Source organism: Watersipora subatra, chromosome 3, assembly GCF_963576615.1.
Source record: "Watersipora subatra chromosome 3, tzWatSuba1.1, whole genome shotgun sequence".
NCBI classification, from domain to species: domain Eukaryota; kingdom Metazoa; phylum Bryozoa; class Gymnolaemata; order Cheilostomatida; family Watersiporidae; genus Watersipora; species Watersipora subatra.
Window position 1 is genome coordinate 14,657,093 of NC_088710.1, and position 72,089 is coordinate 14,729,181.

The 72,089-nt window shown below is 38.0% G+C and overlaps 1 protein-coding gene across 1 annotated transcript; it reads left to right on the top strand.

Annotated features, from left to right (window-relative positions):
* Positions 1 to 17,915: 17,915 nt before the first annotated feature.
* On the top strand, positions 17,916 to 39,303 carry LOC137390369 (uncharacterized). The gene is made up of 6 exons (XM_068076702.1): positions 17,916 to 17,956; positions 19,481 to 19,551; positions 24,272 to 24,376; positions 25,143 to 25,385; positions 36,131 to 36,334; positions 39,185 to 39,303. The coding sequence occupies exons 1-6, from the start codon at positions 17,916 to 17,918 to the stop codon at positions 39,301 to 39,303; spliced, it is 783 nt and encodes a 260-aa protein (XP_067932803.1).
* Positions 39,304 to 72,089: the final 32,786 nt, after the last annotated feature.

A 72,089-nucleotide genomic window follows, 5' to 3' on the forward strand; every position in this document is an offset into this window, starting at 1 on the left:
ATGATCTCAAAACAATTATAATGTTAATGATCTTCTTCTCAATCTATATATTTTAGATGAACTGCCCAAATCAATCAAAAACGTTGGTGAGTAGCTTCTCTATTCAATGTACTTCTAGTATATTATATGTATTCTATGTGTGACGGAAAGTAGTCCGTCGTAAAACATCGAGTCAGACCAAGCCATACGAAACCAGCTCAGTCCAGCCCTATGTAAGGAGGCGGAGTCTCATAACTATAAAAGGGACTGGTGAGCAAAACGAAAGGCAGAGCTGTTCTGCGCCTGATTCATCGCTGTTACATGTCATGTACTGTAAAAAATATGAAATAAGCAGAAATATATGTATACTCGCTCGTTGCACAGAGTCTTGCTATTTGTGGAGTAGTGTTGGGCCGGTATCTAATTTAGTGCCGGATCGGATATCCTTGCACTTTTTTATCGGTTTTCCCGGTATCGGTGTCCTCGGTATTTACCATCTTCGGTATCCTTTGCCAACTAAGAAAGTTCGGTATTGTCGGTACTGTCGTTCGGTATGTAGTTTTCAGTGTGTGTTTAAACTTTAAATGGTTTAAAGTTTAATGGTTTAAACTTTAAACCATGACTGTCTCGAACAACCTTTATCGTTGTGCAAAAAGTAGCCTGTGCAAAAAAGCATTCTTTAGTTAGCAGTATATTGTTACGGCAAAGAGACTCCTTGTTTTAGAAAGCCAAAAAAAGAAAGATGGAAATATAAGTTTCATGATAGATGTTTTTATTGTTTATTCTATTAAAAATATAGTTATTGATACAAACGTTATGTATAATAGAGAACAGATAGATAATGGCAAGGAGCTCTCTTTGTTAAATATACTGAAACAGTTTACAGAAATCTTACTATCACATATTATAATCAGATAATGTAATCACATAATTATACGCAGTCCAATTAGAGTCCAGTCCCGTTAGTCTTTATACATCCTCCCATCTGTGGAGAACTCCCAAACCTTCGAGGCTGGTGGCATTATCAATGTAATGTAATATAATAATAGATACAGTAAGCGTGGAAATTTTCGTTGAATTTGTTCGCCAATGCGTGCTGAGATTAGCATGTTCCTCAAAGAAGCGCTTGAAAAATCTATCCGGATATCCGTATAACCATTTACCGATAGGCTTTTACGGACAAATACCGATCATATCAAACCGCCGCGGATAACTAGCTGTCACCGAAAATGATTGGTTTCTTCGGATACCGAGAATCCCTCGGTATTGGTAAGAGCAGATAACCCAATACCAGCCCACTATTGTGGAGTCAGTAAAGGTAGCGCACAAAACCTTTACACATTCTCGTTATACAGCGATATTAGTATTATTATGTAAAGAAAACAGATAAATGTGAGTTTTAAATATACACTATTCAGATTATACAGGCTATGTGAGGAAAAACCCGTTTCAAAATAATACAGTTGTTAGCTAACACATTGTAAAACTTTATTTTAATTACTCATTAGTTCATCTTAATTACTCATGAGTTCATCTTAATTACTCATGAGTTCATCTTAATTACTCATCAGTTCATCTTAATTACTCATGAGTTCATCTTAATTACTCATGAGTTCATCTTAATTACTCATGAGTTCATCTTAATTACTCATCAGTTCATCTTAATTACTCATCAGTTCATCTTAATTACTCACTAGTTAATCTTAATTACTCATCAGTTCATCTTAATTACTCATGAGTTTATCTTAATTACTCATGAGTTTATCTTAATTACTCATGAGTTCATCTTAATTACTCATGAGTTCATCTTAATTACTCATGAGTTCATCTTAATTACTCATGAGTTCATCTTAATTACTCATGAGTTCATCTTAATTACTCATGAGTTCATCTTAATTACTCATGAGTTCATCTTAATTACTCATGAGTTCATCTTAATTACTCATGAGTTCATCTTAATTACTCATCAGTTCATCTTAATTACTCATGAGTTCATCTTAATTACTCATGTGTTCATCTTAATTACTCATGAGTTCATCTTAATTACTCATGAGTTCATCTTAATTATTCATGAGTTCATCTTAATTACTCATGAGTTCATCTTAATTACTCATCAGTTCATCTTAATTACTCATCAGTTCATCTTAATTACTCATCAGTTCATCTTAATTACTCATGAGTTCATCTTAAATACTCATGAGTTTATCTTAATTACTCATGAGTTTATCTTAATTACTCATGAGTTTATCTTAATTACTCATCAGTTCATCTTAATTACTCATGAGTTCATCTTAATTACTCATGAGTTCATCTTAATTACTCATGAGTTCATCTTAATTACTCATGAGTTCATCTTAATTATTCATGAGCTCATCTTAATTACTCATGAGTTCATCTTAATTACTCATGAGTTCATCTTAATTACTCATCAGTTCATCTTAATTACTCATCAGTTCATCTTAATTACTCACTAGTTAATCTTAATTACTCATCAGTTCATCTTAATTACTCATGAGTTTATCTTAATTACTCATGAGTTTATCTTAATTACCCATGAGTTCATCTTAATTACTCATGAGTTCATCTTAATTACTCACTAGTTAATCTTAATTACTCATGAGTTCATCTTAATTACTCATGAGTTCATCTTAATTACTCATGAGTTCATCTTAATTACTCATCAGTTCATCTTAATTACTCATGAGTTCATCTTAATTACTCATAAGTTCATCTTAATTACTCATTAGTTCATCTTAATTACTCATGAGTTTATCTTAATTATTCATGAGTTCATCTTAATTACTCATGAGTTCATCTTAATTACTCATCAGTTCATCTTAATTACTCATGAGTTCATCTTAATTACTCATGAGTTCATCTTAATTACTCATCAGTTCATCTTAATTACTCATCAGTTCATCTTAATTACTCACTAGTTAATCTTAATTACTCATCAGTTCATCTTAATTACTCATGAGTTTATCTTAATTACTCATGAGTTTATCTTAATTACTCATGAGTTCATCTTAATTACTCATTAGTTCATCTTAATTACTCATGAGTTCATCTTAATTACTCATGAGTTCATCTTAATTACTCATGAGTTCATCTTAATTACTCATGAGTTCATCTTAATTACTCATGAGTTCATCTTAATTATTCATGAGTTCATCTTAATTACTCACGAGTTCATCTTAATTACTCACGAGTTCATCTTAATTACTCATCAGTTCATCTTAATTACTCATCAGTTCATCTTAATTACTCATGAGTTCATCTTAATTACTCATGAGTTCATCTTAATTACTCATCAGTTCATCTTAATTACTCATCAGTTCATCTTAATTACTCACTAGTTAATCTTAATTACTCATCAGTTCATCTTAATTACTCATGAGTTTATCTTAATTACTCGTGAGTTTATTTTAATTACTCATGGGTTCATCTTAATTACTCATCAGTTCATCTTAATTACTCATCAGTTCATCTTAATTACTCACTAGTTAATCTTAATTACTCATCAGTTCATCTTAATTACTCATGAGTTTATCTTTATTACTCATGAGTTCATCTTAATTACTCACGAGTTCATCTTAATTACTCGTGAGTTCATCTTAATTACTCATCAGTTCATCTTAATTACTCATGAGTTTATCTTAATTACTCGTGAGTTTATCTTAATTACTCATGAGTTCATCTTAATTACTCATCAGTTCATCTTAATTACTCATCAGTTCATCTTAATTACTCACTAGTTAATCTTAATTACTCATCAGTTCATCTTAATTACTCATGAGTTCATCTTAATTACTCATGAGTTCATCTTAATTACTCACCAGTTCATCTTAATTACTCACGAGTTCATCTTAATTACTCATGAGTTCATCTTAATTACTCATCAGTTCATCTTAATTACTCATGAGTTTATCTTAATTACTCACCAGTTCATCTTAATTATTCATGAGTTCATCTTAATTACTCATGAATTCATCTTAATTACTCAGGAGTTCATCTTAATTACTCATGAGTTCATCTTAATTACTCATGAGTTCATCTTAATTACTCATGAGTTCATCTTAATTACACCCGAGTTCATCTTAATTACTCCCGAGTTCATTTCCATAGAATTTCCCCTGTCATACAGCCCACGACCAAAGTGATAATGGAAAAAGAAATGGTACTGCTGGTTGAGAAGTGCAATATTAGCAGTCAAATGGCAGTGCAGCGCAATAAGAGAACTGCAATGGTAGCTGCAATGTACTGGGTGTTATTATGTATAACAAACAGCAATAATGAAAGGAAAAGATGATATGTTTATGTCTCTCCCAGGAATAGGATAACTGCAATATTAGAAGTAAAATGGCAAGCTGCTGTGTAATATACATATATGGGGGTCCTCCCATGTTTTGTGACGATTTTGACAACCCGACGACAAGGATATTTGAAAAGCGACAGACAAGACAACCATTTATAGCTGTAAGTGACGTTGACGAGGCGATGATGATCGTTTAAGTAGGCTTACTGAAGGAAGGTACGGCTATACGTAGCGAACTTTTCGTTGGTTCTGAGTTCTGACCGAAAAACACAGAATAATTCGGTCGAAATTTGCAGAATTATCTGAGCTGTGCATGCTCACCGAACTCGTCGACGAAACGCTTTTAACTAGCTAAACAAATTATTAGCGAGCGCGATTCTAGCAGCTTTAGCAATTAGTCCAAGATACGTATTACGACACACAATAAAGTTACCAATGCATTTCAACATAGTACACACGATGTAACTGCTTAGATTGCGCTATTATTGGTTAGCGAGCACGATTCTAGCAACTTTTAAAGTTTATGTAGTCCGAAGCACATAAGCGACATGCAAGAAAAATATCATGGCAGTTCATTATAGTAAATACGATGCAACTAACTTGATTGCACTAAAGACAGCAACACTTTTTACCACAAAAATTTTGCTGCTAAAAAAATTTTTTATTATCAAAATATAAAAGATTTGTAGCAATGGTGTATAAACGATAAATACCAACAATAGCGCAATCTAAGCAGTTGCATTGTATGTACTACGTTGAAGTGCATTGATACTTTTATTGTGTGTCATCATACATGTCTTGGACTATACTAATTGCAAAAGCTGCTAGAATCGTGCTCGCTAGCACGATCATAGCAGCATGAAATAATTCCGTGTGTTTTGTTCCTTTTGTGATTTCAGTCAGAACCAACAAAAAACTCGTTACATGCGGCCGTACCTTCACTAATTTATTATTTGCCCATAAATCAACACAATCAAACGAAACTTCACTAGTTCCGGTTTGAAGTATCTGGCTCAACATTTATAGGCGCCATGTAATTTAAGTAAACAGCAATGAAATGTCACGACACACTGACAGCAAATAAGTTTCCAAGTCTGTGACCGACACTGATTATTAAAGACCATCTCGGTCTATTTTCAGTTAAAGATGTGTAGCCCTAAAAAGCTAAGACGCCTGTCACTCTTCGCGGAATAATCAGCAACGCTCCCAAATATCACTAATAAATTTGTGAAGGTTGCTGGTTGAGCCATGCTTTTGATTAGCAGGAGTTCAAGCTGAGCAAGTTTCAGGTTTTTAACGCAACCCAGTGCCGCCAGAATGGATATTCGCATTAAAATAACAAATGTGAAGGTAGAGGTTGTTTTGGTTACCAACTTAAAAAATGTGACGACAGGCATTTTAAAAGTGACTATTCTGACGACAACTTTGTGTGGTAAGACCCTCATATATATATATATATATATATATATATATATATATATATATATATATATATATATATATATATTGTATAATATAAATATATATTATACAATATATATTTAAATAGACATATTTACAATATATATTTACAATATGTATATATATATATATTGTAAAGGTTTGTGCGACCTTCACTCTCCTCCACTAATACAAGACTCGTGCATGAGTACAATACATATATTTCTGCTTAGTTCATCAAGGTGTACAAGAAAGAATCAAATAACAGACAATGAACAGGCTCAGAACAGCTCTGCTCTTCTACACAAATATTCGAGCTTATATAGCTAGTAAGCTCCGCCTCCGTTCTACTTGGCTGGACCCGGCATGGCTCTGGCTTGGCTGAACTCCGACCTCATTAACACGCCTGACTGAACACAGCTTGGCTCGGCTTAACTCAGCCCTATGCTCAGCTCTCAGTGGACCACATTCCACAACACTCTCCCACCCCAACGGTGACCCTGGTCTCCAATCTAGACCTTGGGAGAGAGTCTATGGTAGCTACGTGGCAGACCTCTTCCTCTCCTGTCAGGGTTCTGTCAAGGTCCTCCACATCTGTGTCTGAGGCAGCTGTCCCGGGGCAGCTCGTGCCGGCCTCAGCGGTCGCCTTCTCCCACTTCCAATCTCCCTGGTCTGCTGCCACACCAACTGGCTTCGGTGCGCTTAGGGCTTCCTCAGCTTCTTTCAAGCTCCTGGTGACCAAAGCCAATAGTTCTGGCAAAGACGCATCACATGCGTCATCCAAGTTCTCTAACAAACTGAGGGCGTCCGGGGTGAGCGAGTGCTCCAACAAAAAAGGCCCTGGTAGTGGCAGTGAGAACTACCTGGTTGTCCTCTTGTCCCACCCCTGGGTGGTTTGCCGGTGACTCCATCGAGTAGCACACCCCGTTGTCGTACCGGTCCGGCCTTCTAATAGTTCGGGCCCGCCTTGGGTTGTGGCAAACAGGTTCCGATGAAGTCTCCGGTGTCGGAGCTATTCCAGTCTCCTCTGGGTTTGATGTCGGTTCTTCCGGAACTTTTTCTAGTGGGACCGGATTGGCTTCTACCGAACTTGGAGAGTGTCCTTGACGTCCCTGGCATTCTCCTTCCTCCGGTCCGGCCGAGTTTTCTCCCGGAGTTACCTCCTATCTTTGTTTTTCAGGAGCCTCCAGCAGCAACCTTTCCCAGTTGGGAGGCGGCATTATCCACACAGGGTCCACTCTGGCCTGTTCCTGCCTTTTTCCGGCCTGCTGTGTCGAGCTTCCTTCATGTTGGGACCCCTCCTTGGCTCCAGAGTAGCTGGGGCCTGTCCCAACCTCTCTGGGCAAGCATGATAGGGTTTTAGCCTTCCTTCGCTCTGGATGGAAGACTGGCCCTGCCGTTCCACCAGATATGTGTGGTTCCTCTAGGCCTTCAGGACTTGGCATGGTCCCACAAACTTTGCCTGCAGCTTGTGATTTTCTCCCCGTCTCCGACGTTTGTTCTTGAGCCATACCCAGTCGCCTGGGGTGTACAGTGATGGCTCTTCCCTGTCTTCTTGCCGCACGTTCATCTGGCTTTGCCGTAGTGCCTCATGCACTGTCTGCAGTCTCCGCTGCACCTCCAGAGCGTGCTCGTTGGCAGGAAAGAACTCAGTTGGTGGAGGGTGGCTTTCCAGCCTGTCTGGCAATCTCAGCTCCCGTCCCAACATTGGCATGTTGGCCGTTTCTCCAGTCACGGAGGGGGGATGCCTCTGTATGCCCTCATCAGCTGGGGAGAGCAGTAGGTTTTACTCGTCCTGTCTCCGAGCCAGAAGCAGCGCCCTCAAGGAGTCTCCGAGTCCCCGGTTAATCCGCTCCACAATTCCATTTGCCTGTGGATGATATGGAGTCATGTGGGTCTTCTCCACGTTCCAGAGTTGGCACAGTTCGGCCATCAGTTGGCTCTCGAACTGCGCCCCCTGGTCCTTTAGGGATCTGCTCAGGCAATCTCAGGTAGCAGAAGATCCGCTCATCCAGAGCGTTGGTGATCACCGGGGCCGTGGCGTCAGGTAGTGCCAAGGCGTCCGGCCACCGGGTGAAGTGGTCGGTGAGAACCAGCACCGACTTGTTTCCCCTTGGCGTGACAAGAAATGGCCCCGCCAGATCCACGGCCACATCCTACCAGGGTCGTCCTGCGTAGAGCCTCCTTTTTCCTCTGGCCGCCTTTGTCCCTCCATGCTTTGCCGCCTGGCACACCTCGCAACTCTTGATAAGCCGTTTGACTGTGGACGTCAGTCCGAGCCAGTACCACGTCAGTTGGAGGCGACCTATCGTCCTTCCCATCCCAAAGTGTGCCAGGGGGTGCGTTTGCCACACCGTGGTTTCCCGCATGGCCGGGGGCAGATGGTGCACCATCTGGCATGGCCCGGCGGGGCCACGCGTTCTTCCAGCACGCCGGCCTGTCGTAAGCGCAGAGAACCCCGCATGTGATGCAGGATGTTCAGCTCTCTGCTCCCGACCTCCAGGTGTTCTGCTAGCACCTCCTCTCCTGTGGCAATGGCACGGTACATGATGGCCACTGGCCCCTGTTTGGTAGCCTGTGTCCTTGCCAGTTCGCCTTTTGGTCCTGGTTCGGGCTACTTGGTTTGAGGGTTCCCTTTTCCTGCATAGCCACAGGAGTGATGTGTGGTCTGTCCGTAGGAGGAACTCCTTGCCATACAGATACGGCCAAAAGTGTTTGACCGCCTTCACTACTGCAAGTAGCTCCCGTCGAGTGACGCAGTAATTGCGCTCCGAGGGGGTGAGGGTCTTGCTGTAGTAGGCAATGACTCTCTTGCAGCCTTCCTGTACTTGGGACAGCACGGCCCCCACTCCACATCTGCTGGCATCTGTGTCCAGGATGTACTGCCTCCGAGGATCTGGATAGCCCAAGATCGGGGCGGTGCTGATGCTCTCCTTCACCGTAGTAAAAGCGGCATGTTCTCCCTCCGCCCATTTCCAGGGCTCTCCCTTTGAAGTCAGTCGGTGCAAGGGGTGTGCTATAGTGGCGAACTCCGGGATATATTGTCGGTAGTAGCCAACCGTCCCGAGGAATCCTTGGTGTTCCCTCACTCCACGCGGACTCGGCCACTATGCTACTGCCTCCACCTTGTCGGGGTCTGTAGAGACTTCATCCCGGCTTACTATGTGACCCAGGTAGCAGACCTGAGGTAGCAATAGCTCGCACTTGGAGAAATTCAGCTTTAGTCCGGCCTTGTGGAGTCTCTAGAAGACCTCCTCCAGCCGATGTAGATGCGTATCAAAATCCGGGGCGATGACGATAATATCATCCAGATATAGCAGCAGCGTTCTTCAGTGGAGGTCATGTAGAACCTGTTCTATGAGTCTTTGGAAGGTGGCGGGGGCGGACATCAGTCCGAAAGACAATACCTTCCACTTCCACAGCCTGGACCTTGTCGAGAAAGCCGACTTCTCCTGCGCCTCTGCATCCAGGGGTACCTGCCAATACCCGCTTACCAGGTCAAGCGTGCTGAAATAGCAACTGCCGGACAAGGCGTCTAGGCTGTCATCAATCCTGGGTAGCAAGTAGGCATCCTGCTCCGTGACGGCGTTGATACGCCGGTAGTCAATGCAGAAGCGCCACTTCCTGTCCTTCTTCCGGACCAACATCACGGGGGAGCTCCAAGCTTCTCCAGCTGGCTCGATGAGTCCTTGTTTGAGCAGATCTTGGCCTCTGCCTCCTCCGGTCCGAGTCTGTGAGGGAGTTGTCGGATTGGTCGAGTGCCCTCCTTAAGTGGGATAGAATGTTCCACCTCCGACGTCCTTCCCTTGTCGTCATCACCTGCACTAAACATGATGGCATACCGACGCAGCAAGGTTGCCAACCTTGATGTTTATCCCATGTCCTCACAGTTCGGCTAATCCGCCTGGAACAATTCCTCAACGTGAGCCAGCACTCCATTGATTGAAGTCGGACCAGCATCACACAGTAAGGGATCGTCCTCTTTGACCTGTAGGGTCTCTACTCCCGTGTACATGCCGATAGTGGCTCCGGACCAGAAAGTCAACGACCGCTCCGTAGTGTTCATGCAGCAGGTGATGACTTGTCTCTTGGGTCTCGGCTAGTTCAGGCTACTGACTACAGGAGGTCTGTTGGGAAATCCCACGATTAGTCCCATGGGACAATAGTTCCGTGTGGTGATGCGACAGTGTATCGCCATCTCAGCCCGGGCGGGAACCACTACCCCCTTATCACCTGTACTTTGCTCTGTAGCAGCCGTCCATGCTGGTTTGTGCAGACTAGCTGTCTGCCATCTACTCGAACCACCGGTTGCTCAAACTCGAGAGCGCATTGATGGGCTACAAAGAACAGCATTCCGACGATGGCATCCTCGCTCAGTCGGCTCACTACAAAAACTTCCTTCGTCTTCACATCCCTCAAGCGGATAGTCAGGCGAATTATCTTGTAGAAGGGAGCCGTGTTCCGTCAGCCAATAGTCTGTGGCTGTCACTCTTTTTGAGTCAGTCCCGCACGGCTCCTGGCAATCGATCAAATACTTGTTTATTTATCAGATTGGTGGAACCCCGGTGTCCAGCAGGAACTGGATGGGTCGCCCCTCTATTTTTCCTGGGAGGAAATAGCTGGCGGAGTGGGGTCGGCTGAGGGCTTGCGCCTTAGTGGCATCCTCCAGGACATTCTCCGTGAAGCCTGGAAGGCTTTCTTTCCATGGTGGGGCAAGGTCAGTACCTTGAGCCGTCCCACGTCCGGAACAAATCTGCTTCTCCCGTGATTGCCACCCCCAAGGCGGAGAAGGGTTTGGCCCTGCCGCTTTTAAGGCAGGCTTCCGACTGTTTGGTTCAGTGGGGATGGTTCTCAGTGTCTGGGGCGGAGGGGATTTGGGGGTCACCCTCCTGCGTTTTGGATTACGTCTCTGCCCGTTCACACGGAGGAGTGTAGGCAATATTCGGGACAGGGGGCTGTCCAGACTAATCTCACTCAAGGACTGGTAATAATTCCGTGTCACCACAGGCCTTTCTTGTGCATGAACTTCCCTTGACCTAGTCCTTGCTAGTTGAGACCAGCCATCAGCCGTCGTCGAGTCCCGCGAAATCCTATTGTATTTCCGTGTTTGTTTGGCCTTGGCACAGCTAGTAGTCGGAGCTACTGCTGTGGCCGTCCTTCGTTTCCCGAAGCCGGTTTGGTGTGGCGAGGACAGTTTTTTCGTACATGCCCCAGTTGGCCACATCCCCAGCAAAGAGTAGCTGGCTGGCTCCTTTTCTCAGCTGGGGTGCGCTCCTGGAGCCATTTCACCTTGTCCGTGAGGGTTTGGACTAGCCGGGCTAGTCATCCTATAACATCGGCCTCGCCCGAGTTTACCTGGTCAGAGGTTCCTCCCTCCAGGGCTTGCACCGAAGATCCGGTGGGTCTACGCTCGCCTCCTTGAATCTGGAGGTAGTCATTTCCAGCTCATACAGCATCCGTCAGCATGGGCGTAGGCATAGCCAACAGATGTCTCTGCAGGACAGGGTCCCTTAGCGAGCTGCAGAAGGTTTCCATAGCCATGTTATTCCGGTGGCAATTCGGCAGGTCCCCGTACGCAATGCGCACCAACCTCTCAACTTCCATAGCGTGCTCCTGCAGCATCGTCCCTTCCTCTCGCCTAAGGGCGTTGAGCTGGCTCCTGAAGCAAACAATAAAGTATTCTACATCTCCTTTCCCAGTATACTGAGGAGTCCTGAAGCATGGCACCGGTTCCTGAGCTTTCGGCATCAGCAATACGCGCTCTAGCTCTTCGATTAGTTGGTCGGGTCTCGGGTCAGCGCTCCTGGCTCTCCTATTGGCCATGTCTGGCTTCCAGTAGGTTTCTGCTCTCCTCCCAGAGCAGTGCTTCTACTGTGTTCGCGGTTCCTGGCTCCTTTCTGGGTTTCTTCCCATAGAAAGTTCTTCCAGTAGAAGCACACCGCTTCCTTAGGCAAGTCCTGCCGGATCCCCTAATAGGTTTTTGCTCCTGGAGCAGTGCATCTACTGGGTCCGATTGGTAGGCTTTCCACAGCTCTTCCTGGGTTTCTTCCGGTTAGAAGTTCTTCTAGTAGGAGCTTGCTGCCTCTTCAGATTAGTCATTTTAGTAGGTTTCTGCTCCCGAAGCAGTGCATCTACTAAATCCAATCCTGTAGGGCTTTCCACAGCTCTCTCTGAGTTTCTCCCAGTAGGAAGTTCTTCCAGTAGGAGTGGTGTTGCCATTTTTCAGGCAGCCCAGTTCATCCAGAGTCTAGTGATCCCAATGCGAGTTCTGTGGTGGAGTTCTTGGGATCGTTACCAATTCCTCCGCTGCCACCAGTGTAAAGGTTTGTGCGACCTTCACTTTCCTCCGCTAGTACAAGACTCGTGCATGAGTACAATACATATATTTCTGCTTAGTTCATCAAGGTGTACAAAAAAGAATCAAGTAACAGGCAATGAACAGGCCAAGAACAGCTCTGCTCTTCTACACAAATATTCGAGCTTATATAGCTAGTAAGCTCCTCCTCCGTTCTACTTGGCTGGATCCGGCATGGCTCTGGGTTGGCTTGGCTGAACTCCGACCTCATTAACACGCCTGACTGAACACAGCTTGGCTCGGCTTAACTCAGCCCTATGCTCAGCTCCCAGTGGACCACATACACAACAATATATATATATGTATATATATGTGTATATACATGTATATATATACATATATATATATGTATATATATGTATATATATATATACATACATATATATATGTATATATATATATATATATATATATATATATATATATATATATATATATATATATATATACAGTCATACTTCAACTTACGAGCTTAATGCGTTCCGAGACTGTGCTCGTATGTCAATTTACTCGCATGTTGGTGCAATTTATTTATATATAGAACAATTAAATATATATTGATTGGTTTCCATACTCTAAAGTAAGCAAATAAAACACTCAAAACAAGATATTGTAACAGAAATAACATGTTGGTTATTCTTCTTACGTACTACATGCTTTCAAAAAGCAACAAATAAAAAATGATGCAAGGAAATGTGATTAATTAAAATGTAAAATTAAATACATTGTATTGGATCCTGCGACCAACACGTAGAGGCGACCTGGGTCGGCTTACTCTACCGGTCTGCATTCACTCTCCACAGGGGCCGTGTAAGTGTTGCCCGTTGACCAACACGCGGAGGCGACTAGGTCGGCTTACACCACCGGTCTACTACAACCACCTTACACGGGGAATCGCTCCCTGAGTGATATTATGCTCGTTCGACAAGGTCGACCTGAGGTCGACCGGGGTCGACAGTGTTTCTATACTCTACTCCCAAAGCACAGTCCGTAGACTGAGGCTTGGAGTAAATAAGTGCTCAGTGTGATTCTGTTATTGCGCAAGGTAACAGAAGAGTGTGGGTCCAAATGCAAAGCATGTATTGAACGAACTTACTAGGCCGAAGCACGGCCTTAAATATAATCAGATATGCAAATGAGGTGGCTAGGGCCAACCTCCTCTAGGGGCGTGGCTACATAAAAGAACAACAAGAGAACACAACTCTAATGACAATAAGCAAAAAGGAGATGGTAATGCATGTTTCCATCACACACGCTGCCCCTATAGACGACTACCGGCTATATATATAAAACCACAAGAAAAGAAAAAAAAGATACAAGAAATATAGGAAAACACCAACTAGCTACAATAAAACAACAAAAAAAAATAAGAGGGTATAATAATGTGAGAGACACCAATTACTAAAACGTACCAAGAGAATTACTGATAAACCATGTCGACCGTGTCATCTATGAGGTCGACATGCGATTCGCCAGGTCCTCCAGACGACGAGCCGCCCGTCGGAGGTTGGAGGCCTCCTCTCGCAAAACGTCCACTGTGACCCGGGGTCGGACGCCCCCCAGCCGGCTCTGGATGCTGCCTATCGTAGTCAATCTTCTAGGAGCTGGGACCGGTCGTTCCAGCTTGGGCGGACTGTACCACTTCTTCTTCGGGGGAGAGGGGAGAGGTGCCTGGGGTCCTCTTCGCGTAGGTGGCTTGGTTTTAATCGGCCCGTAGGGTGTAGGCTTTTCAAAGGCCGGAGGATTATTTAATTGTACCTTTTTGCTCCAGGCCGGGTAGCTATCTCGGTCGACCTCGTATATAGTAATTCCCTTTCCACCGTGCGCCTTCCGTACTTCGGCATCCTTGATCCGAGCCTGATGTTTTGCAATAGTATCTCGAGATGTGGAGTTCCTCCCACATTTGCAGAAGAAGCGTGTAAAATGTTGGGCGATGTGGATTCTGCGCCGTCGAGGGGTAGAGAGTAGTTGTTGGCACAATGGACAGTTAGTACCTTTCTCTCGACATAGTTTCGAGATCGTTTTAGCTGTCTCCGCCGCGATCCATTTGGTCGGTAGTGGGGAGTGTGGAACGTGATTATTTAAAGAATCCGTTTCTGAGTCGTCCAGGGTTTCACCCGGCGCTGGGTGGAGCTCCAGTGGCATGATCTTTACTTCGGGCAACAGGGGTAAAGCTCCGATGATCGGTGCAGCCTTCTTTACGGTTTCCTTAGTGACTTCCATGTTGAGAAAAGATATAGGTGTGTGCGCCTCGAGTTGGTAACAAGTAATGAGCGCGTTCTGTCTGGGACCCAAAATGGCCGCCTTCCGACCTTGAACTCCGAGGGCTTCTCCCGATTGGACGGTGCTAGTGTCGTAATCGGCCAAGTACGCGGGAGGCCTCCTGATTCGTTGGGGCCGTGGTGCATCCCCAGCCCCGGTATCACTAGCCTGGGCTCCCGTATTTTCCGTGGCCCTTTCCTCCTCGGGTATCAACTCGCCGCCAGGGTCGGGGTCAATCATCGAGGTAGGATGGTGTTCCCCTGGGGGAACCAAGGGATCTCCCCTGGGAAATCGAAGTGCTTCTGACCTTCCTGGCGACTGAGGTAGTCGCAACTCCGTTAGTTGGCTAGGCAGGGGCAACTCTGGAATAACTACTTCTGGGTTATCGTTTCCTCGTGCGACTTGCCTTCTGGGTCGGCCCCTCATGTTGGGACGGCGAGCAGGCTCGACCTCAACCGGGGCTCGTCCTTGTTGCACCGGACTGGGGCGACAGAGTCGTAACCTTCCCTCTGCTTGGATAGATCGCTGTCCATACTTCTCTATCTCGTAAGTGTGGTTTTCGTGACTTCTTAACACGCGATAGGGCCCCAAGTACTTGGCCGCTAGCTTCGGGTTTTCCCCTCTTCTCCGCCGCTTGCTTAGCAACCACACGAGGTCACCCTCATTGAATAACGGAGGCTCTCTCGCGTCAGTTGACACAATTTCTTTTTGCCTATCTCGGAGGAGAGTATGGGCTTGTATCAATCGGTCGTGGACAGTCTGCACATACTCATGTATGCTTGCGAATGATTCTAGTCTATTCCCATACAGCAACTGGTCAGGAAGACGTAGTTCCCGACCCAACATCAAATAGTTGGGTGTTTCTTTAGTGGCGGAGTGTGGTAACCCTCGCAGCGTCCGCATGATTTGTGGCAGTAGTTGGTCCCAATCTTCCTGTCCTCTGCCCAGCAAGAGAGCTCGTAGGGAGTCACCCAACACACGATTGTTTCTCTCAACCACCCCATTCCCTTCGGGGTGGTACGGGGTGGTCCGAGATTTATCGACTCCCCACAAGTCGCATAGCTCCTGGAATAATGAGGACTCGAATTGGCTCCCCTGGTCGGTATGGATAATCTCGGGTAGCCCGAAGTAACTAAATATCCTCTCGTCTAGGATCTGGGCTACCGTTGGGGCTGTAGCATCGGGGATGGCTAAAGCATCTGACCACCTAGTGAAGTGATCAGTGAGCACCAACACCCAACTATTTCCTCGAGGGGTCGGAGGCAGGGGTCCCACCAAGTCTACGGCTAGGCGTTGCCACGGCCTCCCGGCGTACAGCCGTTGTCTATTCCCGGAGGTCCGCCCCTTTCCTGTTTTGGCCCTCTGGCAAACTTCGCAAGAGAGGACTGCTCTCCGGATATCTCCGGCCATACCCGGCCAATACCAGTCCAATTGGACGCGTTTCAAGGTCTTCTCCACACCGCAGTGTGTTTGCTCGTGGGCTTTCCACAGGATTTCCTGTCTCAATGTTTTCGGGCATACCACCACCACCTTTTCTCGCCCATTCTGGGTGAGATGGAGGGTCAACACGCCCGACTCGTCGAGCTGGAGCTGGTGAAACATCCGGGCCAATCGCTGCAGCTCGGGGCTGCCCACTCGTAGCACGGCCTCTTCCACTCCTCTTCGGTTCCTGACGGCCTGGTAAATGACCCCTAGGTCGGTAGCGGCTCTCTGTTGTAGTGCCCGTACTTCATCCAGCGGGGTTTGTACCACCGCCAGTTGTTCTGGAACCTTTTGGACTACACTTTCACCAGTTCCATCAAAAATGTTGATTTCGCCAGTTACCTTGACGGCTTGTAACTGAGGATCCTGAGGCCTTCTGGGAGGGTGGTCCAACACTCTGGGTGTTCCTGCCCCGCCCGGCAGCCGTACTGGGACTGGACTGGTTGGCGTGGGAGTCGGGAGGCCATGCCCTAAAACAGGTCTGTTGCCAGGTAGTCGAGGCCATTCATCCTCATCCAACTGGCGGGGGTTGGGACTGGATGTTCTGGTGCCTCTTGGCGGCTGTACCGGAACTTGGTCCACTGGCACAGCAGTTTCCCAATTCGTTCCTGGGGTTACTAGAGAGTCGCATACTTGCGACCTCGTTGGCCCTTGATCCCGCCTCTCAATAGCAGCACACTGCCGGCAGTCGACGCACTGTCGTCGACTCAATCCATCGGCGTTCCCATGTTTATCGCCTTTTCGATGGATAATTCGGTACTTGTGCTCGGCCAGACTCTCCAGCCACCGGGCCACCTGGCAAGAGGGTTCCTTCCTCCTGTGCAACCAAACCAAGGAGGCATGGTCGGTTCGGATGGTAAACTCTCTGCCATATAGGTAGGGCCGGAAATGCCGGACAGCCTGTACCACTGCCAGTAGCTCCCTTCTGGTTACGCAGTAATTGCGTTCGGCGGAGGAGAGGGTCTTGCTATAGTAGGCTATGGGTCGCTCCGTGCCCTGCTGGACCTGGGATAACACAGCCCCAGTCCCTACGTTACTAGCATCGGTATCTAGCACGTAGGGCAAGGAGGGGTCGGGATATGCCAGTACTGGAGCGTGTGTCAGCGACCATTTGAGCCTAAGAAAAGCTTCCTGTTCCTCTTCTCCCCATTTCCAGGGGACCCCTTCGCTGGTCAACAAGGTGAGAGGTTTGGCGATCGAGGCATAGTCCGGCACGTATCTATGATAGTACCCAGTGGTACCCAAGTATGACCTTAGCTGCGTCACGTCTTGGGGTGCTGCCCATCCACTTATGGCCTGAATCTTCTCAGGGTCGGTAGCCACCCCCGTGTTGCTGACTATGTGGCCCAGGTACTTGACTTGGGTCTGGAACAAGCTGCATTTGGAGGGCTTTAACTTCAGCCCGGCCTGCCTCAATCGCTCCAACACCTCGGCAAGCCTAGTGACATGACTGGAGAAGTCGGCTGACATGACGATGATGTCATCGAGGTACAGCAGCAGGGTTTTCCAGTGTAGCCCTTGGAGGACACGTTCCATCAGCCGCTGGAAGGTAGCTGGGGCGGAGGTCAGTCCAAAGGGAAGCACCTTCCACCTCCACAACCCACTGCGTGTGGCGAACGCCGACCGCTCCTGGGCCTCGGCGGAAAGGGGTACCTGCCAGTATCCGCTCATCATGTCCAAGGTACTGAAGAACCTACTGCCAGACAAGGCGTCCAAGCTCTCATCAATCCGGGGGAGGGGGTAGGCGTCCTGGCGAGTGACACTATTAAGTTTCCTATAGTCTACACATAATCGCCACGCCCCGTCCTTCTTCCTCACCAAGACCACCGGAGAGCTCCAGGCCCCGTGAGCGGGCTCAATCATGCCTTGCTTTTCCAGGGCCGAAACCTGTCGTTCGATTTCGGCTTCCTTCTCGTGTCCTACACGGTACGGGTGTTGACGGATGGGTTGTGCCTCTGGGAGGAGGTGGATCTCGTGTTGTACCAGGGTGGTACGTCCCATGTCTTCACTCCCTTGGCTGAATACATCCGCATAACGGGTCAAAAGGTCTTCCATTCTTCGGTGCTCGGTAGGGGACGAGCAATGTGGTGCCGCCTGTCGGAGCAGGTCCAGCATGTGGGGAGGTACGTTGGCGACAGGAGGTGGAGTTTCTTTGGAAACCTCGGCTTCTCCCTTCGCTGTCCAGGGGGCCCCTATTTCGTCCGGCCCGACCCCAGTGTATTGCCCCACGACCGTTCCTGCCGTCACGCTGACGGGATGGTCGGTGGGGTTCATACAACGGATGGCCACTCTCCCCTTCTCACCGGGTTGGTGTAGGCTGGCGGCCACCATATATCCGTTCTTCGTTCCCTCAATTAACCCGACTGGCTGATAGGAGGAGGACGTGAGACGTCCGGCAACCAGGACCTCGGTTCGAGGGGGAAGCGTTGTGGCTCGCATTATCTGCACGCTGCTTGTCAGAGGTCGACCCTCTCGGTCAGTGCAAGTCAACTTCTGTCCATTTAACACCAACGTGGGTTGCTGAAAGTTCATCTCGCAGTGGTGGTCGACCAGGAAAGGCATGCCCAGGATGGCATCCTCCTTCAGGGCACACACCACGAGAGACACAGTAACCTGGACACTCCTGACTCTGACCGGGAGAGTGATGAGTCCGTGGAACTGCAGCCGAGTACCATCTGCCATTTGTCCATAGTCCTCCCGGACCTCCAATTTGCTTTTGACATCTTTAGGTAACCGCTCAAAGACATGTCGTCCCAACAAATTAGAGGTACATCCGGTGTCCACGAGGAATTGGACGGGCTGACCTCCGATGCGACCTGGCAAGAAATAGCTGCTATTATGCGGCTTCCATGACTCGTCTCCGTGGGTCCGTCTGGCTTTGCTAGTCCTCTGGGGGCCCTTCTTGGAAGGCCGAGACGGCTTTGGCCAGACGTATGTTTTGTCCTTGGCTTCTGAGAGTGGGAGACCTGCACACTCAGGTAAGGGTTGATACTGGTTATGCAAGGGGACCGGTGGCGAGCAGGGGGGGAGCCTGCGTCGCCTAGTCCGTCGTGGCTGTTGCCACTGTCCTTGCAAGGGTATATTTGATCCACAGTCAGTACTTCCCCCTACTGCTGTGGATGGTAACCGTTTCCCGGCCTCGTGACTTGAGGCTGTTGTCCTTGGGAGGCTTGGGGGCACCGGCGTTGGGTGTGCCCTGCCTGGCCGCAACCCCAACAACTTGGTCCCCTTTTGTCCACTCCCCGTTGTCCCAACAGCTTTCCTTCCCTCAGTCCATCTGCTAACCCCTTTATAGCCATCAGGACGTCGTTCAAGGTGGCTGATGGGGGGTCCGAATGGACGGGGGCGACCGTAGCGGGGGTAACTTCTTCCTCCTCCACCGTCATTATTAGGGGTCGGGCACCAGGTCGAGGAAGAGTGGGCTGGATTTGCAGGAACTCGTTCCCCGCCTGCACTGCTTCCTCCAAGCTCTGTGCCTTCATCGCTAACAAGTGGCGTTGGAGGGGCGTATTTCCCAGTGTCAGAGAAAACGCATCCATGGCCATACTGGACTGGTAGGATTCTGGGAGGTCAGCGTATGCTATTTTCACCAGACGTTCCATCTCTGTGGCATGTTCTTGGAGGCTCGTCTTGGGTTCCCTTTTTAGGTGGAGTCTACTCCTCGCCTCTCTCGGGGAGAGCCCGTACTTCATGCGTAAAGCCGAGAAGATGGAGGCAGGTGAGTCCCCTCGACTGCAACTTCTGGCTCCCTCCTTCATGGTCTCCCGCAGGTGGAGGAGCGTGGCCTTCTCACTCCACTCATTTGCTTCCGCAACCTCTTCGAACTGGGAGATGAATAGCTCCACATCCTCACTCCCATCGAACTTCGGAGGCTTGAAGCTGGCTCCCCCTCTGGGTATCTGTAAGGCTCTAGTGATAGCCTCTGTCAGTTGACCAATCTGGTCGACCTGCTGTAACTCTGCCTCAGCCAGATCTCTGGTAGCATTCCGTCGGCTGTTTGGCATGGTTACTAGATTCGTCTTATAATTCCTAATTACCGCAGTCTTATCCCACCGCTGCCACCAGTGTATTGGATCCTGCGACCAACACGTAGAGGCGAGTAGGTCGGCTTACACCACCGGTCTACTACAACCACCTTACACGGGGAATCGCTCCCTGAGTGATATTATGCTCGTTCGACAAGGTCGACCTGAGGTCGACCGGGGTCGACAGTGTTTCTATACTCTACTCCCAAAGCACAGTCCGTAGACTGAGGCTTGGAGTAAATAAGTGCTCAGTGTGATTCTGTTATTGCGCAAGGTAACAGAAGAGTGTGGGTCCAAATGCAAAGCATGTATTGAACGAACTTACTAGGCCGAAGCACGGCCTTAAATATAATCAGATATGCAAATGAGGTGGCTAGGGCCAACCTCCTCTAGGGGCGTGGCTACATAAAAGAACAACAAGAGAACACAACTCTAATGACAATAAGCAAAAAGGAGATGGTAATGCATGTTTCCATCACAACATACAATAGCAGTTAACACTCGCGTTTGCCAGGGAGGGAGATATAAGTTATCTTTCGTTACAACAGTCGACTTTGATAAATTTGGATTTTATCAAAGTGTTAAAAGACAAACTTAGAAGCAAACCTAAAAGCAAACTTTCATTTTCAACTAAACGTAATTAAAATTTCTTCGGCGTTCATAGTTTGAAGTTTCTTGCTGGTTAGCGAGAAATCTTTCCTTTTTTTCGCTTTCACGACTAGCCGGCCGTTTTAAGATAAACCTATCTAACGACGTTTGCCTTTGTCGCCCTTGCAACACGTTGCGATAAAGACGAACACAAGTGTCGCCACAAATGGTTAATGCACGACCACTAGCCAGCTTGTCCGAATGTCTATTAAACAGTTTGGATAGATAGCGCCGGCCTTTTCACATAGCATCGTTTCAGTTACGCTGTCACCGGCCAAATGTTTGTCCAATGCCATCAGCGGTCGTGAAGATCGCTGCACCGTTTAGAAACTATGGTTAGTCCTTTTCCGAACTAAATGCCCTGAATATAATCCTTCTGTTTGATATTATGAATGTATTTCTGTCATATTCCCGAGCTAGCTCAATCACGCATACACATTTCGCATATTTTTCCGTTTAATATCAATTGTTATCATTTGCTTTTTCTTTGTATTATCTTTCATTTTACTGGCAAACTTTCGGTCTACGCACAGTATGTTTAATCAATGATATACAGCCCCCAAGGATAGCCGACGGCGCTCATATGGGCGGGGTTTAATGATGAAGCTCTGTTGGGATTATCCCGAACACGGCACCCGAACAAACAAATATGCTGAATAAAGCACTTTGTAAATTTACGAATATTATGAACTATAGTGGTTATTTTACTTATCTGTTAAATTCATTTTGTTGTCAAATAAATATAGTATCCCAATATTGTCACCGTTATGATCAGTCAGTTGCCATTCATAAGCATTCGCGAAATAAATAGTCGCAATCGTAAAATGGCTCAAATTCGGTTTTGCATTTAGATTTTGAGTATGAAAACTACAATGCACAGCTTTGCCTGCTGTCCCATCTTATTGGCAAGGTAAAACAATGTTAAACCGATGAAAGACTTTGTCATTTTATATTAGGGGTGGCAAAATATTAATAAAAAACTTTAAAAAAAATGCCGTTGTTCGGGTAATTATATTCAACTTTAGGCATATACTACGACCTTTACTAATTTTAAAATTACTAAAAGTAGGTAATTTGAAATGTTTTATTTTCAATAGATACATTATTTTAGTTAGGTATTACCCCTACATTGCAGAAATCCAATGTTTGCTATTGTGAACCGCGGGTCTACTGACTGAATGAGCTAATGAAACGATAACGGCGAGTCGTGTTTTTCAAAACCTAACAAGGCAATGCGATCGCCCCGCGAGAGTTGTGTTAGCTCCGAAACCCAGGCTAGCATAATCCTAACAGAGCTCCATCATTAAACCCCGCCCATATGACAGCCGTCGGCTATCCTTGGGGGGCTGTATATCATTGGTTTAATTCACATAATTCTGCACAGAAAATCGTGCACAAAAAACACGGTACAACAGTATAACCTGAACAGTTGAAAAATACAGAGTGATGCTGTTCTCATAAAACACCTCCGGCATACTTGGCAACTGACTCAAGTGCTCGTATCTCAAACATGGCTCGTATGTTAGTGCTAAAACTTGCTTGAAAGCTGGCTCGTATCTCAAGTTTCTCGTACGTTAGAGCACTCGTAAGTTGAAGTATTACTGTATATAAATTGTTTCCTCACCCCGGATACCCCGTATGAGTGGTAATTTCTGCTCTAGTTTGGGTCTCCTACCAGAGACCTGGGAGTTTGAGCACTCGCCTCAAGATCTTAGCTGTTCCCAATAGCGCACTTTTCTGCAACTCACCTAAGTTGATTGCTGTTGGTATTTGGGCAAGCCACATTTTCTGCGCCGGTATTATTGCGCCCAGTGCCCCAATGACTACTGGGATTACAGTTGTTCTTACATTCCAGCATTTTTCAATCCCTTCTCCAAGAGGGAAATATTTCTCTACCTTTTCCTTTTCTTTGCTGGCTATATTGTAGTCATCGGGTACTGCTATATCTATTATAGTAGCTCTCTTGTTCTCCTTGTCCATCACCATTATATCTGGTTGGTTTGCTAGGACATGCTTGTCAGTCCGGATGTAGAAGTTCCAGAGGATCTTAGCGCGGTCATTTTCATTCACCTTACCAGGAGCTTCCCACCAGTGTTGTGGTTTATTAAGACCATACTCATCACATAGACTCCTATACACAACACCTGCGACATGATTATGCCGCTCAGTGTATGCGTTTCCTGCTAGCTGTTTGCATCCACTGATGATGTGTTGGATGGTCTCAGGTGCATCTTTGCACAGTCTGCATCTAGGATCGTCTCTAGTGTGATAGATTTTCGTTTGGAGTTGCCTTGTTGGGAGCACTTGCTCCTGGGCTGCCATGATTAGCGACTCTGTATTGGCCGTTGTATATATATATACATGTATATATATATATATATATATATATATATATATATATATATATATATATATATATAGCTGGGGGGGCTGTTTATAGAAACAATAGCATACCAGGTCATAGCAACCAATATCAAGGGGTTGTGATATTTATCTAGATTTCTGTATTTATATCTAAAAAATTATGCTGAACTTAAAAATCTAAACAGATTTTAATTGGTTTTCATAGGAATAGATGTGTATCTATAAGAAAATGTAGACCTATTACTCAATTTTGCAGATATTAAAAACGGCTTGTCAGTACCGCGATATTGGGCACAGCCATAGTACCATCAACAAATACTTTAGAAAAAAAATAACAGTAACATATTGCACACCATCGGTCACTGAACACTTTGATCTTGTAAATTCGAATGATTATTCTTATAACTAAATCTTATAAAATCGTATAATTATTCTTACAATTAAATATTGTAATAATCATGTAAGAATAGTTAGAAAAATATCATTGTCATTTCCTTTACTTTCGCTACTTTGGACATCAGTTGGAATACCACAGTACTCATTATAAGCATCCAAAATGTCAGTCTGGTAGAACCAGCAAAAAGAAACAATTACTTTGAGCACTTCTACATTAATTATATATTGTATCGTTATAAATCGTTAAAATAGAAAATAATCGTTAGAAAAATATCAATGCCATTTCTTTTACTTGTACCGCTTCGGACAGTTGGAATACCAAAGTATTCATTATAAGTGTCCAAAATGTTTGAATCCAGTAGAATTGGCAAAAAAACGATTACTTTTCAGAACTTCAATGTTAATTACAGAAATCTTCGGCAATGGGATAGACTGGTGCAATATGCACGCTTTTTTTCATAAAATGCGCATGACTTAATAGTTCTACTCTCTGTCGCACAGCCTTATCGGCGTTTCATTGGCCGGTCTTAATTTTGACTAAAATAAGCTTGGCAAGTTTTTATTTCGATTTTAGACCAAATTAATCTGTCTATTTATGTATAATCCGATCAGATGTGTTAGTTTTAAGATATTGCTGTAACCTTTCAAAGATTTGGTAATATATTTAAATAAGTTTATATGTGTTTTGTATCATTATTATACTTAAACGACTCTACACAAAAATGGTTAAATTTGTTGAAGAGATTTCGGTACAAGGTTGGGTCACGGTCGTTAACGGATAATTTTTCGGGAGTTGTGTGCACATATGCGTTTATCATAAATCTCCCAAACAATCGCTTTGCTCGTGTTTGGTAGTTGCATCATAAGAATATAATATGCAAGTTCCTTTACTTATTACTTTGTAGCTCAATCATTTTATTGAAATTGTTAAGTATAGATGATCTGGTGATATATATCAGTATTGGAAACTTGAGGTCACTATTTATGTTGAGAAAATATTTACAGAGGCGGATTTAGAACAACTTCGAGCTAAAGTGGATAAATTAGTAGACGACAAGAAACCACAACATGAAGTTAAAGTTTCGAAGAAAAAGATCAAGATTATTAAGGGTGAGATAGACATTTTTAATAGAACCATTGTACATGCTAAAAATTTGGAGATTAAATATATCATCTAGTGATGAGCAGAAACTTGGAACACGCTCAGTTTTTGAAAATGAGAGTTATACATATAAAACTATATAATATTGTAACTTCTTTTTTTAAATTTGAGCATGTGGGTGTTTTTCAAATCTTGATCATACGAGTATTTATATTATATTATATTTGTTCAGTCTCCTACCATATACTATGGGCATACCTTACACTTAAACAAGTGGATGTTTTTCAAATTTTGATCATATGAGTATAACAAGTCTGTTTATTGTATGTAAAACTTTGGTCCTGGAGGATAGCTATGCTTTTAGTACTGGCAATATAATTTTAGTAAAGATATTCCAGCAAATTGTGCAAAAATCTAAATATTTATAACATTCTAAAAATTTTATCAATTCTCAGGTTATAGAAATTATTTTCTTAGTTACTAAAATTAATACAAGTTAGTTTATGGCTGTTACTTACTTCCTAGTCATTGGATCATTACTGTTATTAGTTACTGATAGTTGCGAAGTAGAGATTTATATGTAGTGCTTTCTAGTAGTGTCATTGTTGTATGAGCGCAGTTTAAAACGTTGATATTGACACTCCGAAAGGTTTGGGAGTTGGAGCTTTTTCTCTTGTGTTAGTAAAACTGCTCCAAGTTTCTCTGTACTGCTATAATGCTGCTCCTTTTTCCAGACATAGACAGCCATAAACACAATTGAATATTTGTTCAAAGGAAAGGTCAACGCACTTCGTCAGAAAACAAAAAACAATAAAAATAGCATAGCAACTGCTCAGAGTGCTGCTGACGCTGCTCAGTTAACTGCTAACGCTGCTCAGAATGCTGCTGATGATGCCCAGACGACAGCTGATGTTGCTCAGATTACTGCTGACGCTGCTCAGAGAACTGCTGATGATGCTATGACGACAGCTGATGACAGCCTTATATTTGCCACTAGAGCTAGCTGTGCACTGGAAGGTGAGTTTTATATGGTGCACTTCCTAGTCATGCTGCATTCACAGCAGGTTTCTACTAATTGCCTTACAAAGAGTTCATCCGAATAATGCAAATGCAGTGAAATTTGTTTTTAAATATACACTATTCATATTACACAGTCTATGTGAGGAATTAATGTTTTGAAAGTTTACAAAGAACAATGCTTTCAATCATAAACACAGGTTTTGGTAGGGCTTCGTGATATCCAAAAACGTTTCAAAATAACTGGAGAGACACCAGATGACTCGAAATTGTAAATATACAATTCTCATATATACACATTCTCGTTATACAGCAATATTAGTATTATTATATAAAGAAAACAGATAAATGTGAGTTTTCAATATACACTATTCGGATTATACAGGCTATGTGAGGAAAAACCCGTTTCAAAATAATACAGTTGTTAGCTAACACATTGTAAAACTTTATTTTAATTACTCATTAGTTCAATTTAATTACTCATGAGTTCATCTTAATTACTCATGAGTTCATCTTAATTACTCATGAGTTCATCTTAATTACTCATGAGTTCATCTTAATTACTCATCAGTTCATCTTAATTACTCATCAGTTTATCTTAATTACTCATGAGTTTATCTTAATTACTCATGAGTGCAACTTAATTACTTGTGAGTTCATATTAATTACTCATGAGTTCATCTTAATTACTCATGAGTTCATCTTAATTACTCATGAGTTCATCTTAATTACTCGTGAGTTCACCTTAATTACTTATCAGTTCATCTTAATTACTCATTAGTTCATCTTAATTACTCATGGGTTCATCTTAATTACTCATGAGTTCATCTTAATTACTCATAAGTTCATCTTAATTACTCATGAGTTCATCTTAATTACTCATTAGTTCATCTTAATTACTCATGGGTTCATCTTAATTACTCATGAGTTCATCTTAATTACTCATGAGTTTATCTTAATTACTCATGAGTTCATCTTAATTACTCTTGAGTTCATCTTAATTACTCATGAGTTCATCTTAATTACTCACTAGTTAATCTTAATTACTCATGAGTGCAACTTAATTACTCGTGAGTTCATCTTAATTACTCATGAGTGCAACTTAATTACTTGTGAGTTCATATTAATTACTCATCAGTTCATCTTAATTACTCATGAGTTCATCTTAATTACTCATGAGTTCATCTTAATTACTCATGAGTTCATCTTAATTACTCATCAGTTCATCTTAATTACTCATGAGTTCATCTTAATTACTCATGAGTTCATCTTAATTACTCATGAGTTCATCTTAATTACTCATGAGTTCATATTAATTACTCATGAGTTCATCTTAATTACTCTTGAGTTCATCTTAATTACTCATCAGTTCATCTTAATTACTCATGAGTTCATCTTAATTACTCATGAGTTCATCTTAATTACTCATGAGTTTATCTTAATTACTCATGAGTTCATCTTAATTACTCATGAGTTCATCTTAATTACTCATGAGTTCATCTTAATTACTCATCAGTTCATCTTAATTACTCATGAGTTCATCTTAATTACTCATGAGTTCATCTTAATTACTCATGAGTTTATCTTAATTACTCATGAGTTCATCTTAATTACTCTTGAGTTCATCTTAATTACTCATGAGTTCATCTTAATTACTCACTAGTTAATCTTAATTACTCATGAGTGCAACTTAATTACTCGTGAGTTCATCTTAATTACTCATGAGTTTATCTTAATTACTCATGAGTTCATCTTAATTACTCTTGAGTTCATCTTAATTACTCATGAGTTTATCTTAATTACTCATGAGTTCATCTTAATTATTCATGAGTTCATCTTAATTACTCATGAGTGCAACTTAATTACTCGTGAGTTCATCTTAATTACTCATGAGTGCAACTTAAGTACTTGTGAGTTCATATTAATTACTCATGAGTTCATCTTAATTACTCATGAGTTCATCTTAATTACTCATAAGTTCATCTTAATTACTCATGAGTTCATCTTAATTACTCATCAGTTCATCTTAATTACTCATGAGTTCATCTTAATTACTCATGAGTTCATCTTAATTACTCATGAGTTCATCTTAATTACTCATGAGTTCATATTAATTACTCATGAGTTCATCTTAATTACTCTTGAGTTCATCTTAATTACTCATCAGTTCATCTTAATTACTCATGAGTTCATCTTAATTACTCATGAGTTCATCTTAATTACTCATGAGTTTATCTTAATTACTCATGAGTTCATCTTAATTACTCATGAGTTCATCTTAATTACTCATGAGTTCATCTTAATTACTCATCAGTTCATCTTAATTACTCATGAGTTCATCTTAATTACTCATGAGTTCATCTTAATTACTCATGAGTTTATCTTAATTACTCATGAGTTCATCTTAATTACTCTTGAGTTCATCTTAATTACTCATGAGTTCATCTTAATTACTCACTAGTTAATCTTAATTACTCATGAGTGCAACTTAATTACTCGTGAGTTCATCTTAATTACTCATGAGTTTATCTTAATTACTCATGAGTTCATCTTAATTACTCTTGAGTTCATCTTAATTACTCATGAGTTTATCTTAATTACTCATGAGTTCATCTTAATTATTCATGAGTTCATCTTAATTACTCATGAGTGCAACTTAATTACTCGTGAGTTCATCTTAATTACTCATGAGTGCAACTTAAGTACTTGTGAGTTCATATTAATTACTCATGAGTTCATCTTAATTACTCATGAGTTCATCTTAATTACTCATAAGTTCATCTTAATTACTCATGAGTTCATCTTAATTACTCATGAGTTCATCTTAATTACTCATGAGTTCATCTTAATTACTCATAAGTTCATCTTAATTACTCATGAGTTCATCTTAATTACTCATGAGTTCATCTTAATTACTCATGAGTTCATCTTAATTACTCATGAGTTCATCTTAATTACTCATCAGTTTATTTTAATTACTCATGAGTTCATCTTAATTACTCACGAGTTCATCTTAATTACTCATGAGTTCATCTTAATTACTCATGAGTTCATCTTAATTACTCGTGAGTTCACCTTAATTACTTATCAGTTCATCTTAATTACTCATGAGTTTATCTTAATTACTCATGAGTTCATCTTAATTACTCTTGAGTTCATCTTAATTACTCATGAGTTCATCTTAATTACTCACTAGTTAATCTTAATTACTCATGAGTGCATCTTAATTACTCATGAGTTCATCTTAATTACTCGTGAGTTCACCTTAATTACTTATCAGTTCATCTTAATTACTCATGAGTTCATCTTAATTACTCATGAGTTTATCTTAATTACTCATGAGTTCATCTTAATTATTCATGAGTTCATCTTAATTACTCATGAGTGCAACTTAATTACTCGTGAGTTCATCTTAATTACTCATGAGTGCAACTTAAGTACTTGTGAGTTCATATTAATTACTCATGAGTTCATCTTAATTACTCATGAGTTCATCTTAATTACTCATAAGTTCATCTTAATTACTCATGAGTTCATCTTAATTACTCATGAGTTCATCTTAATTACTCATGAGTTCATCTTAATTACTCATCAGTTTATTTTAATTACTCATGAGTTCATCTTAATTACTCACGAGTTCATCTTAATTACTCATGAGTTCATCTTAATTACTCATGAGTTCATCTTAATTACTCGTGAGTTCACCTTAATTACTTATCAGTTCATCTTAATTACTCATGAGTTCATCTTAATTACTCATGAGTTCATCTTAATTACTCATGAGTTCATCTTAATTACTCATGATTTTATCTTAATTACTCACGAGTTCATCTTAATTACTCATGAGTTCATCTTAATTACTCATGAGTTCATCTCAATTACTCACGAGTTCATCTTAATTACTCATGAGTTCATCTTAATTACTCATGAGTTCATCTTAATTACTCGTGAGTTCACCTTAATTACTCATCAGTTCATCTTAATTACTCGTGAGTTCACCTTAATTACTTATGAGTTCATCTTAATTACTCACGAGTTCATCTTAATTACTCATCAGTTCATCTTAATTACTCATGAGTTCATCTTAATTACTCATAAGTTCATCTTAATTACTCACCAGTTCATCTTAATTACTCATCAGTTCATCTTAATTACTCATGAGTTCATCTTAATTACTCATCAGTTCATCTTAATTACTCGTGAGTTCATCTTAATTACTCATGAGTTCATCTTAATTACTCACTAGTTAATCTTAATTACTCATGAGTGCAACTTAATTACTCGTGAGTTCATCTTAATTACTCATGAGTGCAACTTAATTACTTGTGAGTTCATATTAATTACTCATGAGTTCATATTAATTACTCATGAGTTCATCTTAATTACTCATGAGTTCATCTTAATTACTCGTGAGTTCACCTTAATTACTTATCAGTTCATCTTAATTACTCATTAGTTCATCTTAATTACTCATGGGTTCATCTTAATTACTCATGAGTTCATCTTAATTACTCATAAGTTCATCTTAATTACTCATGAGTTCATCTTAATTACTCATGAGTTCATCTTAATTACTCATGAGTTCATCTTAATTACTCATCAGTTTATTTTAATTACTCATGAGTTCATCTTAATTACTCACGAGTTCATCTTAATTACTCATGAGTTCATCTTAATTACTCATGAGTTCATCTTAATTACTCGTGAGTTCACCTTAATTACTTATCAGTTCATCTTAATTACTCATGAGTTCATCTTAATTACTCATGAGTTCATCTTAATTACTCATAAGTTCATCTTAATTACTCATGAGTTCATCTTAATTACTCATGAGTTCATCTTAATTACTCATGAGTTCATCTTAATTACTCATCAGTTTATTTTAATTACTCATGAGTTCATCTTAATTACTCACGAGTTCATCTTAATTACTCATGAGTTCATCTTAATTACTCATGAGTTCATCTTAATTACTCGTGAGTTCACCTTAATTACTTATCAGTTCATCTTAATTACTCACGAGTTCATCTTAATTACTCATCAGTTCATCTTAATTACTCATGAGTTCATCTTAATTACTCATAAGTTCATCTTAATTACTCACCAGTTCATCTTAATTACTCATCAGTTCATCTTAATTACTCATGAGTTCATCTTAATTACTCATCAGTTCATCTTAATTACTCGTGAGTTCATCTTAATTACTCATGAGTTCATCTTAATTACTCACTAGTTAATCTTAATTACTCATGAGTGCAACTTAATTACTCGTGAGTTCATCTTAATTACTCATGAGTGCAACTTAATTACTTGTGAGTTCATATTAATTACTCATGAGTTCATATTAATTACTCATGAGTTCATCTTAATTACTCATGAGTTCATCTTAATTACTCGTGAGTTCACCTTAATTACTTATCAGTTCGTCTTAATTACTCATTAGTTCATCTTAGTTACTCATGGGTTCATCTTAATTACTCATGAGTTCATCTTAATTACTCATAAGTTCATCTTAATTACTCATGAGTTCATCTTAATTACTCATGAGTTCATCTTAATTACTCATGAGTTCATCTTAATTACTCATCAGTTTATTTTAATTACTCTTGAGTTCATCTTAATTCCTCACGAGTTCATCTTAATTACTCATGAGTTCATCTTAATTACTCATGAGTTCATCTTAATTACTCGTGAGTTCACCTTAATTACTTATCAGTTCATCTTAATTACTCATGAGTTCATCTTAATTACTCATGAGTTTATCTTAATTACTCATGAGTTCATCTTAATTATTCATGAGTTCATCTTAATTACTCATGAGTGCAACTTAATTACTCGTGAGTTCATCTTAATTACTCATGAGTGCAACTTAAGTACTTGTGAGTTCATATTAATTACTCATGAGTTCATCTTAATTACTCATGAGTTCATCTTAATTACTCATGAGTTTATCTTAATTACTCACGAGTTCATCTTAATTACTCATGAGTTCATCTTAATTACTCATGAGTTCATCTCAATTACTCACGAGTTCATCTTAATTACTCATGAGTTCATCTTAATTACTCATGAGTTCATCTTAATTACTCGTGAGTTCACCTTAATTACTCATCAGTTCATCTTAATTACTCATAAGTTCATCTTAATTACTCATGAGTTCATCTTAATTACTCATGAGTTCATCTTAATTATTCATGAGTTCATCTTAATTACTCATGAGTGCAACTTAATTACTCGTGAGTTCATCTTAATTACTCATGAGTGCAACTTAAGTACTTGTGAGTTCATATTAATTACTCATGAGTTCATCTTAATTACTCATGAGTTCATCTTAATTACTCATGAGTTCATCTTAATTACTCATGAGTTCATCTTAATTACTCATCAGTTTATTTTAATTACTCATGAGTTCATCTTAATTACTCACGAGTTCATCTTAATTACTCACGAGTTCATCTTAATTACTCATGAGTTCATCTTAATTACTCATGAGTTCATCTCAATTACTCACGAGTTCATCTTAATTGTTCATGAGTTCATCTTAATTACTCATGAGTTCATCTTAATTACTCATCAGTTCATCTTAATTACTCATCAGTTCATCCTAATTACTCATGAGTTCATCTTAATTTATTTTATACCAAATTATATTTTTTTACCTAGACGTATTTACAGATTCGGTAAAACCTACTATTTGATAAGAGTGCATACAAATTGTTATGACTTTTGCACCGCATGTTGTGTTAAAAATATGTTGATTTTTTATACATTATTGCTGAACGATTGTTTATAAAATAATTGTATACCAAATTAATCAGCGTAAGATTTTACATCTGCTGATGCCATAAACAATGCCACTAATGTGTTGCAGAATGAGCACGGACACTTTTTGGCCATTTTCAGTATGACTGTGAGCATGACCGAGTAGTACGATTTATCAATATTATTACAGCTTACGACACAATTATTAATGTTAAAGATAAAAATCATACTCGGTAGAACAATTGTTTTATAAAAGTCACATGAAGTCGATAGATCTAATATTAGTATAAATACGTAGCTAATACATCTAGTTATTGCTAACAGAAACTTGCGATAAAGAATAATGTTTTCACAAAGTGAAACTACGCTCAGGATGGTTTGTTAACATATTTTCTAGATTTGCTCATTGGTTTTTACTATAACTTAACAGCGGTCTCTTTTTGATAGTTGAGAGCTAGGTTTTACTTGAAAAGTTTATGCAGGTAATACCTCTAGTATGTGTGAAGTTGGTTTAAGTCGGTAGGGCCTAATGCTTTTTGTAAATTTGATAAAAATGTTGTTTGTTTTTATTTAGTGGAATTCTGTTAGAATGCTGTTCTGATTGCCTACATATATTAATGTGATACTTGGAAAATTGGTTTAACAAGGCATTATCTCGGTGAACAACTTCAGTGTGATTGACTTTTTTGACAATGATTATAAAGTATCACAATCCTGAACATCATATATTGTGACATTGTGTAGTTCCAATAATAAATATATGTCAAACTGTCTGATACGAGTTAGATACATGTTTTTGGTTTATCTGATATGAATATAAGTATTATTCGATGTTTTCTGTTATATAACTTTTGCATGTTTTTCCAACATTAGAGGGAAGGTGTCAATATGATGCTGAGAATTATTTTCAAAGTGCCACTGCGAATTTTTTGTATTAAAATTTTTTGACCAAACCAATTGTTTTAATGAATTCAAAAAGACAGTCACTTGAGTTCATACTTGCAATAGTCAGCACAATTTCTGTTTAATCAAACATTTCATGTTAAATATCAACTTGTTCATGAACAAGATTCATAGTTGAATGTGTTTTAGCCAAATCATTGCTCTCGACGTAGTAAGCCTGGTCAGCCATTAAAATTATTTCTTTACTAGAAGAATGCCCGGCGTGTCACAGGTATTAAAATCAGCTTATAAACCCTGACAAGTAATGTAGTTGCCTGCCACTTGCCATTAGCCTGGCACATTGCTAATGGCTAATGTGATTAAGCTAGTAATTTATTAATAAGAGCCGTGAAAGCAAGCTTTAATGACTTGCGTAACCCAAAGCGGTATGCGTATTGTCACCCACATATCAACTCATATTGCCCAATGAATCCATAAATCTCGTGGAGCTCAATGGTTTAGCGCATCGTGTGGGAATCAGGGGGGGGTCCAAGATTAAATCTTCTGCGATACGGGTTCTTCATTCCAATATTTTAGTTGCTATAGCTGGAAAAAACGAACTGCACACATACACGCAAACTCTGAGATTTATATATATACAGTATATATATAAATAGACTAGTTGTACTAACCGGCGTTGCTCGGGTAATAAAAAATTCTTTGCATAGAAAATTTAATTGTGTTTAACATATAACAACATTTGCCATTTTAACTTTCAAACTACATATCAGGAGAAAAGTGTTTTGCGTAGTTGAAATAAATTAAGAGAAAATAAAAACAACTGTACAGGTTGTCAAACAACTGTAACTATCAAACTTTATATCATGAGGAAAATGTTTTGTGCAGGTCAAACAAATTTAAAAAAAATAAAACAACCATAAAAGGGTTTAAATGTAAATGTGAAATAATTAGCAATTAATAGCTAAATTAAGTCTGTTTTGTTACGATTACAACAAAAGATAATTCGGTAATGATACAATTAATACAAACTGAGAAAACAAAATAAAAATCCTGAATATGTTGCATTAATAATAACAACTCTTACATAGAAGTGTGTGCGTGTGTGTGCGCGCGCGTGCGTGCGTGTGTGTGTGTGTGTAAAATGGTTACTGTTCCACCAGAAGCTAGCCATCAAAACTTTGAATACGATGATACTGGTACCTCTCAATACTGGTACAAATGTATAAATGAGATATCAGACTGTCTTTGTGTGACCGAGCGGTGAGAGAATGTAGAGGCCATTTCTACTCTAGATAATACAATTGTCCGCATGAAAAGTATTGGCCTTCACCACGATTTAGCAATTGAACCTTACGAAAAGCCAGAAATGGAAGTTCACGAAAACGGGAAAAAGCATCATGTTTCATAGAGTTAATAGAATTCATAGAGTTTCAAATAATACATCATTTAGCGTGTGCATATGCTATAAGGTATATGATAATGTCTTTGATCAATATGCCTTGCATGGCTCAGTGGTAGAGACTGTGGATAAAAAACTTGCGGTCGCAATCTCTATGATTTCAAATTCATCAGAACGCGGAATGTTAATTCTGAGATTTTAATAGCTATAGCTGGACATACCGAAAGACAGACAGATGACAGACAGACGACAAACTTTGAAATATAGAAATATATATGTACAAGAAAAGCAAAATCAGAGAGAATTTTAGATGACTGGCTTATTGCAACATGTTTGCTAGTTCACTTGTGTTACAAACAACCACCAGTTTTGATAATAGACTTGCTGTCTGGGCTTTAATCAATTTTTCTATATATATTTCATGTTAATTGATTAAATATATATAGAAAATGTCTTCTCTACTGGTTTACCCAAGCAGGTGGTAATGTCTATTGATGCTCAGGTCTCTTACCAGAGACCTGAGAGTTTCTCCAGTCTTCAGAAAGCTTTCTGAAGTTAACACCTAATAAGAGCAGACCTATATCTGACACAAATTTATAACAACTAACTAACAGCTTAGTACTCTTTATATTATACGTCATACTATAATTCACTCTGCCTGTAGTGTATTGAGTACTTTTTCTTTGTTATTATTTATGAAACTAGCATTTCTAAAGGTAATAAATCTATATATATATATATATATATATATATATATATATATATATATATATATATATATATATATATATAAAACTATGTGTACTAAAAAACTACAAGTTTTGTTAAAAAATTTTATTATTTAAAGTTTCGTGCGGTAGGCTTGCACTCTTCAGATAAAAAGTTTTATCTCAGCTCTGTTTTTACTCAAAACATTGAGCACTCTTTTTACTAATGTGTATAAATATAACTTTTACATATATATATCTCAGTGTTTATCTTTTTGTTGCTCATCCTTGTGTCCAGTCAAGGCAATTAAAATCTAGTTAGCTAGATTTCAATCTTAGATGGCATCTAAGTGGTACCGGCGGTACCGACAGATCCACCGACAGGTAATTTCATGTCGGTACCACCGACATGAAATTTGGTCAGTCTGAAACTACCACTCAGTCTGAAGACGAGCTATCTATACCACTACACTGTGATCGGTCAACTGACTGCAGTGACGAATGAATATGATAAAATTAATTACAGTGATTAAAGTACTCAAACTTGAAGCGCCTGCGGTTATTAACTAGCACAGTTGATCATTACGCATAATTACGCATTACGCATCGGAGCAATTGTTAAGCTGGCTTAAAACCCTGCTATTGTTCTAGTAAAGATTTTATTACCTGTGTAACACAGGCATTCGGCTAGTATATAAAAATAAATATTAACTGTATATATATTATATATATATTTGATGTTAATTAGCAATGTTAGTTGATAAGTTAATGGTAAGTACGTAAATTCCACTTAACGTAAAGACTTTATGTACAATTTTTGCATCACTACGTAGGAAATTTCATATATAGTAAAGCATCAAGTGTTTTAATTCATTACATGTAATATAAAAGCTGCAGACTTTTTTGTAAACCTAGCTCATTCATTTTCTAAAGCTGTTGTTGTTTCATAAATAAAATCAAATATTTGTTCAAAGGCGATGTCAACGCGCTTCATCAGGATTTTGAAAATGGCATAGCGACTGCTCATAATACTGCTGACGCTGCTCAGAGTACTGCTGACACTGCTCAGAGTACTGCTGACGCTGCTCAGAGTACTGCTGACGCTGCTCAGAATGCTGCTGATGAAGCACTGGAACGGGGTCATACCACTGCCATTACAGCTAACAATGCAATAGAAGGTGAGTTTTGTATGATGTATTTCCTAGTCACACTACATTTACAGCAGTGAGCAGGTTTCTACCAAATGCATTACAGAGTTCTTTCAAATAATGCAAATGCAGCCAAATTTGTTTTTAAATATACACTACTCAGATTGTACAGGGTATGGGAGGACTTGATAGTTTTGAAAGTTTACAAAGAACAATGCTTTCAATCAGAAACACAGATTTTGGTAGAGCTTCACGATATCCAAACATCGCCAGATGACTTGATATTGCAAATAGGCAATTGTCGATATATCACGATAGTAGTAGCCTATTATTATGTAAAGAAAACTTATAAATGTCCATTTTAGTTCTAGTATCGCTCATATTGAAAATCGTTAAGTCCACGTCATCAAACGATATATATATTGCCTTTACACGATTATATTGTTCAGACAATTGGCGATATCTCTTTAAATGGGGAAGATGTCAAATCGTCTCCTTTAAAAATCGTCATCAAAAAATTAAACATTGCATGAAGCTCTAGTTTTTGGTTTCATAATAAACACTTACATTGTATATGCACCAAGCATCTTATGATCTGATGTACTGGGGAGGCTTTGGAAACAAATCGAATTGACACCAACTTTTTCAGTTTTTCTCAGTTTTGTTATTAATGTTATGTACAAAAAGGCATAAATTGTTTACAAAGATCAGCGCTTTAAGATTACCAGGAGTTTGCCAGGAGATAATTAGATACTAACATTCTCAGCGTTCTCAGAGCAGTTCAATAGCGAGTTAAATAAATTTCCTAGTTGCTTGATTTTTGAGATGCTATGATGCATTACAGCGCTTTTAAATTAGTTGAAAGTTTAGCCTAATTGGATTCCTCAACATCTGTGTGATGGCTAAACCTTGCGTTGTCGAAAACGAAAGACTTGAAAATGTCTTGTGAAAATTTGCTAGTTGGATATATATATATAAATATATAAATTTATAAATCTCAAAGTTTGTGTGTACTTCAGTTTGTCCAGCTATAGCTAGTAAAATCTTGGAATGAAATGCTCGCTTCGTGCTGGATTTGATCTCACGGAGATTGCAACCCAAGTTTCAAACCATGCATTTAACCACTGAGCTATACAGTTCTTAGCATGCTATCCCTCTTTACATATACCGTATACAGTAAGCACATGCTAAATGTGTACTTTTGATTTTTAACTAATATTACTTTTGGCATTTGCTATTTTTTGAAATTGTTTAAAAACTGATCTTTTGCTACCATTGCCTATTTTTTTAATTTGTAATTTTTAAATGTGCCATTTCAATTTCCAAATACAAATGTGCCGTTACTCTTCTATTTGCTGTTTTTCATAAGGTACGATTGCTAAATCGGTAAAGGCTAATACTTTTCACTCAAACAATTGTATTATCTTGAGTAGGAATAGCCTCTACATTCTCTCTCCGTTCAGTCAGACAAAGTATCAGGCAAAGGCTGTCCGATATCTCATTTTTACATTTGTACCAGTATCGAAAGGTACCACTATCGTCGTATTCAAAGTTTTGATGGATTGCTTCTGCTGGAACAGTAACCTTTTGTATATGCACACACTTCTATGCGTGAATTGTTATTATTAATTCAACATATTCAGGATTGAATATTTATTTATTTTGTTTCCTCAGTTCGTATTAATTGTATCACTACAGAATCATCTTTTATTGTAATCGTAGCAAAACCGACTTAATTTAGCTATTACTTGCTAATTATTTCACATTCACATTTAAACACTTTTAGAATTGTTTTATTTTGTTTCTTAATTTATTTGCCCTGCACAAAACCTTTTCCTCATGATATGAAGTTACAGTTGTTTGACAAAGTTTGAAAACCTTCACAGCTGTTTTATTTTTTCTCTTAATTTATTTAAACTGCACAAAACACTTCTTTCATGATATAAAATTTGAAAGTTAGAATGGTAACTGTTGTTATATGTTAAATGAAAATGAATTTTCTGCGCAAGACTTATATTACCCGAGAGACGCCGGGCATTTGTTTAGTAGTAATATTTTAATGCTTATCGAGCTTGAAATGTAGAATTTTTTTCCTTAAGTTTTCTTTTATGTGTTCTTTTTGAATTCTCACCTCAAAACTTGAATTTGTAAATAAGTTATAACCGCACCATATAGGGCATCATATAGGGCATCATATAGGGGACTTTATAGGGCACCATATAGGGCATCATATAGGAGACTTTATAGGGCACCATATAGGGCATCATATAGGACATCATATAGGGGACTTTATAGGGCACCATATAGGGCATATTTTAGGGCACCTTATAGGGCATATTTTAGGGCACCTCATAGTGCACCATATAGGGTACCTTATAGGGCACCATATATGGTACCTTATAGACACCATATACGGCACCTTATAGGGCACCATATAGGGTACCTTATAGGGCACCATATAGGGAACCATATAGGGCACCGTATAGGGAACCATAGTGTGCCCAGTTGAAATGCTGTAAAGAAAGCTTGGCAGACTTCTCTTGCAAGGTCTTCCACTTTCCCGAAACTGCAAATTTGTGTTCAAGATAGATATATTATGCATATAATGTTATATGACAAGTCAGAATGTAAGCAAAGTGCCAAAGTGCTCTGTCTGAATGCTCTGCCTGATTGCTCTGTCTGATTGCTCTGTCTGATTTCTCTGTCTGATTGCTCTGTATGGGTGCTCTGTCTGATTGCTCTGTCTGATTGCTCTGTCTGATTGCTCTGTCTGATTGCTCTGTCTGATTGCTCTGTCTGATTGCTCTGTCTAGTTGCTCTCTCTGAATGCTCTGTATGGTTTTCTGCATTGATCTCCAAATATCTGAATGTCGCAATTAGGATCTGCCCACACCCTCCACACTGGATCCCCTTGTTTCCTTGCTTTAAGTCCGACAATATGGGAAAGAGTGGAGCTGAGAGTTGGCCTAGGCCGGCTGGCCCTCACCACTTTATATTAACTGGATGATTAGCAGCATTTGCTTACTTTAAAGCACATCAATTATATCAGTAATTTTATCATAATTATATTTCAGTACTTCAGAGTCTTGGCTTTCGAATGAGCCTATATTCAATACACAAAGAGTAATAGAACTATGAAAAACAGGGTGTCACAAGTATGTCCTGCAATAAAAAAACACTTGGTTGTGGTTCATTAGCATTTAGCCTTAGGTCATCGATCCCTTTTGCTGCCATTGAGGCTACGATTTTCTATGACAATCGGTGCTTATAAACCCAGAGAGCGCTAATAATAAACTAGGATTCTAGATAATCAACAATGCCGGGGGATCGTGCTAACGCCCGGCCAATACAAACTAATGTTCTGGGGAAATAGATTTCGGGTGAGTAGTAGTATTATTATCTGAAGAAGTCGTATCGCTTTCCATATTGTTTTCTAAATATGATTATGCTTCAATAAATATACTGTCATTGATAAAGGTAATGAAATCGCATGGATTAAATTGTGACCTGCAGTGGTGTGGCCCTAGGACTATATGTAAATTGCACTCTCGCGAGATCACGCAATGCTTGAAATTAATTAGCCTCAGTTGTGCCTTTCAACATCACAATGAAAAAAGAGCTAGTGCATAATATCATCGGGAAAATATAGTATGGTGCTTGGAATCTGAGCTATTTATCTTAGAAATAGCCTGTCCATGAAGAGCTAATGACACTGATTCCTTTGCCATCTTCATTGGTTCTCTGGAGTTGTCTTACTTTCGCCTGCCACTAGCCTTATTATCGTACATGTAGTCGATAAATATGCGGTAAGAACACACAACACGGAATATGTAAATTGTGACGTCATAATTTTCAAGCCTATACCATTGAACATTTCTGTGGTAGAGCTCTGGGGAAATCCTATAAACACCAACCAATGTCTGTCTCACCATGTCAAACAATGGCTCATTTGAAAGCCAAGATATTGAAGAACTTGAATAAGTGGGAACAGTACTGATATAATTTATGTACTTTAAAGAGCCTGGAATATAAATTTGCAATTGTAATTTGTTCAGTGTAAGAGGTAAGGAAGGGATCAGTTACAGAAAGGCTGAAAAATACAGCTGCTTTGAAATAACTGTCAGTACATGTCCCTGATAGCTAAGAAGTGAAGCAATCCAACTTATGATGACAAAAAAGCAGTGCAAATATCTAATGATTTAAATGGTTTGCACAAGACAGTCCGTTTGCGGTGTGTCTGACCAGAGATGTACTATAGAATTTTATTTTGCTGCTCATTAAATGGTATAATATTTCAGACATCATGCATTTATTTGCATTATTTTTTGGCTCTTTATTGAAAGCAACAGTTGTGCTGTGCATTAGTATGTATAGGTGCTTTGAATACCAATCAAGGTGAAATAATTTTAGTTTACATTTTGACTTGATTTATTGTAGATCAGAGTCGTCATGTTCAGGCCAATCGTTTAGCCATAAATCAAGAAAAAGAGAGGAATGACGCAATTACCAGTAAGTGTCATCAAGAGGTATATATGTGTATAAAGATATACTGTACTATCCGAATGCATGACATTGCCCGGGTTATAAAAAGGTTTTTCGACAAAAAATTTATTTTTATTTAACATATACAACATTTACCATTTTAAATGAAGGTGATTGATTGTTTCTATGGATATCGGGCCAATGCTTAATTCAAATATTAGAAAGCTTAAGGCATAGCAAAAACCAATTGTTGAAAAGTATTTCTTACTTCTTGTGCTATACATTCGCTCAAAATTTAAAACAGCTTATAAACAGTGGCAGGTAAGTGTAGTTGCCATTGGCTAAGTTTCTTTACCCAATTAATTTGAGCAACTTATGTTAGTCTAAATATATACAATCAAGTGCTTTTCATTGGTAGTTTTTATTTATATAATTGATTTATAAATTATATTATTAGAAATATAATAAAAATTATATACTTTGCCCATCTTTAGAAGGGGCTCCCCGGTAGATATATCAACCAACAAAGTGTTATGCAATGTGTAATATCCAAAGAATTTGAATGTTGTACACAAAGTTCATTATATGAAAATGAAAATACAAATCCTGTCAAACTTCATATCATGTGAAAGTGTTAGGTGCAATTCAAATAAACTTAGAGAGAAGTAAAACAACTGTAAAGGTATGTAAATGTGAAATAATTAGCAAGTAATGGCTAGATAAAGTCAGATCTATTACAATGATTACAACGACAAATGGTTCAACACTGATACAATTACTACAAATGAGAAAACAATTATATTTTGCACTATTTTTCGAACGAAGCAACCTCGATTCTTTTGAGTGCAAGAAATCTGCTATAACTTACCTCCAACTTGTAGATCTCTAAATAAATATGCATTGGAAAGTTGAGTAACATCTCTACCAGTTCATATCTATTGCTTGTAATTAACCTTCGATGATCATATATCCTTCAGTGCAATCTGTTGGAGCTTTCAATTTTTTATTTCATTCTAAATTTGAAAGTGGGTTTTTATTTCATAACTGTATTTAACAAGGTATAATAAAAGCTCATTGCACTCAATGATACGTTTGCTACAGTCTGCAGCAAAATGGCTTTTTGTGTGCAATAGAAGGAGTTATTTGGGTCGATCCATTGTAAGCCAAGTTAAGATAACCATAAGGATGCTAGGAAATAATATGCTATAAATCTGTATATTTATAAGTTATATAATGATAATGTATCAAATGCTACCAATATATATTCAAAAACACGTGACATAAAAAAGCTATATCTATAAGACATGAAGCAGCAAAAATTAACATTTTTGAAACAAAAATATTTATTTCGTTTGCTCGGCCAGTTGTGTTCTGGTTGTTGCTTTTGTTTAGGCCCATTATATTTTCTTTTAGCAGTTCAATACTTTCCACAGTGTCTTCTGACATCAACTCTTTTTCTGCACTTCTGAACTTGTCGATATTAGGATATAAACAGTTTTTTAGCAGAGCAAAACCTATACGTGTGGCCATTTAGAATAACGTTTAGCAACATGCACTCTTGCTCATGTGTGTTAAGCACAAGTTTTAGACTGAAAATAATAGTACAGATTTTATAGTAATTGCTGAACCATTTTTCATATGCACCAAAGTATCAAGACCGCATTAAACAAAGAAGGTCTATTATGTTGCATTTTTCAATGAGGCTCACAGGAAGATATCATTCTGTTGTTTTAAGGCTTTGCATGTACTATTTTCTTCCAACTTATCATTTTGCTGGTCGAATGTCACATCTAAGAAATTTACTCTACATTTGTAAGGACTGTTGTAGCTTGTCGTGAATGTTTTTAAACCATTGTATTACTTCTTTTGTGATAACCATAAGTGGGTTTGTGTATTTCTATTAGCTTGTTCTTTACATTTTTAGTACATGTCTAGCTAACTTTTCCTATTTTTCAATTTTGTTGGGTTTATTTAGTCATTTCAAGCTTAAAATTGTTAAATTATTTTACATTTTGTGTGTGGTTTCTGTGTTTTAATCCCAACGTTACTTTTTTTTTGGTATTTAGTCTTGGTTTAATAAAACAATGCCCTTCAGCTCATATGCTGAATTCGCTTCTAGGTTATTTTTACTAATATTTTTGGAAGTTTGATGGTTTTAGTATAGGGATGCTTTTAGCTTCATATCAGAAATTGAACTTTTTCATTTAACTTTAAATATGTAGAGAGTGCTTTATACATGTTGTAGCGCATGATAAGTATGAGTAGTTAGCTATTCTACCCTTATGTTCAAAAGTAATTCTACCACTAAACATAAATACAGTCAAAGTCGCTATGACGCAAACCTGCTTTTATGTAAATTCTACTTAATGTAGAGAATTTATGTAAATTTTTTGCATCATATTATATAGGCAATTTCATATAATGTAAACGTCAAGTGTTGTAACTCATAAACGTGAAAGCTGCAGACTGTTTTGTAAGACCAGCTCATTCATTTTCCAAGCCGTTGTTGTGGTTCTTATTAAAGGTTGACTTGCAACAAAATTCACATTACCGTTATTTGATATCAAAAGATTCACCGTGTCTTACTCTGTTGTGTTGTAGGTGCAAAAAAATGTGGAAAGGTGATTACAAGCTCTTAAAAGCTCAAAAACGAACAGAAAATCGCAGCCACATGAGACCGCCGTAGTTTCCCTTTCCAAAACGGCTCAAATGTGATGTTGTTGTGAGAGATGGTTTCTGTTTACACTTTCTTGCAACCTTATTCGTCGAAATATTTTCACAAATATACTTCACGCATTCAATAAAATTACTTCTATTGTTCCAACGCGTCTATTTTATCGTCGTCGTAATGCTGTCACTTTTAGCAGTGATATCTTATAAATTACCGTAAAAATTCGTTTAATTTTTTAGCCTTAGCTTGAAGGAGTACATATCATTGTCTGATGATCATGACGAGCCTGTTGGTCACTTGTGATAATCGAAAAGTGCTGCAGAAATTATTTGCGAAGTATTGGGTCACATGATCAGATTACGACTTGCCGATTAGACCACGCCGGAACAAAACTGTAAAGTAGCGAGCATCTAAATCTGATACGGGGTTTTCGGTAAAACCCGAAGTGTTTGTCATAAACTAGTACCACGATAAGTTTTATATTGAGCTTTGTATTGGCCTTTCAATTCACGTGAGAACATACGTGACAAGACGATAACCAAATTTCGTTGTTGCGTCAGAGAAATAAATAGATTCCAATCTACGGCGGCTTTTCGTTTTTGAGCTTTTAAGAGCTTGTAATCACTTTTCCACACATTTAGCACCTACAACACAACAGAGTAAGACATGGTGAATCTTTTGATACCAAGTAACTGTAATGTGAATTTTGTTGCAAGTCAACCTTTAACAAAATTTCATATTTGTTCAAAGGAAAGGTCAACAGACATGATCGGGAAATTGAAAACAATCAAAATGACATAGCGACTGCTCAGAGAGACATAACAGCTGTTCGGAATACTGCTGATGAAGGACTGGAACTGGGTCTTAACACTGCCACCACAGTTAACTGTGTAGTAGAAGGTGAGTTGTATATCATACATTGCCTAGTCACTCTGCATTTACATCTGTGAGCAGGTTTCTACCAAATACCTTACATAGTATTCTTTCGAATAATGCATATGCAATCAGGTTTGTTTTTCTGTATGTTTGTCATTCCGGCTATTGCTATTACTAGAAATTCCACTGTCATACAGCCCACGACCAAAGAGATGGCCAGAGATACTGGCAAAAAAATAAAGGGTACTGATGGTTGAGAAATGCAATATTAGCAATCAAATGGCTCTGCAGTGCAATAGGATAACTGCAATGGTAGCTGTAATGTACTGGGTGTGGGTGTTATTATATACAACAATAAGCAATAATGAATGGAAAAGATGTTTATATTTTCCCCCTGCAATAGGAGAAATGCAATATTGGCCAATATTAGAAGTAAAATGCACTGATATTCTTAGAATAATCAATTTTATTAATATAGTAATAATAGAAAAACAATACACAATTTTGATTACATTTCAAAACGTAATAGGTAGCAATATCGAGAAGTGGTATTTATATAGGTTTTTAGAAAATTTATTTAAAAAGTGTTTGGTCATGACAAACAACAACAATGAAAGGAAAATATTACACGTTTATATCTCTCCCTTGCAATAGGAGAAATGCAATGTTGGCCAATATTATAAGTAAAATGCACTGATATTATTAAAATAACCAATATTGTTAATATAGTAATACAGCAATAATAGAAAACCTATGAGCGTTCATGCGTCTCGAAGATTTCTGCAAACTGCAGCAAAATAAAAGCTGTTATTAAAGTGTTATAAAGCTGTAGGCCTAATTTATTGTAATGTATGTAATTCAACAACAATAAAGAAATATGTTTATTATAACTCTGAAATGCAAAATTAGAAGTAAAATGGCAAGCTACTGTGTACTATACACAGTTTAAAAGTTGGTTGCGTTGAATGTGGAATGGCTTTGATAAGCGATCTTTAACAGAAAGCGAATAAGAGTATTCACGCGTATAAAACTGTAGCAAAATAAAAAATGTTCTCGTTATGAAGGGGCGTTGTAGTTCGGCCCTAGCTTGTACATAAGTTGTAAAGAATTTCGGTTAACGTTTCAAATAATGAAACCTTCGGTGATTGGACAAAAAACACAGGCTGATAAACTGTGTACCACAATTTCGTACCTGTAAATCGGTCTACGCCTCAAACGGTCTACGTTTATTACAGAAACCTTCGAATAAATTCGATTACAAGTGAAAAATGCCATAGACTGATGAAATGAGCACGGTTTTATCGTGAAATGCGCACTGCTAAATAGTTCTACAATCGGTCGCACGGCTTTATTGGCGTTTCAATTTTCGGTCTTAACTTTTATTAAACCGAGCTTTTCAAGCTTTTTGTGGCAATTTACGTTCAAATTAATCCGTCTATTTGTGTATAATCCGATCAGATGGGTAAGTTTTAAGATATTATCGGTGGTTTACAAAGACTTGGTAACATATTTAAATAGGTTTAAATGTGTTTTGTATCGTTATTATACTTTAACGACTTTAAATTCCGATGCTTAAATTTTTTGATGAAATTTCTTGACGAGGGTTCGTCTCATTGTTGATGAATAATTTTCGTAAGTTGTGTGCGCATGCATTTATCATAAAACTCCCACACTTCCGCTCCGCTCGTGTGGTCGTGGGAAAATCTTGATATTAAAATTCCGCATTTTGATGGAATTGAACTCACAACGAATGCATTGACAAGTTTCTAATCAGGACGCTCTACCACTGAGCTAGAACGGCACATCGATCAGAGATGTTTCATATACCGTATACCCCATGCGCATGCTAATTATTTTAGCGTGGCGCCCGCACGTTATGACCGTGACATTTCTAAAGTTTGTTTCATTATCGTTATTATTTCAACTTGCATTTTTCTAAACATAATTTAAGTATCATGTTTGAAGTTTAAACATTATTCATTTTCCAACACTGTTATTATTACTTAATTAGTTTTCAATCTTTATTATTAATATTATAACTTTTGAAGTTTGCAATATAAGTTTTTGAAGTTTGTTTCATTATTATTATTATTATTTCAACTTGAATTTTTTTAAACATAAGTTGAGTACCGTGTTTGAAGTTTAAACACTATTCATTTTCCAACACTGATATTATTACTTATTTAGTTTCTAACCTTTAGGATTAATACCATTTTTTCATTCAACCATTTTTGGCAGACATTGTTTTCATGTAGTTCCAACTACAAAATACTACCATATTCTGTCACATTTTGTTATTAATCTGTTAAATACATGTATTCTCAAAAGTTGCACACTGTCTAATGCCTCTAAAAAAGAACATGTCCCGCACAAAATCATTTCCTCATGATAGGAAGTTTGAAACTTACAGTTGTTTGATAAAGTTTGAAAACCTTTACAGTTGTTTTTATATTCTCTCTTAATTTATTTCAACTACACAAAACGCTTCTCTCATGATATGTAGTTTAAAAGTTAGAATGGCAAATGTTGTTATATATGTTAAACACAACTCAATTTTCTGTCTAAAGAATTTTTTATTATTTGGGCAATGCCGGGTAGCTCAGCTGGTACAGTCTATTTGAGGAAAAACCAGTTTCAAAATATTAGAGTTGCTTGCTCACATATTGTAAAACTTTATCTTAATTACTCATAAGTTCATCTTAATTGCTTATGGGTTCATCTTTAATGCTCATCAGTTCTTTCAACTTTACATAGACCAAATAGTTTTATATATATATTTCTCAAAGTCTGTTTTTGGATTGTCCCACTAGAGATATCATTATAATCAAGAATTTGTACCGAAGGAGGTTAGATCTCAGACCCTACCATTCACCAGTCCGACGCTGTACCTATTTGGCCACAGAGATTGATTTGTTAGCTAGCCTATATATGTCGCTATATAGGAGCAAATACCATGACGCAACGTCATGGCGTACTGTCATTAGAAGCATAACACTTATTAGCGAGCTTACTGAAATTTTCCATTGACATTGTGCTAGGCTAATAGCAAGTGGCAGGCAACTTTCATTACTTCTCATTGTTTATAAGCTGATTTTAATACCCGGGCAATGCCGGGAAGCACAGCTAGTCATTCATATGTGATGAAATTTAACCTACTTGTATATAAATAATTTCACTCTTTTACATAGGCAAAAAGAATTACATTAATACTTCAACTTACAAGTGCTCCAACGTACGAGAAACTTGAGACACGAGCCAGCTTTCAAGCAAGTTTTAGCACTAACATACGAGCCATGTTTGAGATACGAGCACTGGAGTCAGTTGCCAAGTATGCCGGAGGTGTTTTATGAGAACCGCATCACTCTGTATATTTCAACTGCTCAGGTTATACTTTTGTACCGTGTTTTTTGTGCACGATTTTTTGTGCAGAATTATGTGAATTAAACGTACTGTGCGTAGACTGAAAGTTTGCCAGTAAAATGAAAGATAATACAAAGAAAACGCAAATGATAACAGTTGATATTAAACGGAAAAATATTGAAAAATATGCGAAATGTGTATGCGTGATTGAGCTAGCTCGGCAAAATGACAGAAATACATTCATAATTATCAAACAGAAGGATTATATTCAGGGCATTTTGTTCGCAAAAGGACTAACCATAGTTTCTAAACGGTGCAGCGATCTTCACGACCGCTGATGGCATTGGACAAACAATTGGCCGGTAACGGCGTAACTGAAATGATGCTATGTGAAAAGGCCGGCGCTATCTATCCAAACTATTTAATAGACATTCGGACAAGTTGGCTAGTGGTCGTGCATTAACCCCTTGTGACGACACCTGTGTTCATCCTAATCGCAACATGTTGAAAGGGCGACAAAGGCAAACGTCCTAAGATAGGTTTATCTTAAAACGGCCGGCTAGTCGTGAAAGCGAAAAAAAGGAAAAATTAGCTAACCAGCGAGAAACTTCAAACTACGAACGCCGAAGAAATTTTAATTACGTTTAGTTAAAAATGAAAGTTTGCTTTTAGGTTTGCTTTTAAGTTTGTCTTTTAACACTTTGATAAAATCCAAATTTATCAAAGTCAACTGTTGTAATGAAGGATAACTTATATCTCCCTCTCTGGCAAATGTGAGCGTTAACTGCTATTGTATGTATTTAATTTTATATTTTAAATAATCACATTTCTTTGCATTATTTTTTATTTGTTGCTTTTTGAAAGCATGTAGTACGTTAGGTCAATAACCAACATGTTCTTTCTGTTACAATATCTTGTTTTGAGTGTTTTATTTGCTTTTTTAGAGTATGGAAACCAATCAATATATATTTAATTGTTCTATATATAAATTAATTGCACCAACATGCGAGTAAATTGACATACGAGCTCAGTCTCGGAACGTATCAAGCTCGTAAGTCGAAGTATGACTGTACAGGTTATTCACTTGAAAGCTCAGGAGATCAAAAAATATTGTTTATAAGGACTCGATTCTGAAGATCTTTTCATGAAAGTGTCTACTTTTTTATACTCTCCATATAATATAACTTTTATTTAGTTCAATTGAATTGGTTCTTTTCAATATTATTTGATATAAATCAACTAGTAATTAGCAATGAAAAGCAACTTTACTACCTGCTTGCAGCAGCATGTCAATCTTGTTCCAAAGCTCATGAATTAATCTTAAAAACCTACCTAATGTTTTTGTATCGTTTGCGCAACGGACATTTTCTTATTGCAGGAATCAATTATTTGACCATATCTGGTGACGGTGGACTTCAACAAGGTAAGTTTCTAGTGCTAAATGCAAAGATAGATAATTGTTTGCTAGTATTTACTTGATATTTTTGCACTGATGTTACTGTTGTTACACGAAATGGTCAGTGTCAGTAAAGGTTCCACATAAGTTCAGTGTTACCACTGTAACAAAGAATGATTCACTCATCCTAGGAAGTTTCAGAAGCGCATTTGTATTTATGTCAAACAACAATGATGTACATGTAAGTGTAATACTGAGTGCCCATCAGTGTCCATTTTCCACCTCTGCGTTTGGGCATGTTCATAATTTATGACATGACAGTTGGAGATATGTTTACTAAATTCACTTTCTGCATTTTAAAAATATACACCTCTGAATTGTCCCACCTAGAAGATCATGAAATGCTGAACAAAAGGTTCCACTTTTGCTTAATTTGACCAGATCTTGAGGTCGTGAATGTTGAGATTCATGACTATAAACAATGTGCAATGCTATACTACATGTGCGATGCTAAATTGGAGTTACATACTCATGTTTTACTGTCCGTTATTTTATGCGTGGTAAAGTGCCCTAGTTGACAAAATACCCCATTGGTTACTCTTTTTACCGCTTCTGTTTCCTTCGTTCTCAAAAATTATTCCTGAAATACAGATCGCAAAAATCAAATATCCCTAAAGAAAATTTATTTCTCAACTATTAGAACTGTTACAACCCCGGTTAAAATGCTACTTCTGGAACAATAGAGCCCGGTGAGACCATTCCATTATTAATCTTACACAGCTTTGAGTTAACCAGGTAAAACTGGACACACTAACAGCCAAGCTTCCACTATGGCTACCTCAACAGGTTATGGGCCCAGTCCCAGTGTATTACACTCACAAAGACTGTATTTTAATGGAGACATTAACTCATGTGATATCTGGGAAACCAGATTCTTAGCACATCTGTATACACAAAACGAACGTGTGCATATCGCCATTTTACCGAAGGAAGATGATGTAGATGATCACACGGATTTTGCAAAACACAACAAAACAGCATACGCTCAACTAGCCCAATACCTTGATGAACACTCACTACAGCTCATCATGCGAGATGCTGCTGATAATGGACGCGAAGCGCTCAAAATCCTTCGCAGTCACTACGTGTCAACCGAAAAACCGCGAGTACTAACCCTCTACGAAAACCTTTCTACCATTCAAATGACGGAGTCTGAGGACATTACCGGATACTTGATCCGCGTAGAAAACTATGCTACAGGACTGAGGTCAGCTAATGAGACAATCAGCGACTACCTAGCAAAAGCAATTATTCTGAAAGGTTTACCCACTTCATATCAACCATTCATTGTGGTACATACACAGCTGGATAAGACCCAAATATTCAGTGAATTCAAGTCTGCACTCACAAACTTTGACCAGCAGCAACAAAGACAAGAATCAACAACAGCTATGACTGCGAGTGCACGAGGACACCAAAGAAATCAGCGACTTGCTAAAACCCACAAACAAACATTCTCAAATCCACACTCAAACAAACCACGAAACTTCCAAAGTCAAATTTGTCAGGCATGTGGAAAGAAAAATCATTCAGCCTCACAGTGTTACTCTAGAGACAAACTCAAATGCGAATACTGCCACCTCAAAGGACATGCTGAAATTGTTTGCCACAAGAAAAGGAGGGAACAAATCCAAGTTTCCACTTCAAACACTGCTCATGAGGCAAATTCCTTCACATTCAAGGTTGATACCTGCAAAGCAATCAACTCACTGTCTGACAGCCACAAATTCAAACTAATGGTCGACTGCGGAGCGACTAGCGACGTGATCAATGACAAAGACACTTTCATTGACTACGATGAATCCTTCCAACCAACAAAGCACTTTATTGAAATGGCAGACGGTCACCAATCAAATGAGATCGTTAAAGCTAGAGGAACAGCACAGTTCACAGTCCTTGACAGTGAACAGAAAGGACGGAAGATCTTGCTAAAAGATGCATTATATGCTCCTAGCTTCCCACAAAGTCTCTTCTCAGTTCGCGCGGCAATGACAAATGGCGCACTAGTCACATTCTCAACAGAAAACAACAAACTGACATCAGAGACCACAGAGTTTCCTATTATCACCCATGGTCGGCTCTTCTTTCTCCACACTGTAGACGAGAGCTCAGATACTGCCAGTGTTACAAGATCGCTTGATGAATGGCACAGAATTCTAGGACACACCAACTGCCAGGACATTATGAAACTCCAGGATGTGACAGAAGGAATGCAGATAAGACCAGTAATGAACAAAAAGTCATGCACCACATGCCTGGAAACAAAAATCATTAAACAGCCACACAATCAAAACATACCGGCTGCACCAGCCACAAAACCACTCCAAAGAGTTCACTCCGACCTTTGTGGGCCAATCAGTCCACCGTCAAGAGAAGTCCACAAGTACACAATAAACTTTATTGATGAATACTCCAGCCTTATGCACATCTACCCACTCCGTAACAAAAATGATGCAACAACTGCTCTAAAACAGTACATTGCAGATGTTGCCATAGTAGGCAAAGTGCAGAAGCTACACACTGATGGTGGAGGAGAGTATGTAGGTGAACACTTCACCACAACATTGAGAGAAAACAGCATAAAACACACAACCACGGCTCCTTATTCCTCGTACCAAAATGGAAAAGTTGAACGAGCTTGGAGAACGCTCATGGAGAATTCTAGAACTATGTTTAAAGAAACAAACATTCAAAACAATGTGGCCATATTCATTAAGACATGCACAGTACATCCGGAACAGGTCCTACCAACGTCGCACAAAATCGACAGCGTTTGAACTCATGACGGGTCAGAAACCGGACATGCGTAAAATACACCAATTTGGATCAGACTGTACATACTACAAGGAGGGCTACAAGCCAAGTGACAGTGACTCTTGTGTGTATCAGAAAACATCGAACAAGAGAGAAATCCTTATTCTCTTTTGGGTGGATGACATCATCATCGCATCTACTGACGAGAACGGCGCAAGAGAAGCAAAAGAGATGCTTCACGCCCGATTCAGGATGGACGACCAAAGAAAACTACAATGGTTCCTGGGTATTCAATTTGAAACAGATGGACCAAATCACATCATGTCTCAGAAGGGATATATTGAAGTCATTCTAAAACAGTATGGAATGGCCGACTGCAAACCAGCTACCACACCAGTGGAAAAGGATCTGCAACTACAAAGAGAAAATGATACTACTCAAACAGATTTTCCCTACCGACAGGCAGTGGGTAGCTTTATATACCTGACCACAGCCACACGGCCAGACATAGCCTGGACAGTGTCAAGGCTCTCACAATTTCTTGACCGCTACGGACCAGCTCATGTTGCGGCGATGAAACGCCTTCTGAGATATCTACAAGGAACAAAGCACTACAAACTGAAGTATAGCCCAGGTAACAGTCAACTTGTAGGATACTGTGATTCTGACTGGACAAGTGTTGCTAAAACCGCCGGTCCACATCCGGCTATCTGTTCAAGATGGGTAGCGCTCCGATAAGCTGGAGATCTAAGAAACAAACAACTGTAGCGCTATCATCTTGTGAAGCGGAATTCATGGCTCTAGCTGAGGGTACAAAGGAGATGATATACTTGAGAGCCTTCTGCAATGAGATCGGATTCTCACAGCCTCTGAAAACAACCATGTATTGTGATAACCAAAGCGCCATGGTACTCACGACCAGACGACCTTGACAGATGAACAGAACAAAACACATCGACGTAAGATATAACTTCATCAAAGAGAGAGATGATGTCAACTACTGCTACATCCCTACTGATGACAATGCTGCAGACATTCTCACCAAATCTGTCGGACGAGTTCGACACCAACACCTGATGAAGTATATAAACATTGACATTGAGGGGGAGTGTTGAGATTCATGACTAGAAACAATGTGCAATGCTATACTACGTGTGCGATGCTAAATTGGAGTTACATACTCATGTTTTACTGTTCGTTATTTTATGCGTGGTAAAGTGCCCTAGTGGACAAAATACCCCATTGGTTACTCTTTTTACCACTTCTGTTTCCTTCGTTCTCAAAAATTATTCCTGAAGTACAGATCGCAAAATCAAATATCTCTAAAGAACCTTTATTTCTCAGCTACTAGAAGTGTTACCGCTACTGCTAAAATACTACTTCTGGAGCAATAGAACCCGGTGAGACCATTCCATTATTAATCTTACACAGTTTTGAGTTAACCAGGTAAAACTGGACACACTAACAGCCAAGCTTTCACTATGGCTATCTCAACAGTGAAGGCCCATTTAGGACATGTGTGGCCTCACAAAAAGACTGGTTTTTGTACATATTTTTCTTGTGCAAACTTTCTGAAGTGACTAGTATTGCCCATTAGACTTTAACATGTGAGATAGGCAAGGTGTCAAAGATGCATTTTATAGAAAAAAGTAAAAGGTTTATTAAATGAGTAGCCCGTGTCTATGGTTGAAGCTGTGTGTATGATATGACTAGCAAAGTGTGTAAGATGTGAAGCTGTGATTTTGATAAGGTTATTAGACTTACGTATTGAAATTTATAAAACACATCGCACTATTAATTAAAGTTAATTTAGCATAATTGCGTATTTATATGGAATAAATATAACATAATAATATTCTATAAAATTAATTGTTATAGATAACAACAAGCGTAAGTACATGACGCTAGTTAAGATTTGAAACAGTAATACAAAATAACAAGTAATTTGGCAAAATATCTCTACAAGAATGCAAATACATGTACAATATAACTGCAAAAGCTCTGAACAACTCAATCATATCTAAAGATTTGTCCAAAGATTTGCAGTTTTATCCAACTCAGACAACACATACTGTAATTTTATTTTACTTGTGGGAGGATAGTAAGTAGAGTACCGAACTCCTACAATGTAAATAATCCGTTCCAGAAACGTTTATGTTATAAGGATTTTATGTTATACGAACAGTAAAATACATGTAAATTGACTAATCTGTTCCAAGATCTTTCCAAACGCATCCCTTTGGGCATACAAAAAAGAAAAACTTGACTTAACTTTTTGGATTTGATAGGCTGTACCGTAACTGATAGATTATTAGTTTGCACAGATAACTTTTCTTTTTATGATCATCTCACTGGTTTTATAGACCATGGTAGCGGTAATTCTATAATAAGTTGATGGGAGAGCACGTCTTCGACGTTCATTTACAATGATTTGCTTATTTATCTAAACAGCTGTGTGTACTTTTTAGTGAAACAAATAACAAATATTTTATACGTTTACTGGAAAGCAAAACAAAAAAATGTTTTACAAAAAGTGGTACAACCGGTTCGTCGTCTATCTGTATCCAGGGGTCAAGGTTAGCGTAAAAGAGAACTTTCGACTCTACTCCAACTCGTGACATTTGAATTGGTGGACCGACGCTGTAACACCTGCACCAATTGATCGCCTTTGTATTTATAAACAATGGCAGCTACCCTATTATATTCTATTTTGTCGTCACATCTGACAATCTATCACGACAAACTAGTTAGTTGCAAAATTTGTATACGTATATAATATGTAGGTATAACGCTTATACACTGTAACGTTTTTTCTTTTGCAAGTGCGGCAAGATAGATTAATGTTCAAATCAAATTTTAGAACTCACCCGACTTAGCACTTTACGTTATATGGAATTTTATGTACATGTAGTGGGAAGTAAAAACTTCATATAAATTTTTTACGCTATCTCGAACTAACGTTATAAGAGGTTTACATTATAGGAGCGTCTACTGTATTTGTTTCTCCTCTACCCAGGTCTGGTGTTTTTTTCATTATAACAAATTATCAACCCTTGGGCCCCCTAACTCTCTTTGGAAACTATTTCAAACTCTCAGATTTCTTTGTCACAGGCTTTAATGATGGCCACATAGTGATGGTTATTTTTGCGCTTTGTCTGGTATATGACTACAACATCATCCCCATACTTGAATTTTTATTCAATTTGAATCACATCTGTCACTTCTGTAGATTTTATGATTTGTTTTGTTCTCAGGACCCTGACACAGCTAACACGCAGCTTTTCTTGACAGGCACCACTTTGCACACGATTAATTTGTTGAGTTTCCTTTACTCCTAAGACACTTTTCTATCTTTGGTTTAGAGAAGTTTTATTATTACGAATTGCTTCAGGCTTGATGACAATAATGATTGTGTTTGATGATGAACATTGAGCATTGAATGAATCTGCATTTTTTACCGCCTTCTTTCGTCTTACCATTCTTTTCAAGCTCTCTCTCAGCCCATCTACCGGTCCTTTTTTATGACAAGCAGGAAAGAAGTTCCGCTCTAATTTAAATTCAAACTCACTTTCAAACTATCTTATGTTTGAAAAAGGGTTGCGGTTTTTTAACTGCTGAGCGCTCTATCTGCAAACTTTTACTTCCTCTACTTCTAGACACAACTCTTTGATTTCCTTAAATACAACACTCATGAATTTGAATATAGAGGCTTTCCAAAAGTGACGAAGATCGGATATTACGCAAAATACTATTTACAGCTTGTGGTGTAACAAATAAAAACGCTCTCAACCTTTGTCTAGGGTATGTTGACTCATAAGTCAAACTGTTAGTGCAGGTAAGGTGTGTATTCATTATAAACGCTGCCTATGATAGTGTTAGTTCTTTTATATTTATGAAGACAGAATCCATCAAACATTTTATTTCTCACAGTTTAACAATATTAGAGTCCTTAAGATAATCCCATCACCAATTATGAGATACAGACGCAATCCCATAATTCAGAGTCATAAATGATTTAAATCAATATAACTCATTAAATTACGGGTATCATGTCATAACGTATATATGGCATGGCAAGACTAAATATTCATGTATTGCAATTCAATTGAGGGCAATAAAAAAGCTCTCTTGTTTATAGATTTATTTAATTAATGAATAATGAATTTTATAATATAATTTATTCACTTTGTATCAACTTCTATATATTTTTAATGTATCACGTGACAAATATATCTTATATATACATACGAGACATAAGTTTTTGATGCCTTAATGCTTTTCTGTCCTGATTTTTCCCAACCTTAATATTACAATAATCCCTAAACAAAGATTTAATTATTGTAATATAAGTTAGACTTTATTAAAAAGCTCTTATAGAATCATGAAAGTTTGACATGTCTTCGCATTATTGCTTGAAAAAGTGCTTACAGTTTGAGAACCGTTGATCCAAATGCTGTGAAAATGTAAACATGCATGCTTGAATATGTGTATGATTAGCATACAAAAGTTTAAGCACAAATCCTATGTTTCCAAAATAACCTCCGGAGCCCATATTTTATGGATAGGTCCATATACTGTACTATAAACATCAACAACAATAGTTGACAATAGGAGGTGTGTGTCGGATGTACACTTTTGACCTCTACTAAGCATCGCCGCCGTTGCTTCTACCATCTTTCTTAATTTTTCAATCTGTTTGGCTTACTCTTAAATCTCACTTCCTGTGTTATCAACTTCAACGTCCCATTTGAGCCATTTTGGAAAGGCATTCCAATCTATGGCGGTTTCGTGATGACGGCGATTAACTGTTCGTTTTTGAGCTTTTAAGAGCTTGTAATCACATTTCCACATATTGTGCACTTACAACACAGCAGACACACCAGTAAGACATGGTGAATCTTTTGATACCAAATAACTGTAATGTGAATTTTGTTGCAAGTCAACCTTTAAGTTGCTAGTTTCAAATAAGATTTTAGGGTAGAGACATTCTAGCTGGTTTGCTCCTTTCATTTCATGCTTTGCCAGTATCTGCAGAATTCAGTTTGAAGGTTAGCTTGTCAATGTATTTATTTACATAACTATGTAAAAGGAAATGAAAGTGCAATAACTCATATTAGCAAACTTTATTATACTAAGTGCAGCTTATATTAGTCAGTCACAAGGGTTATACAAATTCACAAAGTTCTATAAGTCCTCGATTAGTATCATGTTCTGCTATATACATACACTAGATGAATGTTTGGCATTATCTGGATAATAAAAGTCTCCGTGCGGAAAACTTATTTTTATTCGTTAAATACAACATTTATCATTTTAAACTCTATAGCACGAGAAAAGTGTTTTTGTGCAGTTGAAATAAATTAAGAGAAAAAATGAACAATGAGTAAATGCAAGTGTGTGTATAAAAGGTTACTGTTGCAGCAGAAACTCTTTGTAATCAATGTTTTGATGGACGATACTGGTAACTCTCGATACTGGTACGAATGTAAAAATGAGATATCGACTTTTTTGTCCGGAATTTTGCCTGGCCGAACGGAAAGAGAATGTAGAGGCGATTTCCACTCCAGATAATACAATTTTTCTTGTGAAAAGCATGTACTTTTTACAGATATAACAAAACCGGAAATATGAGTGTAGCAACACATTTGAAATTGAAATGACACATTTGAAAATCAAATTTAAAAAATATGCTAAAGTAAAAAGAAATGGCTTTTAAAATTATTTTTAAAAAAGACAAATGCAAAAGGTAATATTAATTAATAATAAAAATGCTCATTCAGGATGTGCAATCACAAAAAAGATTCACATGCCGTATATGGTAAGAGTAATGGGAATGATAAGAATGGCTTAGCTTTTTAGTTACTCGTGCTTGTTAGTAGACTTGCAGTTTGAGTGTCAGGAGTTCAAATCCAGTATGAAGGTGATTTTTCATTGCTAAAGCATTATCATTATAGTTAAATAGACGAACGACCAACAATGAGATTTATATGTAGTTCTAAATAAATCTCAAAGCTTGTAGTCTGTTTGGCTATAGCTATTAAAATCTTAAAATTGAAATCTCACATCTTGCTGGATTTAAACTCACAATTATTGCAACTGCAGGTTAGTATTCCTATTGTCTAACCACCAGTCTACAAAGGCTCATACAATTCAAAGAGTTTACCATATATGTTATATACCTTTTTCCCAATTTCACACGCTAAATGACATAATAATTGAAACTTTATTAACTTTATGAAAAGTGATGCTTTTTTATCTTTCCATGAACTTCTATTTCTGGTTTTTCGTAAGGTTTGATTAATTGTTAAATCGGTAAAGGTCAATATTTGTGACCCGGACAATTGTATTATCTCGAGTAGGAAGAGCCTCTATATTCTCTCTCCATTTGGTCAGTCAAAGACAGGACGGTATCTCATTTTTACATTTCTACCAGTATCGAGAGGTACCATTATCATTGTATTCAAAGTTTTGATGGATAGCTTCTGCTGGAACAGTAAATGTTTTTTATACACACGCGCGCGCGCACACACACACCTATGCAATGAATTGGTATTATTAATTCAACATATTCAGGACTTTTTATTTTGTTTTCTCAGTTCGTATTCATTGTATCATTACCAAATCATCTTTTATTGTAATCATAGCGAAACAGACTTAATTTAGTTATTACTTGTTAATTATTTCACATTTACATTTAAACACTTTTATAGTTGTTTTATTTTTTATTTCATTTTCCTCATAATATGAAGTTTGAAAGTTAGAATGGTAACTGCTTTATATGTTAAATAAAAAGAACTTTTCTGTGCAAAGATTTTTGTTACCCGAGCAACGCCGGGTATTCAACTAGTATATATATCATAGTAAGTTCTTTAATCAAATTGCATGTACTTCTCATTTCTTTTAGCCGAAGACAACCCCTGAGAACGCTGTAAACAGGCAATGGATCGTCCACATCGACCTTCACAAACATACTTTAACTTTGACTAACAATCATTTTACAGTGCCCATTTATTTTTCTGCTTCGAAGATAGTTGTTTTATAGTATCTCTATGACTGTATAAAATTGCGCAAGCTATTACATCATCAAAGAAGAATGAAGTGTGGAACTGAAGTGCGGAAGCACTGTGATTATAAACATTTCTTTTGTTCATTCCTATACAGATTTTTGTTACTGGTCAATGTTTTTCTATGCATGTTAAATAGAAATGTACAAGTGACAGGACTAAGTGAGACAGTAGGTACTAGTAATAGTTATACATTTTCACACTTACATATCATAATTATCACTACTAGTTTCTAGAACACCTCTTGCTGATTATATATTTTTACTTATGCTTATCTATATACTTCTGCTGCTGATATACTTCTGCTGCCTATATTCTTCATACATATATGATGGCATTTACAAAAATTTGAAAAAAAATTTCTTTCAACATATCACAATAACCAATAAGGGATGCAACAAATTTTTTTTTTGTAATATTCACTGATAAGTTTTTGTTTCACAATCCCAACCTGTAAAACTGTTATAGCTATATGCTAAATAATTGAAAAACATGCAAGACAACACATGCAATACAAAAGACCCAGAATTTCTAGTACTTTTAGTTGCTAGGATCAAGTCTGATGATGGTCTGCATATGAACAAACACTTGCTAAACTCTTGAATTCTTATCGACTTCATCCCATGGCTTCTACAGGCTGAACAAGTATTCTGAGAAGCATGTGAACTGTACATCACTTATTGCACTAGCTAGCCTAACAGGCATGCAGTATTAACACCTAATGACCTCCAGTAATGAGATGGTTTTGAGAATGTGTTATTAGTTTATTCTGCGTTACGTAATGCATAATATATACAATGACACTAAAAAATTATGTATTTCACAAAAATATAAGTGTATTCTTGCAAACATATATAACGTAACAGCAAAAAAGTTGGTCTTCAGCGACTGATGCAATAAAAGTAGGTGTATGAAACATGACCTTTAGTCATATTCTAAATGCGAATGAATTGTAGCTAGTACATGTATGATATTACATTACCATACATCAAATGGTTAAAGATGCTATACAATGGAAACTACGCACAACGAGAATTCGTTAGATTGACAAAGCCTATTACATAATAACAAACAGTTGATTTGATGCACTACCATGAAAACTAGCAACAGAGAAGACAACATCCACAAATATTTGGCTTGTGATAATAGGTACAAATAGTGCCTATAACCGAGTAAGCACCAATTGGCATAAGGAATAAATCTTTCCACGCTTTGGTTCACAGTTAAAATATAACATAATTCATGTTGTCGTAAGCTGTTACCCATCCAAATAAAAAATGATATAAAAAAATTATTTAAAAACAAATAATTCACCCGATGGCATCATAGAATATCTATCCTGATCAATGACAAGTTGTCCAAGTGATTAACGGCTCTTTTTGAATAGTTAGTAATTGTGATGTCATAGCACTATTCTATTAGCAGTAGGAAGTTATGTTGAACACAGGATGGTCTAATGAACGGAGTGGTAAAACATCAGAAGTCTAATACTCTGTGTTTAGGTACTCTACTAATAAAACACCTGAGAGCAACATTGAGAAGGTTTAGTATTGTAATGGTGCTGTTGAAAATTCTAATAGCCTAACCTTATCAATAGCTAACTAAAAACTGTATTTGTATTAGTATATAAGGCCAGTGTCTCCTGATGAAGGTAAGTTACTCCTTTGTTTTACAACCTCGTTAGACCAACCAGTCTTCCGCATCACATTCCGTAGTACTGTAAAGGTTTGGCCCCGGTAGCTGAGCCAGCTTTACTTTTCCTAGCAAGGCAGTGCAGTCTGAACACTGGGCCTTCCCCTCGTCGGCCTGCCTGACACACCTAGTGGTCGGGTCAGGCCGCGGCTGGGTATCCGCAGTTCAGCCTCATTTGGAAGGCTAGCACGGCCTGCTCTCTGAGACCCTATCTTGGCTAGTTTAGGTCCCGACTACTTACTGGAGGGCCTGATCTCCAATGCTATCGCATTTCTGATCAGGTCCGATTGTAACGTAGCCCACCCCTAGCCTTTCTTAGGTGTCTCCCCCAAGCAGTTCGTGTTTCGAAGCCAGAGCAGTTCTGGTGGAAGGATCCTCCTTATGCCAACCAGGCAGGCATCAAACGTAGGCAGTTTATAAGAATAAGTATAGTGTATTTAGCGTATATCAGTACATGTATAACTTCGTCTTGACAGTATAAAATCCGTTAGCAGAATCCCAAAGAGTTGGCTTATGCCTTCTCCTTTTATACTATTTGCTCCGCCCACAATTATATAACATTCATTGTTTCACATCAGGCCTGTGAGGCAGGCCCAGACAATAGGCATAATGGTGTGCTAGCAGGCCTGCGAAGCAGGCCCAAAAATGTAGTATTATATAACAGTTTTACCAGGGTATTATATAACCGGTTAAGAAATATACATAAGTGACTAGGCGTAATGTGGTCTCAAGCACCACATATGGTTTAGTATAGTCCCGTCCTCCACAGTACTACCATACCAGTGTCTCCTGGTGAAGGTAAGTTACTCCTTTGTTTTACAACCTCGTTAGACCAACCAGTTTTCTGCATCACATTCCATAGTACTACCATACCAGTCTGTAGTAGAGATATAGAACAGCTAACAAACGCGAGTTGTAATATTAATTTTCCCAACCAATGGTTATGAGCCTTCACATAAAGTTGGTTAAACAATTGCACAGAATTATGGAACAAATTTTTTGAAGGAATCTAACAGTTATAAGTTTGGAATCTCCTCTATTTGATGTATTTTCAATACATTAGGAGAAAATGCAATGTAATATTTTCTTTCCGTCAAAAAAAACTTGGATTGTACAAAACACACATTCTCAACTGACTAGCAAAATATATAGCGTAGCCATTCCATCATTAGCAATTTCATTACCTGACCGTGATCATTCTATGGTGTTACTGGTACATAAGAAAATACGGGCTTAGTCATTGCCATAGCTAAAAAGAATTGAACGGAGGATGTCAGCAATAAAAATTAGTGATAGTAAATCTCAATGACAAAGTTGTTTTCCTTCATGTGAGTATGTAAAATAAAAGATTTCTTTGAACTAAAGTACATCAAAGAAATTAGTGATAAAAATCACTTAAAAATGAATAGAAACTAGGAAAACTGTCTTTTTTTTGTCATAGAACGAAATCAATGGTATTTGGATCAAATCATTTTCCAGGCCAGTGTTAGTATAAAAATAAATTCTTAGAAATTTGAGAGGATAAATTTAACATTTTTTATGTAATGCTTGGTTCCTAACAACACCTCGTTAGGTGATAAAAGATTACCATTATATATAAACTAGCTACAATGATGACAAAGTGTGAGTAAAGTGTACATACTCTGGTATCTAGCCATAATGAGGTGATGTGAGTAGTGTACACATACCGGTATCTAGCCATAATGAGGTGGTGTGAGTAGTGTACACATACCGGTATCTAGCCATAATGATGTAGTGTGAATCGTGTACACATACCAGTATTTAGCCATAATGAGGTGGTGTGAGTAGTGTACATATACCGGTATCTAGCCAAAATGAGATGGAGGGAGTATTGTACACATATCGGTCTCTAGCCATGAAGTGAAATGCTGCTTGTAACTTGGACCACCAGTCGAGTACAATATTGAAGCATTGAGGAACTCTCTCAACAGGCATGTAAACTAAAATCCAGAAATCAAATGTAATATTCTTGAAAAAAATTTTCAACATTTGATTAGAGATAAAATACCGAACTGGCAATTATTTTAAACCAAGCAATATCAACTTTGGATTTTAAACCAGATAACTGGCTCGTCCAGTAAATATTCTTTACTACAGCAAAAGCCGTGTCTGTCCGAAACTTTTTTTCTAAAGTCTAAACCTTTTTTCTGAGCAGTGGGAGGTTAGGAAAAAAGATTGCATCATATGGGATTCGAACCGTGATTTTTGGCATGAACTTCTGGTGCTTCTGAATATGAGATCATCATCAGGTGTGCTTTATTAGCACATCTGACGATCTCATACAGCACACTCAGCTGCTAACGTACTAGTATGTAATATGACACCAGCAGCAGGCTAAGTTTACATAAAACACTGCACCATTTTGTATATATGATTCATACGGTGCTCAATTAGTGTGTCACTAATACTGATATCTTCTCATACAGTACATCAGAGTGAGACTAAAGCGATAAGAAGGAATACAGTACATAATACAAAAGAGATAAAAGCTCATACTCTAGCGCCAAAAGAGTGTCAATGTTACCGGTAACCTTATAAAGTAGCAGGTGTGTTTACAAAAAACAATAGACATGTGTAGGGGTCTTAACTGAACCATTTTAACAGGTTTCTCATACTGATCATTAGAGCCAACCTGTACACTGTACTGACTCACTATATACATGTACTGTACTGCTGTACACTGTACTGACTCATTATATACCTGAACGTACTGCTGTACACTGTACTGACTCATTATATACATATACTGTACTGCTGTACACTGTATTGACTCACTATATACATGTACTGTACTGCTGTACACTGTACTGACTCATTATATACATGTACCGTACTGCTGTACACTGTACTGTCTCATTATGTACATGTACTGTACTGCTGTACACTGTACTGACTCATTATGTACATGTACTGTACTGCTGTACACTGTACTGTCTCATTATGTACATGTACTGTACTGCTGTACACTGTACTGTCTCATTATGTACATGTACTGTACTGCTGTACACTGTACTGTCTCATTATGTACATGTACTGTACTGCTGTACACTGTACTGACTCATTATATACATGTACTGTACTGCTGTACATGGTACTGTCTCATTATGTACATGTACTGTACTGCTGTACACTGTACTGTCTCATTATGTACATGTACTGTACTGCTGTACACTGTAATGAATTTTTAATTATACTTTTTAAAACAAAAGATGACTACCAAATAATGAACATAAGTTATTAAATTAAAATGAAGAAACTCAAACAGCCACAAAAAACAAGATACAGTAAAGCTGCAAAGTAGGAGAGATTATCGATACATAAAAGTCTTTAAGTTGGTGTGCGTGTGCGTGCGTGCGTGCGCGTGCGTGTGTGCGCGTGCGTGTGTGTGTGTATGTCCGGCTATAGCTATTAAAATCTTGGAATTAACAATTCACATTCTGACGGATTTGAACTCACAGAGATTGCAACTGCAAGATTCAAGTCCACGCGCTCTACCAATTCACTATACAAGGCATATTCAGCCGAGACACTATCGTATACCGTATAGCGTATGCACACACTAAATGACGTATTATTTGAAACTATGAATTCTATTAATTTTACTCAATCAAACAGGATGCTTTTTCGTGTTTTCTTGATCTTCTATTTTCAGTTTTTCGTAAGATCCAACTGCTAAATTGCGGTCAAGGCCGATTCTTTTCACGCCAACAACTGTATTATCTCCATAGGAAAAGCCTCTACATTCTCCCTCTGTTCGGTCAGACAAAGACAGTACAATATCTCATTTTTACATTTGTACCGGGGTTGAGAGGTACCAGTATCGCCGTATTCAAAGTTTTGATAGAGAGCTTCTGGTGGAACAGTAACCTTTTTATACACACAAACTTCTATGCAAGAATTGTTATTATTAATTCAACATGTTCAGGATTTTTATTTTGTTTTCTCGATTCGTGTTACTTGTATCATTCATTACTGAATCATCTTTTATTATACTCGTAGCAAAACAGACTTACATTTAATTTAGCTATTACTTGCTAATCATTTCACATTTTGATTTACACCTTTTTATAGTTGTTTTTCTTTTTTTATTTGGCTTGGGCAAAACATTTTCCTCATGACATGAAGTTCGAAAGTTGCATTTGTTTGACAAAGTTTAAAAACCTTTTCAGTTGTTTGTATTTTCTCTCTTAATTTATTTCAATTATACAAAACACTTTTCTCATGATATGAAGTATGATTGAACGTTATAATGGCAAATGTTGTTATACGTTAGATACAAATACATTTTCTGTCCAAAGATTCTTATTGCCTGGGCATCGTCGGGCATTCTCCTAGTGATACATATTTATAGAATGTAGGAAATGAACTTGCAGACACACCTGTGCAGGCCATCTTTCTTGCCAAATCAGCATTATTTTCCGCCTTTCAAGCAGACCTGACAGCAGTGTTTGCAGTGCCTTCGGCTCGACGAGCAATCGTTTCCACAAAAGCAGCCTGTGATCGAACAGCTTCTGTTGCATTTTTAGTGATTTGAAGGTCATCATCATGCTTAGCAATTTTTTTTGTAAAATAATGGCTAAAAGATGATTGAGAACAGGTTTGTCAAAACAAACAATTTTTTCTAAATACAGTCAGACCTCCACATGCAAAATAAATTTGTTCCGAGATTGTTTGATATGTTTAAATTCTTATATACTTTCAAACTTTTAAAACATATTTGTTCAACTCACTCAATAATTCTATTTTTTTTTTTCTTTTGATGTGTAACAAAAAACATTATTTTGTTGATGATTCATGATGCCAATAAAAAGTTATGCATATATGAAAGGACTTGAGAAGCGCCTGGAAAACGTCTGTGACCTAACCCCTGTCAGGTCACATACGTTAATAGCAACTGGCACAAACATTAGCGATCAGGCGTAGTCAGTGATTGGTAGACTAATGGGACAATTATATTATTATTTCAACGCGGAATGAGTCGTTACTCATACATAGCAAAATAAATGGTGATAATTCATGATAATATGTAATAAACTCGATATTAAACAGCAACAAACAATGTTAATATTCATATCATATTTTATCGTGATTTAGACGAAACTTTCAACAACAACTTTCATCTGTATCAGTCTAGGAACACTTATCTAGGTAAAATCAACATAAACACCGATATTGCTGGTAAGTGTAATCATCTCGGTAAATAGCGTTGGATGTGCATAGTTAAAGTTACTCGCGCTTTAATTCATGTTTTCAGTTTGTAAACTTTTGGTGCACTGCGTACATAGTAATTTAGTCGAGTGTTTTTTTTTGCGGTCTCCACAGCGATCGCCTTTGCTTTCGTTTGTAGTTCTACTTTATACACACATCTGCTGGAGCAAATATTTTGTTAGAAGTACACTATTATTAGTTCAATTTATTCCACACCCCAAGATAACCTATTATAGTTCCTTAATAAATCCATATAAAACTAAGACAAATGCATTACATAAAACTATGTAAAAATAAATGTAAAGAGTTAACTGTAACAACTTACTAAATCAATTGGCAGCAAAATTAGGTTTTTATTGTTACTTAACCTGAGAGAAAGGCAAATGGAAGTAGAGACTTGACGATGGATAGATGGTGAGATGAAGGTAGTTAGAGATATGTGAGCTAATATATCCATTCTTATTTGAAATGTCAAGTCTAAACTAGCTGATTTAATGTATTTTTCTTTATTTTAATATTTCACACATTACATATTTAGTTTTTACCTACGGATGTTTCACTATGATGTTTGAGAAACTTCAAACATGAGTTGATGACATGCAATGTACAAGTACTTGATTTTATGCCTCTAACAGTTAAAATCTTATATTGATGTCAGCTTATAACAGAACAGCTGGCTGTTAGATGATAAAGGCAACCAGCACACCGTCTTTACACAATAAGTGTTTTGGGTCTCTGCAATATTACATAAGGTTTTGCAGTAAAAATGAAATAAAATACCATTAAACATAAACCTGTACAGAATTTTAGTAGATTTTATTTAAAAGTATTGATATTTTTCCACCATGTGTGATTGTTTTTGATGTTTAGTTGAAGTGACTGCCAGGATGTTTCAAGATTAAAATCGACGAAACTTGATCACAGTTAAAATGTTCCGATCAAGCGAAAGTGTGATTATGACATCTATAGTTGCAAAGAGACTGACAGAATGGAGACTCATAACGATGCAACTTGAACACAATAGCCAATATCAACTATAGCAACTACATGTAGCACGTATTTTAATGTGAATGTATTTACCGTGATCAGGTTTTATTGATTTTAATCTTGAAACATCTTGGCATTCAGATCACCTCAAACATAAAAAAATCGCAAATAATAAAATAATTTTGCATGTTCATCTTTAAACTAGAGGATTTATTGCTCTGTGCAGACGTATAAAACTATAAAGTCAGGCAAGATAACTAATTTTTGAAAACAGGTTTTTCAGTTCAATAGAAACTACATGCAATGTTATACGATCACTTCTCTCCACACCTAACTTTTACAGGTAAGCAAAGAATTCTGTCTTTTAAAGTTTATCCATTTAACAGGTTATATCTGTCTACACAGAGAAAAATCAAAAAGTTATGGGTATTATTACAAGCTACCTGAAGGCAAAAGTGAACAGTGGTATTTCCTATTTTGAAAAAGATTTTACGACAAAAATCTATCTATATAAATCTCAAAAGTTTGTCGTTATCTGGTCAGATGTCTGTTTATTCAGTTATAGCTATTAAAATCGACAAATGAGAAGCTCGCTACAGGCTGGATTTGAACTGACAAAAATTGCAACCTCAAATTTCTAACCCCCTTTAATCACTGCGCTACACAGTCCTTAAAATTCCATCGCTCTTACCATATGCTGTATACACTTTTCCCTAATTGCACCTGCTAAATGACATATTAATTAATACATGGCGCTCATGGGTAAAGATGCCCCTGTAATAAGAAATTTTTTGTTTAACTCTATGAAACGCGATGCTTTTTGTCCTTGGAATACTAGGGTTAATTTGTTTTCTGCCATACGATATCAACAAAAATGTCTCTTGAAATTCAAATTTGGCGATTGTTGTACGAATTATGACGAAGTAACAGAAATGTTGATATGTTATTTGCAGAATACTTCCCACAACGTCAAAAAAAATATACGTTGCTTGCTATCTCAGTTCAGCCTTATTTGTTATGGTAAAAACGGCTTCACAAACAGATAAGTGATAATATTTTAGTTGAACACTTGAAGTTTAGTAAGATACATACTAAAACTTATTTCAAGTATGTGTTTAGTAACTTAAATTCATTGAAGTTAGATTCAGCGTTTATGTTACACGTCTGTCTCGAAAGTAAGAACTCCCTACGGTACATACTGCATGTAGTACATTTTAATGTTACATTTTCTTGCAGATCATAACTACTAAATACACTACTAAAGCTATTTTAGGTAACTATAGTTGCTAAGGTTAACACGCTGTTTCGTTACTAACTTTTAATGATGATGATTTTTACCAGAAAGTTTTTGCATTACATAATTACTATGGGTTACCACTCTATACGATTTTTTTGCCTTATGATGTCAACATTGAAACGAATTAAAATCATATAACTGTATATCAAATAATTTGTTATTGTAATAGTAGCAAAACAGACTATATTTAATGATTACTTGCTAATGATTTCACATTTACATTTAAACACCTTTAAAGTGTTATTTTTTCTCATAACTTATTTCAACAAAACACTTTTTCATGATATGAAATTTAAGAGTTACAGTTGTTTGAAGAATTTTGAAAACCTTTACTGTTGTTTTATTTTTTTTTCTTAATTCATTTGAACTGCAGAAAAAAAACACTTTTTTCATGATACGAAGTTTAAAAGTTAGAATGGTAAATGTTGTATATGTTAAATAAAAATAAAGTTTCGTTCCAAAGACTTTTTTATTACCCTGGCAATAGCGGGTATTCAACTAGTCCAGATGTGTCCAAAGTCTGGCCCGGAGGTCAAATGCGGCTCGTGATCAATTTTCATCTGGCCTGCAGCCTCAGTCATAAAATCAATAATGTCTGGCCACGTATAGAATTAATACAACGGGCAGCATGGCTGTGACCTGCGTGTTCTAAGTGCTGCCATCTAGAGCAGTGGTCTCCAACCACGGACCGGTACTTGTCCGTGGATCGATCACTAGCAGACCACGGTGCCCCGGCCGATGCCACGAGTTTTAGTTTCGTCGAAAGCTATCTTTTATCCTAACCTCGAACCCAGGCGATGGGCGGTCAGACAGACACCCGCTCCTAATATGAATCTTTTTGTTTTTACTTTTAGGTACATAAAAATTTTGCTATAGTTTTCCTTTACAGAGTAGACTATGCTGTCTAAAAATTAAAAGAGCTAATGTAAATGGACATTGAAGGTAAGATCTCCCTTTAGCTGTTTGTAAAATTACCGTTATCAACCATGAAAGGAATGAAACTGATAAACGTAAAAAACTTGTCGAAACAAACCATGTACATGTATTAAATTTACAATTACATTTAACTTGTATTTAAAGTTTTAATTTACTGTTAAATGATTGTTTTACTGATCTATGTTTGATCTTTACTTATTATATTATACTGTTTCTTCTGCCCCTGCTAACCCAAACTTAATCTTACTATTGCCAACACTAACATAACATTAACATATTTACTTAATAGGGTAGTTGATTGAGAATTCCATGCGAATTGGCCTTATCGATTTCAAGTACCGCCATTGTTTGTTTTTTTTGTCCCACTCATATATTGATTTGAGTAAAGTTGACTTTTTTCCACATCTAATCTAATTAGAAATAGATGTGTTTTGTAGTTCTTGTAACAAAAAAAGTCAAGCGTACAGACTCGGGAATACAGTGTGACCTTTGTCAGTCTTGGTGCCACAACAAGTGCTCAGCTGCTAATAACGAGCTACTGACATTTTTAAGTTCTCCTGCCGCTCAGCAGGCCAATATTCACTGGTACAGCTCAGGCTGTGAAAAGGAAATAACAAACTCTTTGAGCAAATAGTAATTACTGACAAAAGACTAACTTCTGTTGAAATTCAACTGACTGACTGAAATGACAGATATGACTGTGGTGGACAGGTGGCAGCGTGTGTAAAAAATAACATTCAAACAGAAATTGTAGATATCCAATCGAAGGCGGGGGAACTTTTACTAAAATTAGTGATTGACAAAATATTAATGTTTTTGCTAATAATATATGGCCCTCCTGATGATCAGGATTAGGCGCTGCTTCCTCTGCTGCTTGAAGAAGTTGGTCAAATGGTAAATATCTCAAATGAATGTCTTCTTTTATGAGGCGACTTGAATATGCCAAAATAGACTAGTTTGTCTACCCAAGTACTGGATCATACAATGTTTCCAACTCTTTTCTTTCTAAAATTTCATAAATGGATCTGGAACAACATATATTTCAAGCAACTCATATTCATGGAAATATTCTTGACCTTGTATTAACAAATAAGGCAATCATAAAAGATGCTGAGATATTAAGTCCACTACTAAGTGATTATTCCATGACTCATATCACAGGTGTCCTTTAGCGGGATATTGCCGAAGCCGAGGCCGGGCCGTAGTCTACACACACAAAAAAACAACAAAGGTTCACGTAGTTATAAGCAAAAACAAAAGTATCCACCCAAATATCTTACCAATCCAATGAGCAGCACACACAAAAACTAAGCCAATCGACAGAGCCACCCATCATGTCAAAATATTCCAAGTTTCAAGTCATGTTTTGCACAACTCACCTTATCGTTTCTCAAAACTTGTCCCAAAGTCCCTATTAATTTGAGACTGTCCAATTGCTGTTTTAGAAATGGTCGCCACTAGCCTAACCCAACGTCCTAATTCAACATCTCACTAACTATCGGGGCATTGCTAAAAGAGAGAATCAAAAAGTTCGGGAGCACTCAGCAATGCCCCGATAGTTACTGAGATGTTGAATTAGGACGTTAGGCTAGGCTAGCGGTGACCATTTCTAAAACAGCAGTTGGACAGTCTCAAATTAATAGGGACTTTGGGACAAGTTTTGAGAAACTATAAGGTGAGTTGTACAAGACATGACTTGAAACTTGGAATATTTTGACATGATGGGTGGCTCTGTCGATTGGTTTAGTTTTTGTGTGTGCTGCTCATCGGATTGGTGAGATATTTGAGTGGATACTTTGGTTTTTGCTCATGACTACGTCGACCTTTGTTGTTTTTTTGTGTGTGTAGACTACGGCCGGCCTAGGCTTCGGCAATATCCCGCTAAAGGACACGTGATTCATATTCAGCTAAACATTAAGCATTTTTAAGCTGAGGCATTGAGGGATGTTTGTATTTATTGTTATGATAAGGTAGGGATGGACAAGGCAGCGATGGTTTTTTATGTCTGGGGCAAGGTAAGGGCTAGCATTGATGCAAAGGAAGATATCAATAAAACATATGATTTATTTTTGCGGGGTATGGAAGAATTGAAAGATAAGTGTGTTCCAACCAAAATAAGAGCAGCTAGCTGCCAGCCAGGTTGGTTTACAAATAAACTTCGTAAGGCTTTGAAAAAGCAAAGGAATTTGTATACAAAAATGAGAAATTATTCAACTTGTTATAATGCAAAAAGATATAAAATGATAAGAAAACAGAATAAGCGAGCGATTAATCTAGCAAAAAGGTCATAGGCCTACCTTTCTAAAAGACTTTATAAGCTTTTGTTATTGGGAGACAGCAAATTATTTAATAAATACATGAGACAAAACAGAGAAAGTGGTCGTAATATTACATATGACCTAACATCTAATGGCACCACAGCAAAGCTTCTAATCGAAAAAGCTAACATGTTTAATTTTTTTTAAAGTTTGTTTTTGTTATCGATGATAATGCTGAGCCATCAAATGACTTTGACTCCTTTCAGGCTGATGAAAATAACATTACGGTGCAGACTGAAGGAGTGTTTGCAGTACTGCTAGGTATCAATCTAGTCACTTATCTAATCTAGTCTAGGTATCAATTCTAAGTCGTGTGGTGCAGGCAACTTGGCAGTGATCGTCCTGAAGACTTTTGTGCATATCATTGCTAATAGCCTAACAGAAATCTTTAAATACTCCCTTTCTATTGGGATCTTGCCTAAAGTGTGGAAGATGGCCCATGTAAAGCCGATCTATAAAAAGGGAAATAGACAGTTACCAAATAATTACAGGCCTGTATCCCTTTCCCTTACATTTATTACATGCAAATTACTAGAGCATATCATTGCGAAGCATTTTCACTTACATTTGACTCTAAAAACATACTGGTTGACTCTCAGCATGGCTTTCGAAGTGATCGATCATGCGGAACTCAGTTAATAGATACATTTATTGATTTGGCTT

What these genes read in the sequence shown, in the direction of transcription:
- LOC137390369 (XM_068076702.1), top strand. Translation starts at nt 17,916, where the DNA reads ATGTGGTGCCGCCTGTCGGAGCAGGTCCAGCATGTGGGGAG. An exon ending in CAGGTCCAGCATGTGGGGAG is followed by an intron (nt 17,957 to 19,480) that starts GTACGTTGGCGA and finishes TTCCCTTTTTAG; the next exon opens with GTGGAGTCTACTCCTCGCCT. An exon ending in AGCTAGCTGTGCACTGGAAG is followed by an intron (nt 25,386 to 36,130) that starts GTGAGTTTTATA and finishes ATTTGTTCAAAG; the next exon opens with GCGATGTCAACGCGCTTCAT.